Source organism: Anomalospiza imberbis, unplaced genomic scaffold (genome assembly GCF_031753505.1).
Source record: "Anomalospiza imberbis isolate Cuckoo-Finch-1a 21T00152 unplaced genomic scaffold, ASM3175350v1 scaffold_72, whole genome shotgun sequence".
NCBI classification, from domain to species: Eukaryota; Metazoa; Chordata; class Aves; order Passeriformes; family Viduidae; genus Anomalospiza; species Anomalospiza imberbis.
The window spans coordinates 110,260-181,686 of record NW_027100335.1 but is presented as its reverse complement, the minus strand read 5'-3'; the positions used below and the strand labels follow the sequence as shown (position 1 = coordinate 181,686).

The following is a 71,427-nucleotide window of genomic DNA, read 5'->3' as shown; positions in this document are numbered from 1 at the left end:
AAGATGTGGACATGTTTTTGGTACCTAGCTGTGTCTGTGCAGGGTTCTTGATGATATGGCAGCTCTAGTACCTAAATCATGCACGGTAATGCCAGTGCTACTGTTTGAAGAGAAATCTTAGGGAAGTCTAGCATGAGGACAAATTCCAGTACTGAGGCATTTGTAGGAAACTTGTTTTTCTGTCCTCAGCAGCATTTAGGCTCCCATTTTGATTCAAGCTATCCCATGTGTGAGGAGGGGACTCTGAATCATCAGGGAATACCTTGGACTTGACAGGCTTAAAATCAAGAGATGGCCAGTACAAGAGGGCAAGGAAAAAGGTTTGAAAGAATCTTGGAAAACACTGCATGAAAGGCATATTTTCTATACCTTAAAAGAATTCTCTTTACACAGGAGGGAGGACACAGCTCTGGTTTTCCCTAGCTCTTTTCCCAGCCAGAGCAGGAAATGATGCAGGGCCCAGCATCCTCTTATGCCCTACCTCCATGCCCACAGCATTTCTATCAGCAGGCTGGCACAGAGCCGTGTCTGGCAGTCCTGCTCTGAGCTGCTGATGTGCACGGGTGGGAGCAGCGTGTGCTTGGTAGGGAAGAGGCTGTGACCCAGGGTTTCCTCTGGAGAGCAGCAGGAATGAGACCTGCAGCCAGACTGGGGCTTCTCTCTGTTGTTATCATCTCTGCACTGGACACGCTGTGATCAGCACCGCACCGGCGGCTTCTTGGGGCTGCTTTAGGGAATCGTGTGGGTGTGCGACAGCAAGAGTTGAGTGTGTTCCTGGTGTGTCTAAGCAGAAATAGGGAGCAAGATAAAGCCAACCTGAGCTCCTCATATTTGGGAAGCCTTTGATAGAGGTGCTGAAAGGAATGTCTTTCTCCCAAAGCCATTTAGCTACAGAGTTGGAGGAGAACTTGCTGAATACTCAGGTGAGAAAGTAGGAATGAAATAGTGAACATATTTAGCTGCAGCACCTCCTTGTATGACAGGCCTTTTTAGGTAAGAAAGGTGTGTGTTCAACCATTGCCAGGTCAGAAATGCTGCTTTTTCAGAGCAAAACTAATTGGGATCATCTTTGCAGAAACAGCCTCTGGCTTCTGCCTTTATCAGTCCTGTGAGGACCAAGAAGCAGAGGATTGACCAAGAGCCCAGTGATATCCAGCCAGCAGCTGGTGGCCGCTCTCCTTCTTCCTTGGACCTGCCTTCCACATCCTGCTCACCTTTGAACATGTCTGCAAGTGTCAGCTCCATTTCCACCTCCACCCATGAGGTACCAGAGAAAGATAAATTTCGGACTCCGTCTGGAATCCCAGTGCCTGTCAGGGTGCAGGGGAAGACTCCCAACTGCAAAGGTGAGAAAACAGACTTAGACAGAGTGGAAAAACTCCATCCTTTGGAATTCGCTTGCCATGAGCAAAGCCAAAGAGATGAGCAGAGAGCGCAGGACCCAAGCAGAAGAGGAGTCACACGGTCCAAGTGCAAAGGGTATTGAAGTGATGGACCACTTTTAGATATGCTTCCATTTCATTTTTTACTGGATATCTGTATGGTTTTTTAGACATATCTAACCTCCCATCCACCGGCACCTCCAAGTCCTCCCCACCTTCATCCCCAAGCCTGTCTTGGTGCCAGGGAATGCCCCAACCCCAAAGATGCAGCACGTTGCACTTGGCCTTGTTGAATCTGATGAGGTTGCAAGGGCCCCACTTCCTGGTCCTTCCGGATGGCATCCCGTGCCTCTGGGTTTGGCAAACTTGCTGAGGGTGCACTTAATCCCACTGTCTGTGTCATTCTAGACGTAGCACAGTGCTTGGGCTTACAAACTGGGGAAATCATATAAAAGCATCATGCATAAAAATAATTTTTCATAAAACCTTCCCATCCAGCATCACTCCTTTACCAGCTTTTAATGACTGTTTCTTTTTAATGCTTTACTGTTTGGATTCTTGGAGATCTGTAAATGCCGAACAAATAGAGGCTCAAAAGTCTTGGTACATCCTTTTCAATCTACTCCCTTGCCTTCTCCAAACCTCCAATTTGAACTATTGGTTTCTGGTTTTCCCTCACTTTAGGAGGAAAAGCAGAGGTCAGAGGAGCCCAACAAAGCCATTCAGGTCCTGTGCCTGAGAAGAAGAGGATGATGTCTGTGAGACTTGCAGACATTGACTGGAGCGGTTGCGCTGCTGTTTACGGCCGACCCTACAGGGACAGGGTGATTCATTTACTTGCTCTGAGGGATTACAAGGAGCCAGAGTTACTCGCTCGGCTGCAGAGAGATGGAGTCAGGCAAAAGGACAAGGATTCCCTTGGCAAAATCCTTCAGGAGGTGAGATCGTGGAGCTTGTGCCAGCACCTCTTCCATCATGCTATTCTGCTGTTCATCATTTTACTGCTTCCTCACCTGTTTAAATTAGAGACTTTTCCAATACTCTTTTGAGTTAAGTTCCACTGGGATTTCCTTCTCATAGGCTTTCGTACAATGCACGCCCATTGAAAGATGCAGTCGATCCTTCCTTCCTTTCTAAATATTCCCCATCCACATAGGCTTTTGCTGAATAATGCAAGCATTAATATATCAAATAGGAATATTTCCTCTTTAGCTAGGGAAAAGCATTTTGGAACCTAGTCAAAGGACTCCAATTCCACATGGATACACTTTCAGTTGATCCTACAGTGGCTTTAAGGAACTGATTCCCTGACCCTGTGAAGTTTGTTGCTGTGTTTGCCCAGGGCAGTGGCAGGGATTTTTTCACCCTGAAGACATTCACAATATAATGAGAGCCATGTTTTGCCATCCCAACTGAAGTAGCCCATTTAGATTTCTGTAGTTTGCATAGAGGTGTCATGAACATTTGTTCTCCGAAATGTCTGCCTGTAGGTTGCCGACCTGAATGCAAAGGATAATTCCTTCAGTCTGAAGGAACATCTGTTTCAAGCCCTTCAGACTGATTGGCCTGGCTACAGTAAAACCGATCGAGCGAATTTGAAGTTAATACTTTCTAGGTAAGTTCAGTCTTTTGGGAAGGAAAAAAGCCTTTTCAGAAGAAAGCCCTGGGAAATGAAGCCTAGGTTCTTAGAATATGCTGAGATAGCAGGGACCTGCCAGGACCCTGGCCCTGCACAGGACACCACAAGAATCACACCAGGTGCCCAAGAGTGCTGTCCAAACACTTTCTGGAGCCTTGCTGCAGTGGCCACTGGCCTGGGGAGCCTGTTGCAATGCTCAAGCACCCCCTGGGGCACAAATGTTTTCCTGATATCCTGCCTAAAGCTCCCTCAACTCAGCCTCATGCTGCTTCCTTGAGTCCTGGCACTGAAGGTCTGCAAGGAAAGGACTATGGCAGTTGATATTTCAGCCTTGTAACTTGAAGTATTGGACCATCCTTACAGAAAAACAGCTCCATCTCAGAACCCCACCAGCAGCAGCCAAGCGACATCTCCAGGGCCTTCTGAGAGAGATGCCCCAGCAAGACCTGCTCAGGTATTTTGTGCATTTTTAACATGCTGTACTCTGTATGAAGTTTCAGCAGACTTGCTGGTGGTATAAAAGCTGTGATGTGAATGTGCAGGACCAGGCCTAAGCGTGTTTTGCCTCAGACTTTCTGAGTGCTGTGACAGGAAGGCTGTGATGAGAGGATCCTGCAGGGGTGGAGCAGCACTGTCCTGAGCCAAATTTCTGCTCTGCCTGAAGACTTGAGCTCAGTCCCCCCCCTCAACCCATTCCCTGGAGAAGGCCTCCAAGGGCTGGCTCTGCAGGAAAAATCTCCTGTCCATAAGAGGCTGCACCAGGGCGGGGCAGATGGGGCCCTCTCGCTCTCTTGTCCCTGTCTCTCTGTCACTCTCATTGCTGACTCCAGCTCTGCACTATCCACGTGGCTGCACCAACACAGGATCTGCAGAATGGTGATATTCCCTCAGTCCCTCCTCTGCCTCTCTTTCTCTCCTCCCTCACTCTGCCAGGGCACACACGGCTGTCCTGTTCTACTCCATCCTCAGTTGGGAAGTTTGCTGGGGGTGTGGGGAACTTGTGGCTATGTGTTGTGGCTTGTGAGTCAGCAGCTTTGAGAAGGTCCTTGGGAGGAGCTGAGAGATGATTGAAGGGCACTGAGCAACAGTGAGGGCTCCTTGGTGACCTCTTGTGAAACTCTCTTGTACAAATGTAAGGGCTTGTTAGCCAACAGCTTTTGAGTCTGCACAGCAGGTAGCCTGCTGCATTTAAGACAACTGCACCTAAAAGCACAAGAGTTTCTTGACATGTGGCTGCTGTCTTTGTTCATCCTGATGAGAATTCACAACCAACCATCACACCCTGTACTCTTGCTGGATTTAAGACAACTGCACCTAAAATCACAAGAGTTTCTTGACATGTGGCTGCTGTCTTTGTTCATCCTGATGAGAATTCACAACCAACCATCACACCCTGTACTCCTGGGTTCTAATAGTGAAGCACTAATCTCGTTTCTAACACATGAGACTCTAAAACAGCCAGGTGCCTCTTCAGTAAATCATGTGGGTGTTTGACAGCAAAAGCTGAGTCTTTTCCTGGTGTGTGCAAGCAGAAATTGGGACCTAGACAAAACTTACTGGACCTCCCCTTTGGGGGAGGCTTTGCTAGAGCTGCTGAAGGGAGTGTCTACCTCCCAAAGCCTTTTAGCAGTAGACTTGGAGAAGGACTTGCTATGTGCTAAGATGAGAAACTAGGAATGCAATAGAGCCGATATTTACCTGGAGGTCTTCCATGTTTGACAGCTATTTTTATTTAAAAAACATGTGTTTTCAACCTTTGCCAGTTCACAAATCCTGCTTCTTTAGAACGGGAGCAAAACCTGATCCGGGTCAGAGATTAATGAATTGTTTTGTTATTGTTGTAGAAACGGCCTTGGGCTTCTGGCTTGACCAGTCCTGCGATGAGCAAGAAGCAGAGGACTGAGCAGTAGCTCAGTTACCTCCAGCCAGCACCTGGTGGCCACTCTTCTTCCTGGGTGCTGGCTTTGACATCCCATTCTACTTCCTGCCCGTCTCCAAATGTCGGCTCCATTTCCCCTGCACCCTTTAGTTTCAAGAAATACACAAATTTCTGAGTTCTACAATGACAGCACTCGTGTGCTGAAGACTACCATGTCAAAAAAGATGTGAAGAGAATTCGGGAGGCTGAAGCACTTGTGTCCCTTGGATCTCAATGAAGGTATCAATGTGCAGCTTTTCCTAACTCCAGTGTGGATAATGATGGAGTAAAGATTTGATGATTAAGAGAAGCCTCTGCATGAATTCAGGTGCAAGAAAGACCATATGCCAGAGTCAATAGCACAGACATTATTTAATAGCAAATGTGAACTAGGGAGACAGAAAGCTAAAGGAGGAGATGGGCCAGGTGGGGAGAAGTGCTGAGATGAACACCGAGGTGGGTTGTGCCCGGACGGGCCCTCCCTTCCTGCAGTGCAGTTGCACAGGCTCAGCTGCAGCAGTGGTGCTGCATCCCCTCATCGTATTTGCAGGGCAGGAGGGGAGGGAGAATTGTGTGTGTGTGTATGTGTGTGTGTGTGGTATAAAACACTGGAAAGTGCTGCCAGCTTGTGTCAGAGCAGTGATGTTGGCAAGGGCAGTCAGGCCTCCTGCAGCTCTGGGGCTCTGGGGCAGCCGTGGCCTTTGGAGCAGGCGCGGCAGGGCCCTGGGTCACACTGGATACAGCCAGGGATGCTCCGTGGAAGGCTGAGGGCAAGCCTGGCCCTGCAGGGGAGCAGTGGAGTGAGGCCTGTGCTAGGGCTCTTGCTAGCAAATGTCACTGGGCAGGGGCCAGTAGTCCAAGCTCCCGCTTCTCGGGAACCTCTCAAAATGTTGAAAGGCATCTGTGGTTTTCTTTTCAAACTTATCCTGCACAGCAGTCAGGTGCATCTGGCCTGGGATGCATCCCTGGCATATGTTGTTTTCTGTCCTTGTACTGAATTTTAACTTGTTAAAGATTTATTGCATGTAAGAATTTATCTCAGGATGGTATGAAGTGTTTATTCCCACGTGGAATGAGTTTTTGTCATTCCAAAGAGAGCCAGATCTTCAGGCCCAGAGGAGTAGAAGCTTTGGTGTGACAGTGTTGGGATGTGGCATCTATTCTTCTCATTGCCACTTCATCTTGGATTTGTATCATGAGCTTGATAAACCTCACACCTGTTGATTGGAGGGAGAAGGGATTGAAGAAGGTTTCACTGCCTTCAGTGGCTTTAAGCATTAATGAGTTTTGCCCTCTTTAGGAGCTGCTGTGCTTGGGGTTGTTGTTGTTGTGGTTTCAGACTTGTCCAGAGTTTGTTTTTAGGTCTGTAATACAACAGCCTCAGTTTGCAAACTTCCCAGAAGGATGGTGGCTCACAGAGAAAAATGCCTCCAAAGTCAAACTGAGAGTATTTTTACTGGTTTACATGAATAAAACCAGACTGGCCTGGCTTGGTAACCTCTGAGTCTGCCTCAAGGCTAGTTTAAAGAAAAGGTCATGAAATTCTAAGCTCTGCAGAAATGTTGACATGCCCTAATTTTCTTTTGATTTCTCCTTCATAGGGTAGCCCCAGCTACTCTGAGATGAAGAGCAGGTGCCAGTACCTCCACAAAAAGCTGTCCCACATTCAGCAAGGAGTATCTGAATTTGGCAAGCAGCAAGTGCAGTCCTGGCACCAGTTGTCTGCTTCAGCAAGGAAACATCTATGAACTCGGGCTGTTGGATTTTAAAAGAAGATTAAGTTTTGAGGATTTTTCCAGTTAGGATTGAGTAGATTCTTATTTGTCCAAAAAGTAGGATTAGTTAGCCTAAGATTACAGCATTTAGTGTTGAACTTTAGCAATAAAGAAGTTGCATTATCTTTAACTCCCTCTCTTGTTGTCACTTCTCCCTAAAGAAGTATTTTTTCCCATTCCGGTTGGGGGATGGGCCAACTAAATCTGCTTTCTGAAAAAACCACTTCAAAAGTTCTCTCCCAAGTTTACCCTAAACCAACCATTTTTGGCACCCAATGTGAGGCCCAAGAAAGAAGAAAAACCTGTACTGATTGCATTTTGGTTGTGCTTACTGTGTAGTGGCACAAAGCAGTCAGTACCCATGTTACTTGAAGTGGTAATGACTCTCGGGGTGGGGGCCTTCATGTGTTTCTAGTCCCAAGGCTTGTTTGAAGTTTTAATACCTTTCTAGTCACTAGGATTATTTTCTTATCTAAAACTAGCTCCACTATTGTTCTAACACATAGCTTTTACAGTAGAGGGGCATGGGTTTGAATAGCTATTGTGCTAGGCTCAGTAATAATAATTTATAGGGAGTTTACAAAAGGACTGAGGGCTGTTCAAGATGTATTTGGTTTATAGTTTCTTCATCCTACCCTACATCCCAGTTCCAGTAACATGTTTTGGGGGTTTATTAGAAACTACACCCAGTTTCTTAGAGGAAAAACAAGGGATGAAGCTTTCCAGCCTTTCCTTTCCTTCTTCTCCTTTGAATCTGTTGCGTCCCTTTTTGAAAATGTTTGGCTTCCCCAAATGTTAAAGAGACCACTTTCCTCACATTTAATCTAGTAAGCTTCCTCTATACAGTCTACAGCTTCTCTAGACTGAGGGCTGAGTTGTCCAGAGGAGCTGATGAGACCCCTAACCCAGAAGTCGACCCAAGTGGGGAGAATTCTGAGTAGCATAGAAAATAAGAGAGAATGAGTCAAACTCTGAAAGAATTTTCTGATCCCCCAGCCTATGAAATTTCATGTGAACAAATTCAGAACCCAGATGAGGTGGGAAAGTATCTAGAAGAGAGCTACCGTGATGACTTTACGGAGAAAAAGATCCTTGCAAAAAGCCAGGCCCTAGCCTTTGCTTATCGCACACTGCTAAATACTGTAGAACAGCAGATAGAAGCAGGGGGCAGGGAGACAAATCAAAAGCTACCCCAGTAACTCAGGCTGCAGCCAACACCCCAGCTACTCAGGTTCTAGCTAAACCAAACAGTGAACCTAAGCCTGCAGCTAAACAGACAATAACCCTCAACCCAATCAAAACAAGACCAAATGTGAAAAACATACTCTACTCTGCAGCCGGGAGCCAAAATCTGTCCTAAAACCTTTAACAAAAACTGCCACTAATTAAATCTGCTTTCTAAAAAAAACCCTTCAAAAGTTCTCTTCCAAATTTACCCTAAACCAAGACAACTTGTCATCTCCTGTTTTCTGCCTTTTTTCCCCTTACATTTCTTCACCCACCGGTTCCTGTCAGTGGCTGTTTCTCTTCAGTAGTTGATGGGCTTCTCTTCTTTTTTTCCTGCAATCCCCTACTCAAAATTATGGCTGCCAAAGTAGTGGCCCAAGAAGCCCCTGCCTGTGCATCTGCTGAACAGAAAGTCTGTGCTCACCTTGAAGAATCTCACTAAAACCCCAACGGACTTCCTGCTGCAGTTTGGGTTGTTTTCCCCTTCCTAGGCAGTCTTCATAGTGCTCTAAATAAATAGGTACCCTGAGGGGTACACATTCCAGGCGAGCACCCACTGCACAGCTCCAAGTAGATCTCATAGATCTCATCTCCATCTTCATCACCTCACAGTGGCTATGACTCCTGCATGGAAGAGACAGGCTGCGATGCTGCTTTCTGCTTTTGGTCCTTTTTTTTGGCAAATAAAATATTTTATTTTAAAACATTCAAACCCTGGAGTTTCTTCCTACTTTCACCTACTTGAACTGCCTTGACATCAAAACACTGCCCCCGGACATTACAACCTGGCTGGTGTATGTTTGTGTGCACAGACCAAAGGTGCCACATTGTGTCCGTGCCCCGGCTCTCTGTTAATGTCCATTTCGACTGACGGCAGAAAGGGGGGACTCTGCCAGCTCTGTGCTGCTCGGGGGCCGGGGCTGGGCCACCAGGGCCGCAGAGCTCGCTCAGAGGCTGCCTCAGCCCCGGCCGCCATCCTGTGCGTGGCTGCCTCAGCCCCGGCCGCCATCCTGTGCGTGGTGGCAGCGCTGAGGGCTGTGGGAGGGACGCCCTTCCCCAGAACTGTTTCCCAACTTTTCCTTTCCCAGGAGGGCACTTGGAAATGTTTCTTCTGCCCTGACTTACCCTGCTTCGGCCTTGTCAATACACAACTTGCTGTCTTACTCACTTTACTCTTAGAAGGTTCTAAGAAGAAAATGAGAGACATACTGTGATTATGATGCCCCAAAAAGTAGGCCAGAAAACAGTACTCCATAGTGTAGGGCCTGTAGAGCAGATATTTGGTTTAGTTGACAGCAGAGTGAGGGCAATAGCTCCACCACAAACTCACTCTTCCATTCCTTGCACAGTACAAGCTTTTAAAATTTTAAACTTAATGTACACATGGTACTTTCCTAACCTTCATATTGCAACATATTTTCTAATGACATGATTATGTAAGCCCTTGTAGCACATGTGCAGTTTCTTCACAAGGTGGTCGTCTGTGGGTGACAGCCTGGTCAGAAAGAGAGAAACGACATTCGTTTCCCCCAGCAGCTTGTGAGACCTTTTAGGAAGTTGTACAAATGATGGTAACTTTGTTAGTATAAACAACTTGCAGGTGCAATTGTCTATTCTGTTTTTCTGTTCTTCTCAAGGACTGTTTGTGAGAAAGATGTTTTTGTTAATTAGCCAATCAAGTAGAATGTGTCGAACCTGTCTATAACAGAGAGAGCACTTGTATTCAACTTTCTTCTTCTGCAATTCAGTCTCTGGTGAGCTTGTGTCACTCAGGACTTAATGGTGACAGTTGTCAGCCTCTGGTGGTCGTTTTGGATGAAGGCTCACAAGGCTTCCTTGGGCTTCAACTTTTTTACCTCTGTTTCTGCACATGCTCTACAAGATTGTCTGCTCAAATAGCCAGTGGTTAATTAGCCTTTTGCAGTTAGCTTGTTCTGCTAAACAAACAAGCCTTGGGACTAGAAACACATGAAGGCCCCCACCCCGAGAGACATTACCACTTCAAGTAACATGGGTACTGACTGCTTTGTGCCACTACACAGTAAGCACAACCAAAATGCAATCAGTACAGGTTTTTCTTCTTTCTTGGGCCTCACATTGGGTGCCAAAAATGGTTGGTTTAGGGTAAACTTGGGAGAGAACTTTTGAAGGGGTTTTTTCAGAAAGCAGATTTAGTTGGCCCATCCCCCAACTGGTATGGGAAAAAAATACTTCTTTAGGGAGAAGTGACAACAAGAGAGGGAGTTAACGATAATGCAACTTCTTTATTGCTAAAGTTCAACACTAAATGCTGTAATCTTAGGCTAACTAATCCTACTTTTTGGACAAATAAGAATCTACTCAATCCTAACTGGAAAAATCCTCAAAACTTAATCTTCTTTTAAAATCCAACAGCCCGAGTTCATAGATGTTTCCTTGCTGAAGCAGACAACTGGTGCCAGGACTGCACTTGCTGCTTGCCAAATTCAGATACTCCTTGCTGAATGTGGGACAGCTTTTTGTGGAGGTACTGGCACCTGCTCTTCATCTCAGAGTAGCTGGGGCTACCCTATGAAGGAGAAATCAAAAGAAAATTAGGGCATGTCAACATTTCTGCAGAGCTTAGAATTTCATGACCCTTTCTTTAAACTAGCCTTGAGGCAGACTCAGAGGTTACCAAGCCAGGCCAGTCTGGTTTTATTCATGTAAACCAATAAAAATACTCTCAGTTTGACTTTGGAGGCATTTTTCTCTGTGAGCCACCATCCTTCTGGGAAGTTTGCAAACTGAGGCTGTTGTATTACAGACCTAAAAACAAACTCTGGACAAGTCTGAAACCACAACAACAACAACCCCAAGCACAGCAGCTCCTAAAGAGGGCAAAACTCATTAATGCTTAAAGCCACTGAAGGCAGTGAAACCTTCTTCAATCCCTTCTCCCTCCAATCAACAGGTGTGAGGTTTATCAAGCTCATGATACAAATCCAAGATGAAGTGGCAATGAGAAGAATAGACGCCACATCCCAACACTGTCACACCAAAGCTTCTACTCCTCTGGGCCTGAAGATCTGGTTCTCTTTGGAATGACAAAAACTCATTCCACATGGGAATAAACACTTCATACCATCCTGAGATAAATTCTTACATGCAATAAATCTTTAACAAGTTAAAATTCAGTACAAGGACAGAAAACAACATATGCCAGGGATGCATCCCAGGCCAGATGCACCTGACTGCTGTGCAGGATAAGTTTGAAAAGAAAACCACAGATGCCTTTCAACATTTTGAGAGGTTCCCGAGAAGCGGGAGCTTGGACTACTGGCCCCTGCCCAGTGACATTTGCTAGCAAGAGCCCTAGCACAGGCCTCACTCCTGCTCCCCTGCAGGGCCAGGCTTGCCCTCAGCCTTCCACGGAGCATCCCTGGCTGTATCCAGTGTGACCCAGGGCCCTGCCGCGCTGCTCCAAAGGCCACGGCTGCCCCAGAGCCCCAGAGCTGCAGGAGGCCTGACTGCCCTTGCCAACATCACTGCTCTGACACAAGCTGGCAGCACTTTCCAGTGTTTTATACCACACACACACACACACACACACACAATTCTCCCTCCCCTCCTGCCCTGCAAATACGATGAGGGGATGCAGCACCACTGCTGCAGCTGAGCCTGTGCAACTGCACTGCAGGAAGGGAGGGCCCGTCCGGGCACAACCCACCTCGGTGTTCATCTCAGCACTTCTCCCCACCTGGCCCATCTCCTCCTTTAGCTTTCTATCGCCCTAGTTCACATTTGCTATTAAATAATGTCTGTGCTATTGACTCTGGCATATGGTCTTTCTTGCACCTGAATTCATGCAGAGGCTTCTCTTAATCATCAAATCTTTACTCCATCATTATCCACACTGGAGTTAGGAAAAGCTGCACATTGATACCTTCATTGAGATCCAAGGGACACAAGTGCTTCAGCCTCCCAAATTCTCTTCACATCTTTTTTGACATGGCAGTCTTCAGCACACGAGTGCTGTCATTGTAGAACTCAGAAATTTGTGTCTTTCTTGAACCTAAAGGGTGCAGGGGAAATGGAGCCGACATTTGGAGACGGGCAGGAAGTAGAATGGGATGTCAAAGCCAGCACCCAGGAAGAAGAGTGGCCACCAGGTGCTGGCTGGAGGTAACTGAGCTACTGCTCAGTCCTCTGCTTCTTGCTCATCACAGGACTGGTCAAGCCAGAAGCCCAAGGCCGTTTCTACAACAATAACAAAACAATTCATTAATCTCTGACCCGGATCAGGTTTTGCTCCCGTTCTAAAGAAGCAGGATTTGTGAACTGGCAAAGGTTGAAAACACATGTTTTTTAAATAAAAATAGCTGTCAAACATGGAAGACCTCCAGGTAAATATCGGCTCTATTGCATTCCTAGTTTCTCATCTTAGCACATAGCAAGTCCTTCTCCAAGTCTACTGCTAAAAGGCTTTGGGAGGTAGACACTCCCTTCAGCAGCTCTAGCAAAGCCTCCCCCAAAGGGGAGGTCCAGTAAGTTTTGTCTAGGTCCCAATTTCTGCTTGCACACACCAGGAAAAGACTCAGCTTTTGCTGTCAACCACCCACATGATTTACTGAAGAGGCACCTGGCTGTTTTAGAGTCTCATGTGTTAGAAACGAGATTAGTGCTTCACTATTAGAACTCAGGAGTACAGGGTGTGATGGTTGGTTGTGAATTCTCATCAGGATGAACAAAGACAGCAGCCACATGTCAAGAAACTCTTGTGCTTTTAGGTGCAGTTGTCTTAAATGCAGCAGGCTACCTGCTGTGCAGACTCAAAAGCTGTTGGCTAACAAGCCCTTACATCTGTACAAGAGAGTTTCACAAGAGGTCACCAAGGAGCCCTCACTGTTGCTCAGTGCCCTTCAATCATCTCTCAGCTCCTCCCAAGGACCTTCTCAAAGCTGCTGACTCACAAGCCACAACACATAGCCACAAGTTCCCCACACCCCCAGCAAACTTCCCAGCTGAGGATGCAGTAGAACAGGACAGCCGTGTGTGCCCTGGCAGAGTGAGGGAGGAGAGAAAGAGAGGCAGAGGAGGGACTGAGGGAATATCACCATTCTGCAGATCCTGTGTTGGTGCAGCCACGTGGATAGTGCAGAGCTGGAGTCAGCAATGAGAGTGACAGAGAGACAGGGACAAGAGAGCGAGAGGGCCCCATCTGCCCCGCCCTGGTGCAGCCTCTTATGGACAGGAGATTTTTCCTGCAGAGCCAGCCCTTGGAGGCCTTCTCCAGGGAATGGGTTGAGGGGGGGGACTGAGCTCAAGTCTTCAGGCAGAGCAGAAATTTGGCTCAGGACAGTGCTGCTCCACCCCTGCAGGATCCTCTCATCACAGCCTTCCTGTCACAGCACTCAGAAAGTCTGAGGCAAAACACGCTTAGGCCTGGTCCTGCACATTCACATCACAGCTTTTATACCACCAGCAAGTCTGCTGAAACTTCATACAGAGTACAGCATGTTAAAAATGCACAAAATACCTGAGCAGGTCTTGCTGGGGCATCTCTCTCAGAAGGCCCTGGAGATGTCGCTTGGCTGCTGCTGGTGGGGTTCTGAGATGGAGCAGTTTTTCTGTAAGGATGGTCCAATACTTCAAGTTACAAGGCTGAAATATCAACTGCCATAGTCCTTTCCTTGCAGACCTTCAGTGCCAGGACTCAAGGAAGCAGCATGAGGCTGAGTTGAGGGAGCTTTAGGCAGGATATCAGGAAAACATTTGTGGCCCAGAGGGTGCTTGAGCACTGCAACAGGCTCCCCAGGCCAGTGGCCACTGCAGCAAGGCTTCAGGAAGTGTTTGGACAGCACTCTTGGGCACCTGGTGTGATTCTTGTGGTGTCCTGTGCAGGGCCAGGGTCCTGGCAGGTCCCTGCTATCTCAGCATATTCTAAGAACCTAGGCTTCATTTCCCAGGGCTTTCTTCTGAAAAGGCTCTTTTCCTTCCCAAAAGACTGAACTTACCTAGAAAGTATTAACTTCAAATTCGCTCGATCGGTTTTACTGTAGCCAGGCCAATCAGTCTGAAGGGCTTGAAACAGATGTTCCTTCAGACTGAAGGAATTATCCTTTGCATTCAGGTCGGCAACCTACAGGCAGACATTTCGGAAAACAAATATTCATTACGCCTCTATGCAAACTACAGAAATCTAAATGGGCTACTTCAGTTGGGATGGCAAAACATGGCTCTCATTATATTGTGAATGTCTTCAGGGTGAAAAAATCCCTGCCACTGCCCTGGGCAAACACAGCAACAAACTTCACAGGTTCAGGCAATCCGTTCCTTAAAGCCACTGTAGGATCAACTGAAAGTGTATCCATGTTGAATTGGAGTCCTTTGACTAGGTTCCAAAATGCTTTTCCCTAGCTAAAGAGGAAATATTCCTATTTGATATATTAATGCTTGCATTGTTCAGCAAAAGCCTATGTGGATGGGGAATATTTAGAAAGGAAGGAAGGATCGACTGCATCTTTCAATGGGCGTGCATTGTACGAAAGCCTATGAGAAGGAAATCCCAGTGGAACTTAACTCAAAAGAGTATTGGAAAAGTCTCTAATTTAAACAGGTGAGGAAGCAGTAAAATGATGAACAGCAGAATAGCATGATGGAAGAGGTGCTGGCACAAGCTCCACGATCTCACCTCCTGAAGGATTTTGCCAAGGGAATCCTTGTCCTTTTGCCTGACTCCATCTCTCTGCAGCCGAGCAAGTAACTCTGGCTCCTTGTAATCCCTCAGAGCAAGTAAATGAATCACCCTGTCCCTGTAGGGTCGGCCGTAAACAGCAGCGCAACCGCTCCAGTCAATGTCTGCAAGTCTCACAGACATCATCCTCTTCTTCTCAGGCACAGGACCTGAATTGCTTTGTTGGGCTCCTCTGACCTCTGCTTTTCCTCCTAAAGTGAGGGAAAACCAGAAACCAATAGTTCAAATTGGAGGTTTGGAGAAGGCAAGGGAGTAGATTCAAAAGGATGTACCAAGACTTTTGAGCCTCTATTTGTTCGGCATTTACAGATCTCCAAGAATCCAAACAGTAAAGCATTAAAAAGAAACAGTCATTAAAAGCTGGTAAAGGAGTGATGCTGGATGGGAAGGTTTTATGAAAAATTATTTTTATGCATGATGCTTTAATATGATTTCCCCAGTTTGTAAGCTCAAGCACTGAGCTATGTCTAGAATGACACAGACAGTGGGATTAAGTGCACCCTCAGCAAGCTTGCCTAATCCAGAGGCACGGGATGCCATCCGGAAGGACCAGGAAGTGGGGCCCTTGCAACCTCATCAGATTCAACAAGGCCAAGTGCAAAGTGCTGCATCTTTGGGGTTGGGGCATTCCCTGGCACCAAGACAGGCTTGGGGATGAAGGTGGGGAGGACTTGGAGGTGCCGGTGGATGGGAGGTTAGATATGTCTAAAAAACCTTACAGATATCCAGTAAAAAATGAAATGGAAGCATATCTAAAAGTGGTCCATCGCTTTAATACCCTTTGCACTTGGACCATGTGACTCCTCTTCTGCTTGAGTCCTGCACTCTCTGCTCATCTCTTTGACTTTGCTCATGGCAAGCGAATTCCAAAGGATGGAGTTTTTTCACTCTGTCTAACTCTGTTTTCTCACCTTTGGAGTTGGGAGTCTTCCCCTGCACCCTGACAGGCACTGGGATTCCAGACGGAGTCCGAATTTTATCTTTCTCTTGTAGCTCATGGGTGGAGGTGGAAATGGAGCTGACACTTGGAGACAGGTTCAAAGGTGAGCAGGATGTGAAAGGCAGGTCCAAGGAAGAAGGAGAGCGGCCACCAGCTGCTGGCTGGATATCACTGGGCTCTTGGTCAATCCTCTGCTTCTTGGTCCTCACAGGACTGATAAAGGCAGAAGCCAGAGGCTGTTTCTGCAAAGATGATCCCAATTAGTTTTGCTCTGAAAAAGCAGCATTTCTGACCTGGCAATGGTTGAACACACACCTTTCTTACCTAAAACGGCCTGTCATACAAGGAGGTGCTGCAGCTAAATATGTTCACTATTTCATTCCTACTTTCTCACCTGAGTATTCAGCAAGTCCTCCTCCAACTCTGTAGCTAAATGGCTTTGGGAGAAAGACATTCCCTTCAGCACCTCTATCAAAGGCTCCCCAAATATGAGGAGCTCAGGTTGGCTTTATCTTGCTCCCTATTTCTGCTTAGACACACCAGGAACACACTCAACTCTTGCTGTCGCACACCCACACGATTCACTAAAGCAGCCCCAAGAAGCCGCCGGTGCGGTGCTGATCACAGCGTGTCCAGTGCAGAGATGATAACAACAGAGAGAAGCCCCAGTCTGGCTGCAGGTCTCATTCCTGCTGCTCTCCAGAGGAAACCTTGGGTCACAGCCTCTTCCCTACCAAGCACACGCTGCTCCCACCCGTGCACATCAGCAGCTCAGAGCAGGACTGCCAGACACGGCTCTGTGCCAGCCCGCTGACAGAAATGCTGTGGGCATGGAGGTAGGGCATAAGAGGATGCTGGGCCCTGCAGCATTTCCTGCTCTGGCTGGGAAAAGAGCTAGGGAAAACCAGAGCTGTGTCCTCCCTCCTGTTTAAAGAGAATTCTTTTAAGGTATAGAAAATATAACTTTCATGCAGTGTTTTCCAAGATTCTTTCAAACCTTTTTCCTTGCCCTCTTGTACTGGCCATCTCTTGATTTTAAGCCTGACAAGTCCAAGGTATTCCCTGATGATTCAGAGTCCCCTCCTCACACATGGGATAGCTTGAATCAAAATGGGAGCCTAAATGCTGCTGAGGACAGAAAAACAAGTTTCCTACAAATGCCTCAGTACTGGAATTTGTCCTCATGCTAGACTTCCCTAAGATTTCTATTCAAACAGTAGCACTGGCATTACCGTGCATGATTTAGGTACTAGAGCTGCCATATCATCAAGAACCCTGCACAGACACAGCTAGGTGCCAAAAACATATCCACATCTTGTCCTTAGCAGAGTTTCCTATGCACCATAAGAAACAAGTCATGTCTGCCAGCTTGTTGCAGGCTTTGACATTGTAAGCATCTTGAAAAGTATTACAGGAATCCCATTAGAAGTACACACTTCAGGTTTATATGATATAAAGACAACACTACTGCTTCATATCACAGCTTGCACCCCAAGAGCAAGTGGGATAAAACATCATCTAGGGTAGAGAATGTTTAAAAATTCACAAAATACCTGAGCCGTTCTCGGTGGAGCATTTCTTTCAGAAGGTCCCAGAGACAGTGACTGGCTGGTGCTGGTGGCATTTGGAGATGGAGCTGTTTTTCTGTAAGGATGGTCCAACATTTCATGTTACAAGGCAAAAATATCAGCAGTCATCGCTCTTTCCTCACAGCGAGAACAGACCTTCATTTCCCAGAGGGTTTTTTTTAAATGGCTGTTGTCCTGACTGAACTTACTGAAAAAGGGTCACCTCCAATGTCTTTCTATCTCTTTCACTGTAGCCAGGCCAATCAACATGAATGTCTTTGAAGAAATGTTCCTTCAGGCTGAAAGAATTCTCATTTGCATCCAGGCTGGCTACCTAGGGGCAGACATTTAAAAGGTCAATATTCACTACACCTAAAGGCAGACTACAGATGTAAAACTGGTAGTGCAAAGCTAAAGCAAAGCTGAAAAGAAAATCATGCACCAGTTTTCCAGGACTTTTGTTTGATGTGAAGAACAATGCAGCTGTCATGTAAGACATGTAAACAAGATTAAACAGGTGTGGTCCATTTGGGCTGTAGAAATTTGGATGTAAGAAAATGCCAAAGTGCTGCAAGCATGGAGGAAATGGACGCTCTGAAAACCTCTGCCTGCACCAGGGATCCAGGTTTTTTGGTCTTTAACGCAGCTTTGAGAATCAAGGTACACTATGCCAGAACTCTCAGTCTTCACCATTTGAAATACATGAAGAGGCCAGGTTTTTCCTTTCTGTTTTCCTTTTCTTTTGAGTAGGACCTGGAGAACATCATCTCCATGAGCAAGTCCATATTTTTCCACCCTCAGGAGGACTCCTGCTGCCCTCTTGTTTCACCCAGCTACATTGCCATGGCAGAGCACAGCCTGGACCTCTAACGGGGCATGTTTTCATCATCCCATGAAGCACCACAGGATGCTGGCATTTGTCTCTGCAAACAGAACTGCTTTTCTTTCTCAAGTGTCTGCTCAGAGGAAACTACAGCTTCCTATGGAACTCTTACAGGAGAGAACCTACCTAGAGCTACACTTCAACAGCTTAAAAGTAACAAAGATACCCAGAATCAGGAATTCACTTCTTAAAAGCAGAACTAAGGCTGTGTTGGAAGAGAAGGAGGGCTGTGAGTGTAAGAGCTCAGCAAGTTCTCCCTACTGGTTTTTCATGTATAGGAAAAATAACACAACCTCCCTATGAAGTTAAGAAAAATGTGAATAACCGTTTTCAGGATGTAGTGCTGTTCACAAAGCCCTTTCAGAATGCAAACCAGTATCTTGAGGCAGCTCACAATGCAAACAAGAAACTACTCTTTCAAAATCTCCTTAAACATTAACAAGAAGAAAGAGAAAGGAGAATTTTCTTTCATCTCTTACCCTCTAAGGAGCTGAGCTTTGAAATCTTACCATCGCTTTTTTCCTAGCTAAAAAGGAAATATTGCTACTTGATACGTTAATGCTTGCATAATTCAGCAACAGCCTACACTGACGGGGACTATTGAACAAGGAAGGAAACAGCCACTGCATCCTTCAGTCAATGTGAATCGTATGAATGGCTGTAATAAAGAAATACCAGTGGCAATCAAAGGACAACTGGAAAATTATGAGAAATAATAGGTGCCAAGGAAGTTGAAGACTCAATCCACACAAGAGCAAAGAAACTCTGTGCTCAAAGTTGAGCCACCACCTTTCTCATGTAGGATTTGCCTGGAACACCCTTCCCTGGAAGGCAACCCCCACCGACCCCAGTAGAAGCAAATACCATTGAGAGGCCACCAAGTCCGTTCAAATGAAATACTGCCCTGTGCAGCTACCAAAATTCTCTCCTCTGAAACTTGTCCCAGGGTATTTTAAGGACCTCAGCTAAGTGTTTCACCCAGTTGAGAGTTTCACCCTGTGAAGTTACTTCATCAAGCAGTTCAACAGTGCAAGGAAAAGAGGGAGGGTTCAAATAAGACATGAGAAGCAACATTACAAAGAATTCATCACTGCCAGCTATTCTAGAAAAACAACAACAAGTTTTGAGGATTTCTTTCTTTTTGTCACATGGACTTGCAGTTGGGTGGAAACTGGGTAAAATTGATGGGAAAATGTAAACAAGGAGCATTTCCTAAGCCTCTCATTAGATTCTAATTGAAACCTGAAGTAAGGCTGCTAAGAGTTAGCATTGCAGGCAGCAGCTCCAGGATCTCACCTCCTGAAGGATCTTTCCAAGGGATTTCATGTCTTTTTCCACAACTCCCTCTCTCTCTAAGCAGGCGAGTAGCTCTGACTTCTTGTAATTCTTCAGAGCCAGTAAATGAATCACCCTGTCTCTGATGGGTCGTTGAGAAACAGTACTGAAAGGTCTCCGGAAGAATTTTGCAGGGTTCGTGGGCATCGTTCTCTTTCTCTCAGGCACAAAATCTGGAGAGCTGTGTGGGGCCCTCCTGAGCTCTGGTATTTTCACTTCAGTAAAGAAAAAACAGAAAACGAATTGTCAAATGGGGAGTGGGAGGAAGCAAGGTAGTTGACTCAAAAGGATGTACCAAGACTGTTGAAACTCTATTTGTTCAGAATTTATAGACCAGTACGAATCCAGACAGTAAAGCATTAGGAAGGAAGAGTCATTAAAAATACCATGTAAAGGAGTGATACTGGAGGGGAGGTATTTATGAAAAACTCTTTATATGCATGGTGGTTTTCATATGATTTCTCCTGTTTGGATGCTCAAGCACTGAGCTATGTCGAGAATGATATGGACAGTGGGATTAAATGCACCTTTAGCAAGTTTGACAACACCAGAGGCCTGGGAAGCCATCCAGAGGGACATGGAGAATCTTGGCAAGTAGGGCCCTGGGAACCTCATCAGATTCAACAAGGCCAAGTGCAAAGTGCTGCATCTTTGGGGTTGGGACATGGCCTGTCCCTGCTGGGCAGGGATGCTGCGATGGGATGGGGCGGCTGGGATGAAGGTGGGGAGGACTTGGGGGTGCTGGTGGATGAGAGGCTGGGCATGAGCTGGCAACGTGTGCTGGCAGCCCAGAAAGGCAACCGTGTCCTGGGCTGCATCAGGTGAAGCGTGGCCAGCAGGTCAAGGGAGGGGATATGACGCAGCAGGCGCTGTTTTGAAACCAGGAACTCCTGTTTAGTGGCTGATGGAGACTTCATGCATATTGGTGAGAAATCCGGGAGCTTTGTCCCTGCCATCACACACACGGAGACTGACCTTTCTTTACACGCTCCTTCAGTCTTTCAATGTAGGTCAAATTTTTAATGCCTTTCTCCACTTCCTGTTCCTTGGACCATGCCTCTCTGGTATTTGTCTGCAAACCTAATTGCACAAACATCACACACTTCAATTATTGAGAACACTGTAAACATGCCAGTTGTCAAGTGAAGACACTACTAATGTTTGAGAAGTTCAATCCAATGTGGATAGAGAAACTTCCCACAGCATTCAAACAAAACACCTCCTAAAACCATACCCCTGAATGACTTCTAAAGAAAATTACCTGAAACCATAACCAAGCATTCAGATGAAAATTAGGTAAGAGTTCTTCACCCAGAGGGTGATCAGGCATTGGGACAGGCTCCCCACAAGGCTGCTCATGGTACCAAGTCCACCAGAGCTCAGAAAACATTTGGACAAGTTCCACAGGCACCTGGTGGGGTTCTGGGGGACAGAGCTGCACTAGCATATCCTCGTGGATCCCTTCCAACTCTGATTCTGATTCTCTGATTCTGTGACAAAGCCCAGTCCCTAACTGGTACTGCATGGAGCATGTTGCAAAAGCACCCTGTACCCTACCAGCAACCAGACCAGTCTCACCTGAGTTTCTCTGTGCCAGCCTAAAGCCAAAGCGGCACCAAGTTCCACAATTGTCTCACTACTGCCAGTCCTCACACCCCAGTTACTGAATGTTAAATATTCCCTTAGGATCTGTGTAGACCACCACCAAGAATCACACAAATCATCATCCACATGTGAAACAGAACGTCCCCAGGGAGAAATCTGAAGTTTAGCTTTGTCTCTCCGGAAAGCCACCATGATGCTAGTTTAAAATGCTCTGCACTAGGCTAAGGCAGAGCAAGAGCTGCACTTGCAGTGGCAGGGAAGTCCCTGCAGGCAGGTGACTGCAGCCACAGCCAGGTGAGAGCCTGCTTTTCTCAGGGCAGCTGGCTGTACCTGGCTCAGCTCACTGCTGCAGGCAGCACCACTGAGTGCCTGTACGGGGAATGTGCACCTCGAGTCTGCCTGGAGCCAGGCTCCTTGGGGAAACAGCACTGAGAGCAGATCAATAACAAATGACATCACCCAAGCACGTTGTGCTTTGTGGGAAATGATGGAATCCGTGGGGAAGATGACATCAGTATCTTTCTTTCCATTTCCTTGAAAAGAACCCAGCACAGTGTTGTGGCAACACTTGCTTATCAACGACCAAGACAAAAAATTAAATCCAGCAAAGTTTCCCATGCTGACCTTGTGAAATTCTCTATGCAACTTCCTCAAGGTCATTTTCTTTCAATTTCCCAATTAAATTTAAAGGATAATGACAGTGCCTAGATACTCCAAAATCAAAAGCTTAGCTACCAAGGCAGTGAATTTAGGTGCATGGAGCGATCCAAACCTTGACCTCAATGCTCCAAATTGCATCCCATCAAGCAGTATGGGAACAAGGAAGGACTGGCAGGCTTTCTCAGGGGAAAACAAACCAGTGGCTACATGCAGTGACAAGAGACTGCAAGCTTGACCTGAGGGCATACCACCTCCAGTTGAGAGCTCTGAACACAAGAGATCCCCTGTCCCGAGAATATGCTGCAAAAATGAATTACCAAGTTGAAAGTCTTACAGATATTGAGCAAAATGTGAAAGGCAACCATACCTCCAAGTGGGTTATACAATTGGACATTCTGCGAACTTCCATTGTGCAATGCCTCACCGGCATTTGGCTAAAAGGAAAAAGATATTTTCTGTAAAAACTTCAGCCTACTCTCCATCACTGCTGATTAACTAGGCCCTTCACTTTAAACAAGAGCTGTATTTGCCAAGGCTTGCTGTCACATCACTAAAAAGGGCTGCTTTGACACAGTTCTCCCTCTGCAAGCAGCCGGCTACAAAACTGCCCTGAGAGAGCAGCCTCAGTGGCATCCCTGGGAACCCCTTCCATCAGAGAACTTCCCACTTCCACTGGCACCTCCTCCGTGTCATCCCTGTGAGTCGTTTCCACCGGGGCAGCTGCCTCAAAGGGGCCCTTGGAGCACCAGTGGGGCCCCAGCCCTGCCCGACAGGTCCCGCGGGCTCAGCAGCACCTGACACCAACACCACGGCCAAGCCCCCACCCGCTGGCAACCCGCAGAGCCCGACAGCTGCCCCTCACCTGTTGGTCCTGGGACCCCTGGGTCACCCTGACGGGCATCGCAGTGCTGTTGGGGGCCCTGCGGGACGCCGTGCGGGTTGGGGCCCTGCGGAACGCTCTGGATCGTGCCCAGGCCCACAGCTCCGCCATCCCGCTCTGCCTCGGGTGCTCTGGCTCCCACACAGCCACTGATCCTGCTGAAAAATCTGCAAAATGCAAAATATTTGTTAGGAAAATGTGTTCTTCGATGTTTCTCCTTTGTGGCTTTCAAGGCTCATCAACAAGGAGGGAGATTATTCCCATGAAACAAGAAGTAGCAAACAAGCTCTAAGTGATGGCCAGGCCTTTGAAAGGCAGGTTGCTTCTGGGCTGAATGGCCTTGTGGAGGTGCAGGGCTTGACAGGCTTCAGTTTCCTCAGACACAGGGGAGGTTAGCAAGGCTTGGGAAGAAGGATGTACCACTGATGGTGGACACAAAGAATGGAGAATTTATGGGCACAAGGACATTTGACAGAATCCCCAAGGAAAGGAACAAACTGATAAAGCCAATGCAGAAACTGTGCTGAATCACCTCCTGCGAGGTAAAAGGCCATTCCAGCAGGGGCAGACCACAGCTATCCACTCAAGAAGCCTCTCACTAAGAAGAAGGGAAAGTCTGAGCATGCAGACTATTGAGCATGAGAAGTGAGAGGATCATTACCCAACAGCAGACAGAATACTAATTATGAAGAGAACTAGGGAACTTGCAGTCAGTGAACACTAATTCCTTTCTTTGCCAAAATGTAGAAATACAAAGACACTCTGGTTCTTTGTGTGCCGGCTTTGTGAATTTGTCCCTGAGCCCCCCCCGTTTCTGCACAGAACTGTAAATAATTACCACCACTCAGTGTGTGGATCGGCCTCTTGAACAGCGTGTGCTAGAACCAACCAAGCTGGAACAACACTCGCTATCGCTCTGACACCTCCGCTCTCGACGCAGCCGCCGAAGGGTCTGACCGGTCCTGCTGTGTGCTGGTGACAATGGCCACGTGTCCTTGGAAACGGGGAGTTCCATGTTCCAGGCTGGGCGGGATGTCACTGAGGAGCGGGACGCGACACAGTCGGGGCACAGGGAATTCACAATGGGCACACGTGGGGAATGCCCTGCCTTGTCCCATGACTGACTCCGCTCATTTCCAAGTGCAGAAAGGGGTGCTCTGGCCACACCAGTTGCTGCAGTAGCTTTGCAGACCAGGGCTAATGAAGTGTTTCTGCACACAAGTGCTGCACTTGGCCCTCTCTGAGGCAAAGGAGCAGCTTAACGCCCCTAACCAGGGCAGCAAGGTGCAGCCCCCTCCTCCCCCAGCACTGGGTGATCCTGTCGTGGGCCAGTCAGTCTGTGAGGCTTCCAGCACATACACGGTCACTCGAATATTATCTCTTTGACAAAACCCCCCAGCCTTTCCTCATCCCAGTCTCCTAAAAGGAAACAAGCCAGCAGCAAGCCCAGGCCCCCATGTGCTGTGCAGGAGGAGCTGACGTGGAAAGGCCCACGCTGGCCCTGAGCACAATTACAGGCTGATAATTGTGCTGACTGCAGCTGGCTGTTGGAGTTACTGACACATGTGGATAAACATTTTATACTCAGTTTATGATGGTTTCATTGTCATTTCCCCCCTACCCAAGATTATTCCTGATTTAAGTCAGCTGGCACCAAAAATAAGTGTTGTCCAGTCATTACAGGGAGAGGGAATAAGAGCATGCAGTTGAGAATGTGTTGAATATTACCATCCAAAGCACATTTTCAATGACATCTTGTATTTGTTTTCAAGACCATGTCTATACCTACCCATGTCTGATTTCCTGGCTGTCCCACTCACAAGGACAGTGCAGTTTGGGGAGAGAAAGGGAGGAAGCAATTAGTCAAACACCAGAGCCCACAGCTGTGTCCCTTTTTGGGAATGACTGGATGGTGTTGATTATGGATCCCCAGTTAGGAACTATTGGAAAAGCATGTGTATGAATCATTAAAGGAATCCATGGAGGTGTTACACTGGACTCCAGAATGTCCAACAGCCTTTCTATATCTTTTAAAGGTTATTGGTGACAACCCCTGCTCTGCAGTTACCAGATTTGACTGACCCCTTTGCACTGCTCACACGTGAGTGCCTTTGCCTTGCACAGTAACTCCATATTTAGCTCCAAGCATGAAGGAATGAAGGAAGTAACCCTGTGGCATTTTGAGCCTATTTCTCAAAAAATATCTAAACAATGTACTAGAGGGATGGCCAATGCACCTCAGAGCAGGAGCCACCATGGTCCTGATTGAGAGAATGTACTTGAAAATAAATGGGGAAAAAAAGTGACAGTTTATGTGCCACACATGGTTTGTCTGGTGTAGAGCAAAAAGGAGGTCACTGGTTATCCCTGAGCAGAATCTGAAAGTAACAGGTGGTGCTCCTGGAACAAAAGACCTTGAGACCCAGGCCCCTCAAAAACTTTCTTTGTCCTTGCTGCCTAGAGTGTGCCTGGAGTGACATGTGGGTCACCTTCCTGCCAGTTCAGTATGTGCAGGGGCAGAGGGGGGAATGTCAATAAGTGATCGGTTGTCCTGAAGTCCCTTTTGCCGGGGCAGATGCCATGGGGGTCTCTCAGCCAGAGAAAGAGCCAGGACCCGCAGGGCAGATCCTGTGTCCTGGATCCGGCCAGGACAGGGGTAATTTTTGCAGCAGCCAGGAGGAGCACGGCCAGGACCTTGGGGTAACTGGCTATCACCTGCCACGTGGCAGGGGGAAATGGAAGGGGTTTGTTCTTTTCTTTCTTTCCTTTCTTTTCCTTTTCTTTTTTTAAACAAAGTCTTTTCCCATTCTTTCTATTAGAAACCATTAACATTTTGTAATAGCCTTTCCTTGCAACCATAACCATTCCAGTATTCTGCATTTCCTTGCTTTTTAAAAGTTACTTTCTCCAAGCAGAATCTTTGCAAGCTCACTTTGAACCCAAAACTGGTGGTACACCTCCTGCTCCAGCTCCTGTTCCTGCTCCTGAGGGTAAGTCTGCTTTTCAAGCAATTGCAGTCACTGGGATGTGGGTCCCCAGCCAGCGTCTCCCTTCATGCTGCACGGCTTCTGTAGGCAAACAATACTTAAATATAAACATCAGGCGTAGGAATGTGCCCCCGGTTGACGGAGTAAACAAGTTACCCTTTGTCTCCTTAAAAAGGAAAAAAGCCCAGAAGGTTCTCTCCTCAGTTTGGTTAAAAGACACCTCATAGGACCTTGGGGACTTCACCTCAAACTTAAGGATAGCTAATTGGACAGGAGCCAAAAAGTCCCACCTAAGCAATTCCCTAGAAAAAGAAGAGAACAAAAGAGGTCATCGCTTTTGTGAAGTGTTTTAGCAGGAGCAAGAACCTCTTGCCCTGGCTCGGGTTTTCTCGGTAAAGAGCTTTTTTATTTTGCCTTTTATTGAAACTTTTTGTTTCCAACACTGTCACAGGAGCCATCCTGCTTCTTTATGCCACCTGAGGTAGCTGAGCTACCAAGGGTATAATGCTTATCTCTGAGAGCTTAGGAGACCTGGCTTGAAGAGAAAAAGCATTAATAAGGGAACATTAAAAGTAGTGCTAAGAGAAATGTTTTCTGAGACTTTTTTCAGAAGAGAAAGGGGATGGTGAAAGCTAGCACAGGGCTTAAAATTACTACAGTAATGTTTGGTTTTTTTTTTTCTATTTGTACCTATTTCCTTGGATATATTTGGTTTTATTTTGGGTTTGGTACCTTGGTTGGTTGAATTCTTTTTGTTTTGGGGACTGATGGTGGTGGATGGGTGCATGTTTGGTTTATGGTTGTTTTTTGTTTTTTTTTTTTTTATTTTACTATTTCATATATCTTTCTTTGTTAGTTTTTTTTTTAACCAAAGATTTTTCCTTCCTTTATGTCATAAACCAATATTTGTAACAGCCTTTCCTTGCAACTACAACCATTTCAGTGTTGTGCAGTTCCTTGTTTCTTCAAATGAAAACATTTTTTAGATTGAAAATTACTTTCTCAGGATAGAATCATTTTGGGTCGAACTGGACACCAAGTAGCCAGAGCACCTCCTGCACATGCTCATGACAGTGATGGTAAGTCTCCTTTTCAAGCAATTGTGGTCCCTTGGATGTGGTTCCAAGACAGCATCTCCCTCCATGCTGCACGGCTTCTGTAGGCAAATACAGCAGTACTTACATGTCAACATAATGGAGCAATACAGAAGCAAACAGAAGCATTCTGAGCCATTTTTCAGAAGAGAAAGGGGATGGTGAAAGCTAACACAGGGATTTAAACACAGTGATTTCTATGCAACAGGGTTGATAAAGGACAGACCCAAATTTGTAGAGAGCGCGGGACTCCAGGATGGTTTGGATGGATGAGAGATCTCTGAAGTCAGGTCTTAGAAGATGTGGTTTATTAAAAGGGGGGAAAGGTCCTGCTTGGAGTTGCCAGGCGCAACTCGTGGCAGGCCCAGGGAGAGAGGGAGAGGGAGAGAGAGGGAGCGAGGGTTCCAGGTGAGGGTCCCAGGGGAAGGTCCAAGAGAGCGTCCGGTCCCTCGGGCACACCTTATCAGGGGGCTTCAAGGTGGGCTGGAACAGGACTTGGGCCAATGGGGTCCCAGATACCTGATACTTCAGGGGAGGGTCACAGGTGTGGGATGAACCAGACATTGTGGGTGAGACAGAGCATTCCATTTGACCTTTGGACCTATCTGCAGGTGAAGGGCATTGTTTAATCTGAAGGGGGGATTGCTTTCAACCTGGCTATACTATTGCTTTCTAGTTATTCAGTAGTCAAGGTTTGTTATTTCAAATCTAGTTCTCATCTCAATGGCTGTATTTTCCAAATCTTTTGCCAGGCAATCATATTTATAAGGTTTTCCTATTTCATCTTCCCCAGCACAAATTAACAAGAGGGATATTTGTTAGCGCTACCATTACTCATCACACACTTAGGGCAACCCGTACCATCAAGCCCAAAGGTAATATGGCTCCGTGTTAAATATTCCTGATGGGATTACACATCCTTGCGTGAAGATGGAATTAGGATTTAAAGCCAGTATTGATGCATATACAAGCATTGTGCAAGAACATTGCAGATTCCAAATGGAAACTAAATATCACCTATACAGCATAAACACTGCAATAACATGAGTACACTTCTCCCATCAGGTTCACAGGCAGCTTAACCAATTCTGTGCTTGCAAATAATCTCTTCTGGCATCTTTTGGGGCCCTGAACCAGCAAAGTCACACCTAAAGACTGTGGGACCATGAAAATTCCTCCAGATACAAACCAGTCTCCAGGTGACACAAGTGACTACGGCAGCCTCCAATAATGTAGCAGGACCCAGGTTTGCTGTGTTCTCTTTGTCATCGTGGGTTTGTAATTCAGACTCACAGAGGGGCTTGAGTTGGAAGGGACCTTGAAGACCCTCTAGATCCAGCCCCGTCTGCCACGGGCAGGGACGCCTTCCACTGGAGCAGGTGACTCAGAGCCCCTCCAAGCTGTGGCAAATACCCAAGGACCCCTTCTTCTCTGTTTTGCAAGGTCAGCTTTCCATGCTCACATTCACAGATGGCTCCAGTCTCACACAGAGCATTGCTGGCTGGTCACTCTTATCTCCACAGCCCAGTAGAGATCCTATTTTGGATGGCTCTCACTGCTCCCAAGGCCCCAGGGAGCAGCCACTGCCTCTCCTCTGTCACCAGAGGACACAAGGAAAAACGTTGCACTCAGCTTTGGTCACAATGAAGAGACTAATTTAGGAGGGAGCAGTTTGAAACACAACTCCTTCAGAGATTAAAGCTCCCTTTATCAAATGAACACACACCAACCTGTCCCAAAGGGAAAGCAGGCAGGAAAGAGAAGCTCCTCTCCCACAACAGCAAACTGTGCTTCCTTCTGTTCCAGTTGGAGGATGGAGGCCATGGGCTGTTCCTCAGTTTGGGAAGGAACCCTGGGAATTGGCCTGATCTGGGAGGGCAGCAAAGGGAAGTCCCCCAGAGAGAAGGCAAAGATTCTCTAGAATCAATAGATTATGGCAATATTTCTGCAGGAAAAAAAAATTGAAGCATTTGAAAAATTCCCAGATGGGAATTTGTGCCCCAATTTGACAGCCCCTAAGTCTCTGTGGTGTGTCAGGAAGCTCAGGAATGAACCTGCAAGGCTTGGATAAACATCGTTGGTGTCCATCCCCCAGAGCACAAGCAGCTCCCCAGCAAGACTTCAAGACTAAAGGACAAAGCTTCCCCCTCCAGCTCTCCACAGCAGCTCTAGGGAGTCTCTTTTCTTCTCCGTGAGAACAAATGCCCAAACCAGGACAGAGTAGTGAGACGCAAAGGACTAACACTGTAATAAACCTGCACACTGCAACCACAAAAGCTTTCAGAGGCTTTGAAGGACTCAGATTTTCCTGACTTGCAGCTGAGTAATTTCATAACTGAAAAAAAGTTTGGGGGAAGAAGACATTCAGGGTTCTGTTCTAGCCTCTGCTATGGTTCAATGACAAAAATGTGGTCATGTACATTAATGATTTGTGCTTTGCAAGAAAACATAATTCCAGGAATGAAGGAATAATATTTCTACATAACATGTAACAGCAGTCTTATATTTTTCCAGTAGGATGGCTCACAGGAGAGGTCTGCACACACAAGAGCAGGCTCTGATGTGATATTAACTCTCCTTTCTCTGTTCAGGGTCCATGGGGGGAACAGCCAGCATGCGGTGTGGAACACAGCCAACCTGGGCAACTGCCACCGAAAAAAATACATCTGCACCGATGAGGGGCAAAATGAGGTGACAATCCATCAGCACCAGGACCTCCCCCTGCCACAGGGGAAGAGAGAGACTCCACCATCCTTAACCACCAACGGGAAAGCAGAGTCCCTCAACACTGTGAGGACCTCAGTGCTGCAAGAGCTGACAGAGCTGGAGAAGCAGATGGAAATCATCAAGCAGGAGCTGCAACTCGCCATGGACAGGAAATCAGAGCTGGAAGAGTATGCACGGACAAACAGAACTGCAGAGCCCTAGGCCAGCATACCTGTGCCCTTCCCCTTTTCTCCCTTTCTCCCCTTCCTCTGTAAAATTTGCAACACGCTTTTGTAATGCCAGAAAGGGGTGCAAAAATAAACCAGGCAATAAGCTCTTCAGGAGAGCAGAATTGCAGCAGCCCACAGCCACTGCCACCCTCCTGAGCTCTCCTCCTTTCACAGCAAGTTTCTTATTCTCCTGGAAAACACCAGCCATTCCCAAGGGACTGGAGAGACAAGGAGCATCCCAATGAGAGTTCCTCGTTTCTTCACCTGACAGTACAGTGAGATTCTGCTTTTTTAGCCCTTTCTGTGCATTAATTTAAAAAAAAAGAAAAAAGATACCAAAAAAAGGTTTAAACCCTTGCCAATGCCAAGGGACATTGGCAGAATGTCCCTCTGTTGGTACATTTTTGTTGTGTTCTGTGTGGGTCTAGTCTCTGTTCATGGGAAGGCTCCTCACGGATGCCTCTTTACAGCAGGTGCTGTTCTGTGTTGGCAGTCCCTTCCCTCCTGGCACAGGCTCACCAGACAAATTCCTGGTGGCAAACCCAGCACACACCATTCCTCAGCTCTGTCAGCACAAATGGAGGAGTGGCTGCTCTGAGGCTGTGGTGAAGGAACTCACCCAGCTTAAAATAACTTAGCAAAAATCAAACTACCACTTCTGTCTGCCTGTAAGCCTAGGCTGGGCTTCCACTCCCTCCCAGAGAGAAGCCGTGCAAACACTGCACTGACAGGTGAAGGGATGGTTTCACAGTGGCATAGGACAGGGATGAGAAGGGAGAGGGGGCACTATTAGAAATCAGTGTTTACCTCAAAAAGTGAAATATTTGCCAGTGTGAAACTACTCCTTTAATATTCTCTGTCTTAAGATGACAATAAGGTCCTTTCTCACAGGTGAGGTGACTAAAGGGGCTCTGGACCATGATTTATTCAGATACCAAGGTCCCATCAAAACCAAAAGGAGTCACCAAAACCACCCCCTGGGTGAAGAATGAGAATTGTGATTTCAGCAGCAATGTACTGAATGGGTGAGGAGGGGAAGGAAGTGTAAGCTGTTCAGCATCTGAATAAACACTGCATCAACCCAACTGACTGTGTTTTTAAAATATGTTTTCTACCAATTTTTAAAAACCATTTCCCAACACATCCTGTATTACAGAGAAAAAGAAAGTTTGCAACGCTGTCTCTTAACCCTGATCTCCCAGATAAGTCACCAAAGTAATTTTTCCCCTCCCTGTATCTCCTGCCACCTGCAGAAATGTTGCCTGGGGTGTTCTTGTTAGGTGTAGTTCAAAGGCTGCAGGCGGATTGAGGAAGACTTTCTACCTACTTGCATCTCTAACCTTTGAAAAGCCCTTGTGTATGAAAAGCTCTGCATCAGCACTAAAAGCTGATCACAGTGAGACCCAGACGAATTAGCCTCAAGAGCTGCTGTGTGTTCCCTGCTCAGGGCTTGTTCTCTGATTTTGTGTGTCTGCTCCTTCCAGTGCAGGAACACGGGGAAGAGAAATTAGGATGTAAAACCAAGAAGTGGGATCCACGGGCCTGCACCTTGGTAGGTATAATAGATCTGGGATGTCCCCACATTCCTGACAAACTTGATGGGCAAGGCACTGAGGTTACTTTGGTTGCCTTTCCTTCCCCTGCCTCCCCCTTTCAGATAATCAGTTCTCTAGAAAGAGCTTTTTCTTTGTGTCGCATCTGGTACCTCACAACCTCCAACATGACTTGTTTAGAACACAGGAATATTGCTCTTTTCATCAAAACACTAGGAAAGAAGTATTTCAGGACAATTTTGTAAGTATTTTTGTCAAGGCCTTTATGTCCTTATCTCTACACAGGAGCCCAGAAACATATTATTAAAAAAATGTAAAATGTCAATCATATCTTAAACAAAAATGTTTTGCTTCAAGGCTCCAAACACCAAATCTTTCAACAAATCAGACTTCATCTAAAAGCAAAAATATAAATGGAAAACTGTCAACCACCTAATAACTACTATTAAGCAAGTATTATTTCTGGTGGCTGTCTGAGGAGCTTCTCCCATGTCAAATGCAAAATACGGATTGCTCTGAATTAGTGCATCACCAACTGTGCCTTTTCCCAAACGACTCAACTTACTGCTGCCCAACAAAGACATGCTATTTTCTCGTTCAGCCACTGCTCCAGCCTGATCCCCTGGGGACAAGAGATTGCTGTGGGTTTCTGTGGGAAGGGGAGTGGCACAGGCACATCAGTGCCTGCAGACTGTGGCAGAGGGGAGTATCTGCTGTGACAGCAGGTGCACAGGAGACTGGAGATGAGGTTTCTTCTTTCTTGTCTAAGACAGTGAATTTAGAGAATGTTTTCATAAAGAATACTGTCACCGCTTTACTCTTTTTACCCCAATACTTACTAGTCCTGATAAATGTTAATTATTTCCATACATTCTGTTTCTTGGTGGTTTAATTAAAAGCACAGAGACACTCAGTTCTTTCAGAAATGAGCTTGAAATAAGCTGTTACTTTAGAACAAACCCAAAATTTTCATTGTTTCTAAGTGTTAAAATTATGTCCACCGACAGAAACTCAGTCACTTCCAAAATGAGCTTGAAATAAGCTTTTGTTTTAAAACAAAACCAAGACTTTTTTCTTGCTAAGGGAGAACAGGAGTTTCCCAAACTCCTCCGTGGAACTAATACAAACTGTTTGAAGTATCCATTTCCTGCCAGGAGCAGAGGGATGCCAACCTGGGCAGAGTTCACACAAAGCTCATTTCAGTAGAAAGGTGATACAAGAGTGACTGGGGACAGACAGAGGGGCTTTGCAGCTCTGCTGGGGCTGCAAAGTTCAGGCTGCTGTTCACAGCTGTAAAAGGAACTCCTGCTGCTGTAGCCAAGGTGTTTGAAGATGCAGACAGTTTATTCATAAGCCAGGTCCTGGTGCGATGAAGAAGCATCTGTACCCCAAAATCTACCAGCAGCATTACCACATCATTCCTTAGCCAACTTGCTGCCAGAACCTGTAACCCTGGGAGCAATTTCCAGGGAAAGGGGAGCGGGTTCTACTCTCATTCCTTCTAACAGCTCTTACACCATGGCAGGAACTCTCAGCAGCCCAGGTTCCCCTTGGAAAGGAAGGATGCAGTGCTCCTTCTCACTTTTCAGGATCCCTCATCATTTACAAGGCTTTACTCATATATTCTGAATGTTTTCCCCAAGATAATGAATAGTGTAAGAGCCTGTGATGAACTCCTTTTACTTTGTATCTGGTATTCCCTGCAGGGAGGGGATGGAGGAAGGCAGGAGATTCCATGCTTCAGGGAAGGGACACCCATGAGACAAACCTCTGAGAGGTGCACCTTCCAGGCAAATTAAGTTTACTTAAACACTACATCCCAGGAAGAAATGTCACAAATCAACAAGTTCCTGTTTTGATTTTAGGAACAGGCTTCAAACGCTCCAAGCACAGGGAGCACCGAGACTCTAAGCCACACCACATCCCTGCCAAAATTCCCAGCAGCCATGACAAAATGGCTGCAGAAATAATCCAGCATCCTGGCCCTCCTGTTGTGTCAGGAATAAGCTACTGGGGATAGAGCCAAAGGGACAAAAGTTGTTCTAGCTGAGCATATCTTGAAAGGAGAGGAAGGAAGAGATCAAGTGTCTCTACTGTAGAAGTTTAAAGCTTGTGAGAAATGTTTCCAAGAACTGGACAAAGGATGGGAGAGCAGACAGAACCAGAGGCAGGAGAACCAGAAAAATAAACCAAAGAACAGCTTTAAGAAGAATTTGTACATAACAAGGTCAATCTTGGTGGTAAAGCTGCAGCAAAGGAACCACTACAAGCCCTTTTCTGAGAAGGACAATGGCAGCAATGCTTCAGCCTAGGGGAAGGTGAGCACATCAACCAGGGCTTGTCAGTGGAATGCTGTTTTCTAAGGGTCTCCAAGATCTCTCCTTTCTCCTCTGGTGCATATTCAGACGTGTTTGTTTGGGGTAGGGTTTCCTAGTGCACCAGCCCTCGAGGGTTCTTGCCCTGACTCAGGAAGGTGCACAGGTACCTAAGGAATTGCTCCACTGAGTGTACAGATCAATTTCCTTGGTCTCTGTTGGGCCTGTTACTTGGGAAACACTTCCCTCCCAGGAGCAGTGCCATTCCTTGATGGGACTTAATTAGCATCCAAAGCAGAGCCCTCAAATAAAGCTGTCACTAATCTCTGCTGCAGCTCAGCTTCCATCCCACCAAAGCAGCACTTCAGCTGCACGTTCCTGCCTTGGCAGTGTGAAAGCAAGGGATGGGAAACTTCCTCTCAGGCACAAAGAGCACACAAAAACTGAGGGCATGACCAAAGGGACAGGGCCAAGGAAGGAAGCAAGATCCAGAGTGTATTTCTTTGGAGACCCTGAAGGCTCCTCCCAGAAGACACTGCAGCTCAGGCAGCAGAAGCTGAGAGGGAGGGAAGGAGGCTGGCCCAGCACCAGCAGGGGCTCTGAGAGGGCCTCAGCCGATGTAGATCCTGTGGGAGTTGCGTTGCACTTGGGGCACTTGTGCTGCCGCGTGTCGTAGCGTGTCTTCACACACTCGAAGCAGAAGACGTGGAAGCACCTGGTGAGCACCGCGTCTTTCTTGCACATGTTGCAGCACGGGCACGTCAGGCAGGCCTGCAACACACACACAGACAGACACACAGACACACACAGACACACAGACACACACAGACACACAGACACACAGACAGACACAGAGGCACAGACACACCGACACACACACAGACACACACAGAGACACAGATACACAGACAGACACAGACACACACACACACACACACAGACACACACACAGACACACAGACATACACACACAGACACACAGACACACACACACACAGACACACACACACACACACACACACACAGACACACACACAGGCACACACAGACACACACAGACACACACACACACACACACAGACACACACATAGAGCTGTGAGCGGCCCTGCAGCCCAGCTGCTGTGCTCAGAGATGTCTCAACATGTCGGTACTTCCATTCCTCAGAAGGACAAGGTGGTTTCTCCAGTGCCAGAGTACAGATGAGAGATGTCAGACACTGAAAGTGTGCCTACTCACCTTCTGACTAAAGTAAAAAGGGAAGCTGACGGACACAGACACTCACCTTGTAATCCTTGATTTCCTCCATCAGGATCTCATCACAGCTGGGAACCATGTCAGCCTTCTTTGTGGTCTCCAGCTTCCTGCGCAACCTAGAAATATCTTCCTTCAGAAAAACAGGAGAGCAAGTGAAGGAGCAGTACATTCTCTGTCAGCTTCTTCAGGGACCAAAGAGAACGTGCACCTGCCTAAGTCATGCCAGCCATAGTTTCATCCCCTATAATCCAAGAGACAACATGATCATCTGATGCCACAAGTATTGCCAGTTATCAGGGGACAAAATCTGAAAGAGCCAAGACCCGATGAAGCCAAAGTCAAAGTGAAACTGGATACCAAGAGCAGTTCAGCTGAAACCCTCTGCAAGCTCAGTGTACAAGGAGATTGACACTAAAGCAGACAGATGTTGAAGGATTGTGCATAGGGTATATACCTCAGCCCTTTTGAGGTTGAACATCTCCTTCCCTCTAGTTGCTCTGTTTTCCACAATCTCCTCCTGAAAATCATGTAACTTCTTCTGAGCCAGCTCTAGCTGGGCCTTCAGATCATCTGCAAGCTGGGCTGCATCCATGGCCTGAGAAAGAAAACCAGTATATAAGGACAAAACGCAGAAGAACAGCTTTAGTGGTCTCTAGTCCCTTGTTCTTACCTTATTATCAACAAGTTCTAATCATTTAGCTTCAAGATTCCTTTGGGCAGAGCCAAACCCTGGCACACTGCAACGCACATCTCTTACAAAAACACCAATGATCTTCCAATTCTCTTCTTAACCTATTTTCAGCCTTCCAGCTTCCATGTCTTCTCTATTAAAGTGTTCAGAGGCAGTTCTATCGCTGTCCTAGACAGAACTGCACGATACCTATTTCTAACAAACTCTCTTCACCAGTTCTCTTCTGACTTTATAACCAAGTGCCCTTAATACCACAAATTGTCCTATTAAACACAGGTCACTGCTGAATTCTCCCCAGCTCCACTTCACAGGGATATTCCTGCTTTCCTTTCTGCCTGTTTTAATGTAATTTCTGCATTTCTACTAAAACTTAACAACAAAGGCAGCATCAGCTATAAACTTAGACTTATTTTACTGGTAACACACCTACTTTACTCGTCTTAGGCATTTGTTGAAAGTGTTCACATTCCCCAGCTGTATTTCCTTTTGCTTATCCCATCTTTGCTACAAAAGCTTTGACCCCAGTCCATCTGGCTGCTGTCTCTCTCTTCACCACAGGTTACACAGAAAAACATATGACCTGCTTCTCCTTATCAAAGGAAAACATCAGTCTCCAGTACTTTAATCATAATTCTCTCCAGGACTCCTCAGCCTTCTGATATACTCATCCAAAAGCAGGGAATACCAGGTTCTCTAATCCCAGTGAGAGCTCAGAGCCTTCCATGCCTCCCACAAGGCAGCAGCTCCACCTCACAACCCAAGAGGAAACGAAGGCATCACTTACCTTGCGTTTGCTCATCTCCAGGGCCTGTGTTCGCAGACCCAGCTCCTTCTCTCCCGTTCCAATGCTGCTCTGCAGTAAGTGTTCCTTCTCCTCCAGCTTACGTACAACCTGCAGCTGGGCATCCACCTTGGGAAGGGAGACAGAGGGAACAGAAGGAATTAATGTATGCTCTGTGGGTCTTCAGAGCTGTCATTCAAGCTGCAGGCTAAAACTACTCCTGCTTCCCCATCACCAGGGAGCACACATTCAGCTTGCCTTTTTCTCTCTGAACAGCTGTGCCTGTATCCAAAGAGCTGTACCCAGATCTCTATGGTCAACACTTTAAAGCTAAGCAGTCAAATATTTGCAACAAAGATTTCTTAATTTTTGGACAGAGGCTTAAAGACTTGCTGCAAGGCAGTGAACAGTTCCACAGTGGTTCCAAGGACGACAGGATACAGAGTCATAGAATGGCCTGGATTGGAAGGGACCTTAAAGATCATCTAGTCCCAGCCTCCCTGGGATAACTTCCTCTAGGGCACGTTTCTCAAAGCCCCATCCAAGCCTGGCCTTGAACATTCCAGGGATGGGGCATCCACAACTTCTTTGGGCAACTTCCAGCAGTGCCTCACCACCCTCTGAGTGAAGAATTTCTTCCCAACATCTAATATAAGCCTGCCCTCTTTCAGTTTAAAGCCATTGCCTCTTGTCCTGTCAATGTATGCTCATATAAAAAGTTCCTCTCCCTCATTATTCTAAGCCCCCTTCAGCTACTGGAGGGCTGCAATGAAGGGTCCCCTGAGTCTTCTCTTCTCCATGCTGAACAGGCACAGCTCTCTCAGCCTGTTCTTGTAGCAGAGGTGCTCATTTCTTCTCATCATCTTTATAGGCTCCTCTGGACTCCCTCCAACAGGTGCGTGTGTCTTTCTTGTGCTGAGGACCCCGCAGCTGGATGCAGCACTGCAGCTGGGGTCTCGCAAGCGCAGAGCAGAGGGGCAGAATCCCCTCTCTCAGCCTGCTGCCCACGCTGCTTTGGATGCAGCCCAGGATGCAGTTGGCTTTCTGGGCTCCCAGCGTGCACTGCCGGGTCAGGTCCAGCCTCTCATCCACCAGAATCCACAAGTCCTTCTCTGTTCCAGTGTTCTCAGTGATTTCCTCTCCCAGCCTGTGCCCTTGTAGGAGGTAGTTCCGACCGAACCATGGTTTCCAACTCCTCCTGCTTGTTACTAATACATATACCAATACATATACAGGTGGAATATACAGGCAGAAGTACCATTCCAACAGGAAAAGGATTTACCACTTTTCCTCACCCACAGGACATTTTAAGGCTCATAAAGCAGTCTCAGTTTTTTACAAAGACAGTCTCAGTTTTTTACAAAGACAGTTTCCTTTGAAGCCTGATGCATTCCTAGGCTGGTGAGAGGAACACTCCATCCTGGACTGATTCTGGTGAGGACAGGTAATTCTCTTCAGAGCAGCTCACATGTTGCTGTGTTTTGCATTTTGAAGCAAAAGCCTTGTCAGTAACACAGCACTGTTTTAGCTGCTGCTGAGCAGTACTTACACAGCACCAAGACCTTCTGTGACTCATGCTGCCCACCAGCAGGTAGGCAGAGGATGCCAGGAAGCTGGGATGCCACACAGCCAGGACAACTGATCCCGCTGGCCCAAGGGGTGTTACATACCCTACAGTGCTGTGCTCAGCAATAACAGCTGCTGGAAAGGAGGACTGGGAGGATGTTCAGAGCTGCAGCCTTTATTAAATAACAATAAGGCGTGATGAAGCCCTGCCTTCCTGGAGATGGCTCAACTCCTACCTGCCCCAGGAAGTAACCAATTAATTCATTTCTTGTTTGGCTTGCATGGACATCTTTGCTTTAGCTGTTAAACTCCCTTTATTTCATCTCATCTGTTTCTGCACTTTGTCCCTTCTGGTTCTTTCCCCTTTCCCTCAGTGGGGGAGCGAGCAAACAGTTCCGCTGTGTGCAGCTGCCTAAAACAGGTAACTCACACCTCCACCTCCCCACCAGCTCTCTTGTCCTCTTTCACTTTACCCTATTACCTGTGTTTTCAGTGTCAAAACTTGGTCTGCCAGCTGCTCCTTTCCCTCTTTCAGCAGCTTATACATCTGGTTGGACTTGATACGTTCTGACATCAGTTTGAAGCTGGCATCATCCTTCTCCCGCAGCTGCTGCATCAGGCGGATGTCCTGCTCTTGCATGTCTTCAGTGGCTTGGCCTGTGACATCCATTTCTGACAGCAGGGCCTCTTCCTCCTGCAAAAGACTCACAGGCTCTGGCCAAACTGTGCCCTGGACCCCTGTCGCGGTGTGACATGGAAGTGAATTTTTTTTCAGGAAGTTGGGTCAAACCAATCAGTGGTCAGGTTTAGATATTAGCACCTGGAGTGACCACTGAAAGGCACAGGCACGCCTCTGAGAACACAGAGGGTTAAAAGCAACAACTCCCAAGAGCTCACTCTCTTTGGTTCCAGTCAGAGTGCAGTGCAGACCTCCCCTGCCCAGCCATGCGCTGGGTGGGGGAAGGGAAGCCATGCGGCCTGGTCGAAGTAAACCAAAAGAGCTAAAGAACTGGAACCGAGCCAGCTCCTGTGGACAGGTCCAAAAATTCTACATGTGGACAGCTTCCAACTAACAGGCTGCCAAGCTCCTTAAACTCACTTTGACCACTTCAACATTGACAAGGTAGAGCAGTTCTGCTCTACAATAACAAGAATCTGAATTCCAAAAAAGTACATGTCAATTCATTGGCTTGCCTCTACCCTGCTGAGGTGGTCCTGCTCTCTCATTGGATTGAGCCTTTTTTAGCAGATGGTATGTACCACTTCCATGCAAACATATTCACTAGATGAACTGAGGAGGTAATAATTCTTAAAAAGAAATTGTAATCTCTTCCCCTAATGGCTGATAAAGGCAATTCTCCTCTGTGCACTTCACCGAGGCCACATGTTTAATTGTTTATTTGATGTGTAATTGTTATTTAAAATTTCCCACCATGGCCTGCCTGCGATATCCTGGAGCTGAGGGTGGAGGGGGTTATTTTTTTGGTGGTTCTTTTGCTTGCTCAGTTTTCTTCCCCTTTGGTAAACAAGCACTAAACTCCCATCTCTGGCCCATACAGATATAAATTCCTTCTCTCTTCCTGGACGTAACCTGAAGGCAGCTCATTCAGTTGCCCCAGCCAAAAGAGAACTCATCAGGAATTTCTCACCTGCTTAGCCATGGCAAGTTTCTTCTGTAAATATTCAATCTGTTCCTCCACTGCTCGGATCTTGCGGAGGGCATCCTCATCAGCCACCTTCTTACTCTCCTTTTTTTCCTTGTCTTCCAATTCTTTCACCCTCTGCCTCAGTTCTTCAAGCTACAAGAACCAACCAAAAATGACACTAAGCACAGGGATATGCCCTGAGCATTGTTAAGAGCCTGCTTTCTCCAAAATTCTCTGAAACGCTCAGGACTGCCTTCAAAGCATGGCAAAAAACCCCAGGCTGTTTTGACAAGAGTATTACAGGCAGATGTACCATTGAGGTGGGCTGTAAGCCCAAGATCTTGACTTCCACACCTTTGAAAATATCACATCATCTTTTATCAGAGTAGGAACATCAGTCTCCTGCAATTGTACATGTATGGGTATGTGCTCAGAGAGCATCTGCTCCTTTAAGGGCATCTGGTCAAAGACCTTCTTCCATACAAGAAGGAAATAATAGGAAAAGGAGGAGGTAAAATAAAACATACAGAGATACAAACTTGGCAGACAAATGGTAAGGGAGGCAGTGATAAGAACGAAACTTGGTCAGTCCCACTAACTGATGAGAGCACATGGGAGTGTGAAAATGTTTATTCCATCAAGGTTATCTGAGTGTGCGAGAAGGAGAAAACCCAAACCAAAATAGACAGAGACACAAACCTGACAAAACAAGCACCGAGACACAGAGAGGAAGCAAACCTCTCCAGTCACAACAGCTTCCAGGAAACTACAGGAACAACCTCCAGGAAGATCAGCTTAGACTTTGTAATTGATGACACTGTAAAGCAGGAATGGCTCCTGAAGTGGGACAGCTGTGGGAATCAAGAGCCGCTCAAATCCAGGAGCAATGTGCAGGGAAACGGAGACCAAGGATGAACAAATTGGGGTTAGACAGAGAAGGGCATAAAAGGAACCAGTCCTATGGAAAATATGGGCAGTCAGTACACATTTGTCTGGCTCGGCCTTGCCCGTGATCATCACAGCCTGTCCTGTCCTATTTTCTTGTATCTTTTCATTACACATTTTCTGAAGTATCACCGTGCAATCTAACTCTTTACCCCACGTATGTGTGCTGCACAGAGGAAGTGCTGCCTATAGGTGAGACCTGCTTGTGAAGAAGGTAAGAGGGGCTTGGAACCACAGGGGTCCCAAACAGACGGACATGCGGGAACTCCAGGGATCTGCAAATGGGTCTGTGCTTATGAACCTAGAGATTGTTGTGTGTGTGTGCCTGCACCAGCAACTAGTCCCCGTTTATCTGCAGACCATTCCAATCTCCAAGTGACAAAGCTGAGAAGACAAACAATCCTCAGTTCTGAGGAGAGAAACAATCCTCAGTTCTGAGGAGAGAAACAACACAGTTCTGCTGCAGAGTAGCTGAAAAGAAGTTTAAGTAACACATTAAAAAAGAAAAGAGGAAGAGAAATTAGGAATACCTCAGCTTTTGCTTTCTTCTCAGCTGCCATGAGCCAGGAGTCTTCCTTACTCTCTTCTCCCTTGTCTTCCCAGATCCATGCTTCCATGCCCCCTTTCCACGGAGCAACTACACAGCCACAAAGAAAAAGCATTCATTTAGTCAAAGGAAGCAGCAGAGTGCAGAGCTCCACAGAAAATTTCACTGCAACCTGCACAGTTGATCAGAAAGGTTGATACTCCTGGCAAGAGTGACAGCATTCCCCCCTCTCCTAAGCACTTTCCCCTCTTTGCTGGCATTTCCTGCTGTGTTCCCTTGCTCAGGTCAGACTGGGCCTCTCTCAGTTTGCGCTTGTATCTCAGCACCTCTCCCTTCAGCTGGTGGTTGTGATTCTGGAGGCTGCTGATGAGGTGACGCATCTCCCGATTAATGGGGCCTGCAAAAACAGAAACACCTCGGTAACAAACCACACTTCTGTCAACCTTCTTGCATGGAGATGGAGAACAAGCTAAGTGACAATGACAAATAAAACAAGATTATCACCATTCTGCTACGTAACAGAGCAACACAAAACACTTGCAGAAAAAAAGTCATACCAGTTTCATATATAACCACAAATCCTTGCAAATTCACAGTCCTAAGCTCCCACTTAGCATTCTTTTTATGCCCATGATCCTAAGGGAAACACGTCATGTTACAAAAGAAATCGGATTTAAACGCCACTTCAGAACTAATTTATTTCCTCTGATGAAATTTAAGAATTACTGCTTTGCTATCTAGATTGTCCTTACAGACTTGGAAATGAATCCTCCCACCCCAAGAAATTTTTAATAATTCAAAATATCCTACCATAAACCAAATTGTTAGCAAAATGGATCTATTATGCAGCATCTAGAAAGAAGTGGAGCTGGCCTCCCAATAAAACAGGTGAAAAGCTTTGTTTTGAGGTGAAGAGACCTGAACAAGTATTTAACAGCAACAAAGAATCAACCCAAGTGTTCTTGTGCACTGTAGCCCCTAATGAGCATTGGTGGATAGGTGGTTGTTTTCAGGCACAGCAGAACAACACCATACCTGCTTGCTCATTGGCAGCAAGTGTCTGTTTAAACTCTATCCTCAGCATCTCATATTCTTTGCGGACTTGTGCCAGGGTGTCCTCCAGCTGAATCAGCTCAGTGCGTAGCTTCTTGTGAAGGCTGACCTCATCCCTCTGAGGAACAAAAAGGAAACAGAACTCGGTGCTTTGAACCTGGAACATCTCTCACCTCATCAATATCAGGTACCACAAGAGCCTGGATTATTGCCAGAAACGTCAATTCCCTGAGCGTTTGCAGAGGCACGCAGACCCAGCAGTGATGGTGCTGGCATGACAGAGCTCCCAGGCTGAGGGAGCAGAGCTGTTACCTCCATCAGCTCCACCTGGCGCTGGTGCGTGCTGCGGGTGCCACGGAGCAGCGTGCGGGCCTGGTCAAGGTGTGCCTTCAGCTGGAGACTCTCGTTATACAAAACAGAAAACTGGGACTGCATGCAGCGATATTCCGGGGTCTCCTTTGCAGCCTCTTCCACTGCCCGTCGCAGCTCAACCTGGTTGGGACACAAGAAAATGCCACAAAAAGAGAAATTATCCCCTTGCCTTTGGTTTCTGTCTCTCAAGACAGGAGAACAGTGAATCAAGCTGCCACAAGCAAAGACAAAAGTAGAACTTGAATAGCATTGCTGTGAAGTAGGTCCAAGTGATAGGATTCAGTACCAATTTTAAAAAATCTCTGTGCTCTCTGCATGCATTAGGCTGCTTCTCTTGCACAACCACATGACAGAAGTTTTTGACTCTTGGGTCAAAAGAGACAAAGACAGAAGTTTTTGACTCCTGAAATAGTTTCTCTCAAAGATGTGACCATGGAAAACATAATAAAGCATAATCACTCAGATCAATAAAGATGGACACATAGAAAAGTATGAGAGAACAGATAAAAGGCACATGCAAGTAGGCATTATGTTAGCATTCTGCCAGTAAACCATAATGACTGACAGAGAGAGAAATTAATAAAAACCCAGAGAACTGAACTAGAAAAAAAAGTTAGCAAATGATTGTGACTAGCAGCAGTGAAACAGACACATATAGACATGCATTCAGCTTAAAACTAATTAGGGAGGGAAAAGGAAAGCTGTAAGCTAAAGACCACTTCTCTCAAAACAAACTCATGTGGATAAGCAGAATTCAGAGGTGCCTCAAGACAGTTCCCAGCATCAGATCTCTGGATTTAGGTTATCAAGACAGACATTTTGTATAACTGGCACTGACCACTAAGATGAAATTTGGGTTATTCTCTCCATGATATACTTATCTACCACAGAGCCACAGCTTCTTGTGTTACCACCTTTAAAACATCACAAACTCATAGGCTGTTTCCTATCTAGCCATCCCCACAGTGGGAAAGACAGAAATTCAATGACTCTTTCAAGAGCCTCTCTCCCCACACAAGTTCCCTGATTGTTTCTGTTCTCTGGTTCCACTTGCACAGGACGTGGGGAAGGTGGAGGAGGGATCACTACTTGTAAAGAGGTGAAAACAGTTTGAACCAGACATGGTTAAAATGGACTAAAAGAGCAGAACGGGAACGGGCAGGAAACCAGTACAGTTTCCCCACAGTGGCCACACGCTGTCACCAACGCGCTGAGCTGCAAGCGGAGCCACAGACTCGCTGAGTTGTACCTGGAGCAAAGTGTAACACTGCGAAAGAGCAGGCTCAGAACTGCTGATGAGGTTTTCTGCAGACACATCACTGCAAAGCTGAGGGCAGCCCATCCCACAGAACACCTTCACCCTCACACGGCTACAGATGTCTCACCTTGAGCTTTTCATTCTGTGTTGTTACTTCCTCAAGATCCTGACGTAGTTCCTCCAGCTTATTAAGGCGATTCCCAGCAAGCTCTTTATTCTCTTCCAGCTCTGCATTCATCTCCTCAAACTGTTGGGATAAACTGCTTGTAAATCCTACTGTTAATGTGTCTCCTGAGAATGCTACTGAACTATCTGTTCATGCAGTAACAGCAATTACAGACTGAGCAGTCAGGTCACTTGACCAAGCCAGTCTAATTCCACCAGGTGTTTTTTAAGTAGAAAACTCCTACACAGACAAAATGGCTTACCCAGAGTCACCCAGCTTTGTGGCACAGGATCTAAAAATGATCTAAAATAAGTATCTAAATTCTGTTCAAATTGTGGCCCTTGTTCTCCTTGACTGTATTCTTGTCCTTGCCCACAGCCAAGCTCCTGACCTCACCTTGCAGGCATTGATGGTGGTTTTTCCCCCACAGAGGCTGCTCCCAGCTCCATACACCTTGTAGCCTTTGGAATTTACCTGCAAAAAATGCAAGAGATTTCCTCAAGACCCAGTGAAATACCGACAAGAGTGATGGAGCAGATCCAAGACCAAAGAAGGTACACAGCAGGGTCTCAGCTCTCCCAGCAAAGTCCCAGAGAGGATGTCACATGCCCACCCAACACCACCCCCCTTCCCAGCTTTCCTGGCCAGCGCTTACTCGTTCCAGCACCTGGCCAGGTGGCGGTTGAGCCTCTGCTCCCTCTTGCGGATCCTGTCAATGTCCCACTGAAGGCCGTCAGTCATGGTCTCCAGGACAGACACTCGGGATTCTGCTGTCTCCACCCTCTCTTGCAGCTTGGAGAACTGCCATCAGAGGAGTGCTTCAGCCAGCACATTGCATAGTGCCAACTTGTCCTGGTGCTGCTCAGGAGTCATTTCTCTTATTCATCATGTGCTTTTCACCTGTTGCTGTGGTGACAGACTATTCCATGAACTGTCCTGAATTTTACACTGGCCAAATCCCAAGACACCAACAAAAATAAAACAAAACAGAAAATAGAGAAAGAGCAGGAAGCTGGTATTATCTGGCAGAATACAGAGGCAGCCACCTCAGCTACTTCAAAGGCTTTTTTGATTTTAATATTTTAATCCCTATGTCCATCTACTCTACCGAGCACCTAAGTGCTCAGAGGTCTAATGCTGGGCAAGACCAGCTTTAACACAATTTTTAAATGAACTGAAATCTCTCAAACAAATGCTGCTAATAATGTGAATCCTTTAACAACTGGGATCATCCTGTAACTGGTATCATTACACTGCTAAACACCACAGAGAAACCAAGTAACTGAGAATGACAGGGATGTCACCTCCACTGTTCCAGGTATCTACACAGCCACCTCAGCATCATCTGCCCCTAGTTCCTCTGCTCTCCCCTTTCCTTTAAAAGTTAAATCCATTCAGTTCACTGACTTGCTTCTATCCTTTCCTTTAGTGATGTAACAAGCAAATCAATCTGATTTATATAGAAAATCTATGTACAGCTCTCCACAACAACAACCTTTTTCATAACGTTCAAACCATGTTCCTCCTGTGCCTCTCCAAGGAAATGAGCTGCTTTCCAATCTATGGGAACCATAAATGATGCTAAGCAGGGCACCAAAGCAGATTTCTTTCTCTCTCCTCTTTATACCTCCTGAGACATGACTCTGTGCTTCCCCTGAAGAACATCAGCCAGTTCCTGCAGCAGTCCATTCTCGTGTGACAGGCAGGTATTCAGCTCCACTACTGCTTCTTCCATCAGTGAAATATCTGAAAGATGCACAAAGGAAAGGAAATCAATGAACACTGATTTTAATTCCTGAACAGCAAAGAGAGAAATAAGAAAACAGAGAAGGAGATTTCTGGGTCTAACTTCAGTTTACTTTACCTCTCCCACGCGTGCTTCCTGAGGGCCTGATCTCCCTCCACAGAGAGCTTTGACCTGCACTCCGTAAGCAAAAGGCTCTGCAGTTTAACAGTGCTGCCCGTTTCTGACCTGGGGGCCATGCCCTCTCACCAGAGATCACTTCAGCTGTGTCTGTGCCAGCAAGCCAGAGCATGCCCTTGGCACCCAGGGACGCCCCAGTGCTGCCCAAATTCATGCAGAAACCTGCTGCAACAGGTGGCCCAGGGTGACACACCAGGCCAGCACACCATGACACCATGTGACAACAACAGCACCAGGGTGACAGGTGAAACTAAAGCACCTGAGGACAGGCTCACATGGCACCAGTGTCAAAGGTACTACAGTTCATGACTGCCAGCCAAGGACAGCAACACTTCCCTACACCAATGCCAGACTTGGTCAGAGCACAGAGAAGGCACATCAAGCATGAGCTGATATTCCACACAAGGCTTCCTTCAAAAGATTCAAAACCTAACCTTAAGCTAATGATGTTTTTTCAGCAGTCATCTGAGTCTGAAGTGAATCTGCTACATTAATTTTTAGAAGCTGGTCATTTGGCTTTTTCTGCAGAACTCTGCTACATTCAAAACTGACAGCTACACTAAGCACACCACACCGTGAGATGGGTACAGTTTTGCTCAGGACTCAGTGGAAACTGAGCAGCTTGTTATTCCTACCCCTTCTACGAAACTGCAAAGAAGGAGTCCACCATCAGTTTGCAATGCTGATTTCACTTCTTTACTTGTAAGCATGAAGCATTTCATGTGGAGGCTGAGGACCGCTGGCTAGGAAGGTTCAACTGCTCTCTGACTTCTCAGGCATATGAACACAGTATTGGCAGAAACAAGCTGCCCAACACTCTGGGCGCAGCCCTCAGCATTCAAATACAGAGGTAGCTACAATGCACTTCTGGCACATGGTCCTTTAGAAGGGCTTTTGATAACAAGAGTTTGGAAAGTCAAACAAATTCATTTTGGAAGACACATGCATGTGAGAAGGACTAGACCCTAATGTCCACAATGCAGGATCAGGTCTAAGGTGGGGGCAGATAAGCATTCTTGAATACCTGCCACCTTGGTCATACCTCCACGATTCAGCTTGTGAGACAGCACATCCACCTTCTCCTGCAGCTTGTCATACATTGTCACCATCTGGGCAACAGCACGGCAGGAGGGCTCCACACGCTCCTGCAGCTGAGATTCCATCTCCTCACTGGTACTGCTGGCTTGAGTGGCCAGGAAGGAGAATGCCAGCTCCAGCCCTTGCCCTGGGAACATAAAGAGGTGAGAAGAAGTAAGTGTGTTCTAGAAGGTAGCATATCACTGCTCTTTACAATCACAAAAAAAAAAAGTCTCAGTCAGCCTTTAGAAATGGGTATCAGCATTGTCCATAGCTGAAATCCACCTTTCCCACTGTCCCCAGACAGGTGCCTCACCTTGTTCCCTCTCATCTTTGCGCTCCTGGTTACTGTCAGAGTCTGGTTCATGTTCTGGCACCACCAGTGCTTTTCTTTCAGACAAAAGGTCTCCAAGACCTCGGTCCAGGTCGAAGCGTTTCAGGATGATGCGGATATTTTCATCAAACTGAATGATGGGACAGGCAAGGCAAGACAAGGTGAAGAATGGATGTGAACAAAAGGACTGTAGTGGTACAGGGGAGACAAGAAAACTGTACATGAAGTAACAAAAGCTGTTACCAACCTGATTCCAGTAGCGGTTGATGATCAGCAGAGAGGCATCGTCGGTGGCCTGCCGACGCTCCAGCTTCTCAATGTGCTCCCGCAGCTCATCTTCGATGGCCTGGCGCTGGTCGAGCGTCTCCGCGAGCTTCCGGTTCTCAGTCTGCAGGGTCCGGATGTCCAGCTCCTCCTGGGCACAGGCACACGGCACACAGGCCAGGTCACAGAAGGACTCAACCTGACCCCAGAGACATTTCTGCCTCCAGATGAAAAAAACCAAAAGTTGGAGTGGGGGTATGCAAGGAAGACATACCGTTGAAGAAACACCACCAAGTTTAATGGTCTCCACAGTGGTGCCCGAATCTTCAACCCCTGCCTTCTTCTCTGGAGGTGCAGAAGGGCCAGGCTCTCCAGCCGTCCGTTTATTGCCAATTCCAGACATGGTGGCTGAAGTGTACAGATTCCCACCTTCTCCAAGCTCTCCCTGAACATTAAAGAACACTATTAAAAAAACACCAAATACACATCCATGCGGTCAATTTGATTTGCGGATTTTAACGTGCTGACCCATCACGGTAACAAAATGCCCAAAACAGAGAAGATCATGGAACCAGAAAGATTTTGAAAAATATTGTTGGGAGGAATGGATTAAAAGTGGAAGACTGGTAAGGAGGACTGTAAATCATTCACGTGACCTTGCAGCTGGGAATAACCCTTGACAAGCCAGTGATCCTCTGGCACAGGCCGAGTTTAAGGGTGCCCACATCTCTAATACTGCACCTCTGCCCAGGTGTTGCTTTGGGGATCCCACAAGTAGCAAGGTAATGGAATTAAATCTATTCCTTGTGTTCTAACTGGGAGTTTGTGCCAGCCTGTGCTGACTCACACGTTGTGGTCCAACACTAGCAGTAAAAGACACCAGCAGGACCTGCACTGCAAGCAGAAAGTTCATGGGGAAAATATCCACTGCTCCGTAATGTTAGAATGGAAGCACTGTACCTTATCACCCTCTTTGCAAAAAAATCTTCATCCAGGTTCACTCTCTGCTTTTCTGCATTAACAAAAATGAACCAGGTTAGACTTTGGAAAAAATTGAGACCGTGTGGATGCGGCACCAGTTCACTGCACAACAACCAAACTGTTCCTATTGAATCTACACAAAAAGCCAGTCAAAGCTGAGGGCAGCAACACCCTGGAAATAAAGGAGCTCTGTACTTAGAGAGCTCACAAAAGCTACAGAACTGAAAAGCAACTTGGAGCCAAGGCTTGCAAAGACCCATTCCAAGAGTTTTGCTGTGTACCGGGAGAGATGCAAACATTTTTCAAGAGAACCTATTCCTAACTCAATCCAGTCTGAAAAGCTCTGGACTACTAGAGAATCACAGAACAGCTGGAGCTGCAAGGGAGGACAGGAGGTCACCTGCCTTGTGCTCCTGCACGAAGCAGGCTCAGCCAAAGCAGGTCCAGTCCAGGGCCTGCCAAGGGCCCTGTCCAGGCAGCCTGAGCATCTCCAGGCACAGAAACTCAGCCATGGCTCTGGGCAGCCCCTCAAGTGCTTGATCATCAACATTAAAAAAGGCTTTTCTCATGTCTGAACAGTATTTCCTGTAGTTCCCTAAAATATTATTGAGCAAAATTACAAGTGTATCCTCAAAAGGATTCCAACGCAAATGGAGCGGCTGGAGATGAAACATGGAACCAATCAGATCTTCACTAGACGTGAGCTGCATTCTCCTCCCACAGCCACTGGTGCTGTGCCAGCCTCTAGACTGAATGAAACCAGAAGTGAATGAAGTGCAGACCCTCTCAGTAAAACCTGACTCATTCCATTTTAGCCTATAATGGCATTGACAGTCAAACTAGGGGTTATGAACTGAACCTTCCAGTTCCTACCTGCTTGAATGGAGCAGTTCTGCTGAAAGCAACAAGGCCATTGCCTTTTGTAGATGAAGCTGGTACACTGCTTTGCCAAATCTCAGCATTTCACAGGCATCTCAGCTTGGCAGTGCCCTTCATCCTATGCAAAACAGTATAAAGATTATTTCTAAGTGAGTTATTGAAACAGCACATACGGGGATCCTGTGAGGTATCTTTTAAGAGAAACATTAAATTACAGCTCAAATTTAAAAAGACAACTGTCATGGAACCATTTTCCTTCTCTTAGCAGCAGCACTGACTTTAGCTGGAATTCCAAACTCAAGTTAGCTTGGTGGTAGAATGTTTACAGATTCCAAGTATGCGCGTGGGTTTTACAGGCTTTTGGAAAGCTGGGAGGAAAGCTGAGAGGGAGTGAGGTTTAGGTTAACTTGCAGGAAAAATGTTCCCTCCTCAAAGCTCAATTACTCACTTGTTGGAGGTGGTGAATTTGCCTGAGGAGGTAGAAATAAGAGCAGTTAAGGGACATCAGGCAGGGTTTTCAAAAGAGACAACAGGTAATCAACTGCTCAATGGAGATGTTCAGAAGGCAGGCTTTCTGCCAGAGGTCTCTGGGATCCTCCCTTTGCTCCAGGTGACTCAGCTGTTGCCGGCGGGGAGGGGGGAGGTGGTGGCGCTGGTGCTGTCTTTTCCACCAGAGGAGTGGGAGATTATTAAAGGTAGTGAGGCACAAGAAAGAAGCAGAACTGATTAACAAAGGGCAGTAAACAGTGGATGCCAGGAGCTTTGACCCTGGCAAAGGGTGTTGGGACAGCTCCATGGGGTGAGTCATTGGGACTTTTGAGGATTGGCAGAGACATTCTTCAAGATGTACTGCCATGGGTCTTTTTGTTTTAGAAAAACGAGCTAATGAGGGGTGCCTGGCTAAAATTAATAGCCTGACTACAAATGAGATTGCAAAGCAGGGAAATTACCTTGGGCTCTCTGTCCTTGCCTGGGATGTTTGGTGTATTTTACTGAAATGCCCTGGGCAAGAGGGCTTAGATATCCTCTGGTAGAGGTACGCTGGCTGGCAGGGTGGCCAGAGGAGTTTCTAGCAGCCTCAGCAACTATTGGGTCAGTGTGAGAAACGAGGCTCACCCTTTAAAATTTTTTAAAGGTGTAACAAGGGATAAAGCAAAAGTAACAGCACTGGGTGCATAGCCACATGTGTCGCTGCTGAGGCAGGGATGGAAATGAAGAGACTCCATCTTCAGAAGGCAAAGAATAATCTTTATTAACAAGTAGCATTCCTCTTTGATAACCAGCATCGCTAAGGTGAAATATGATTGGTCTCAAAGTGAAAACCTTTCACACCATTGGTGCACTCTGACTAGCCCACTGTGGTAGAACATATCTATAAACAACATGAACAGAAAGAGAGGTAATAATTGTTTTCATTCCTTCTCCTAACTTTCCCAGGCTAGGCCTGGGAGAATTCTCTCTCTTTTCTCTCTGACTGAACTGAGAATATCCACACACATGCACACGGTTAACGATAACAACTCTTATATACTTTTTCATTGCATTAGTCAAATACATATTCATGAAAATTATGCATATTTAAACATTCCTTTGAGTATACATGTTCCAGGGAATTCTTTATCTTAGTTCAACCCCTGACCTCACCTTCTTATACTGCATGCCACAATGCAGATGTGATTTTGAGAGTCTTGTCTTTTATTTCCTCATGAGGCCCCCTGGTCTGTGGTTAGAATTATTGATAGACGAAGGGTCAGGGGTAGATTCATCCTTGCTCTTTTGATGTTACTTACTTGGTTCTTTTACAAATTATCTTATCATACAGATGTTCTAGCCATTTTTAGAAGTACTTCCAATCCACATTAGCTATTTCACTACTTGTCAGGTAGTTACAACAATAAAGGCCTTAGTTCTTATTTCACAGCTACAATTACTTCTGCAGAAGTTAATGTTATAATACACATTCTATAGCCTCTATTTTAATATTTTGTGAAAGCCTAAACTATAATATATATATATCACACTAAGATATACAGTCTACACAGGGATTAGGGAATTAACCATAAAAGGCTGACAAATTATACTGTATCAAAAGCAGTTAAAAAGAGATTACAAACTGTACTATATCAAAATAATTTACTAAAGCCAATAATAGTGAAAGCCAATAATTACATAAATAATTCATAACAATCAGTTACCAAATGGTTTCTGAATATGGGATTGTGAAGGCAGTGGACTTGGATGGGGGAACTTGTTTTACAGGGGGATCCTTCAAGGGATTATGGCTGCTTTGAGATTTCAGTGGGACCTCCATACCCCCTGGCACCCTGAGAATTCAGGTCAAGTAAAAAGGGTGAATGGAGGAATAAACACCCTTTGAAGCTGGTGACAGAAACTAAGATGCCATGGGTACAGCTTTTGCCATTAGCTTTGGCAAGAATGACAGCCAAAGCCATGGGAATATCCAGTTATTCCCCTTTGAATTGTTTGAGATTCTTACCTTGTTCATTTTCAAGGTGGCAGAGAGGAGAAGATCTATATTTAAACCAGTATGTGGCCAGTATGCCGTGTCTTGTGAAATCTCTTTGACAGGAAGCTCAGTTAGCACAGACGCTGCCTTTGGACTTTGCTGTTCATAACATCCAACCAGGATTTCAGAGAGAGCAGCCAGGAGACCTGGACACGGATGGACCCATCACACTCGAGTCAAGGTCTCGAAAGCCCCAAAGACTTGGACATCTCAGCTGGAACAAAAGCATGGGAGACCTTGGCTATCAGCAGCAATCAACAAGGACTTCCAGTGATTAATGGGTTAATATGAACTGTAATTATCTACTTTATTCTCTGTATCTACTTGCCATATCTGGTGCAGGGACCAGACATGGAAAAGTCGACAGGGGGTGTTTCAAATGGTCCATGTTGTGAAAAAGCGTTAATAATAGCTAGGGTTTGTGAAGACCAATTGAGAAGTAAGAAGAGGAGGGATTGAGAGGAAAGATGTGTGCTAACATCCTTACAAATAATTGAATGGTTGATATTGATTACAAATAATTGAATGGTAGAGACATTAATGGGCACTTCAACTTGTAAAAAGCTAATTATGTTGATAACTGTTAAACCCTTGTTGTACCCCCACTGTTAACTCCCTTACATACAGCCTGATTGCACCCCCCCTTACCTGTACCCTCATTGAGTCCTTTGGGTATCGCCTCTTCTGCTCCCCGAAATGGCCTCCGGAAACATTCCCGGGAATATGCAAATTAAGAAAAGCTCAAGAAAATCCAACAAAAGACCCTAGAAACGACGAGCCAACCCAAAATTTGAAGAACTAAGTGACTGGACCTACTGCTGGGAAGTCCCTCTACTCCACCAACAAGGTTTTAAAGGTCACCATCACCTAAGTAGGACTGGACTAGAATGAGGACCCTAGCCAATGAGCCAGAAAGCATTTTCCTAGGCACGCCCATGAGGACAGAAGCCCCAGCTCTGCTGTGAAACAAAACTGATCACCTCCTCCTCTGCGTCACCAAAGGGAGCAGCGGCGGTGTGCGCGACCCCTCAGGCCCCCACCCAGAGCTGATCATTGAATAAAGGCATTAAAAAGGAGCTGGTCTCCTGGCCCATTTATTACAGTCTCAACCCGACCGATTCTGTGATTCAGCTTCCCACACACACCGGCTGCTCCCACACCTCCTCCGCTCTCCCACATCCCACACGGGTCCTGCCCCTGTCCTCGGCATCTTCCCACAGCACCAGCTGGACACGCCGTGGGCCCGTCCCTCCCTCCCTCCGCAGGTGTGCGCTGCCTCCAGCCCCCAGCGACCCCTCCGTCCTCCACACGGCCACCTCCCGGCTCTCCCCGGCCCCAGGCTGCCCCACCACCCCAGCCCCAAGACCCACCACCACCCCGTCCGGCTGCCCTTCCACCCTCAGCCGTCAGCGGGGGCAAAGCCGGCACCGGCACTCCCACCAAAGATGGCAGCGCGGGCAGAGCTGCCCTCACCCACACGCGGCCCCAGCAGAGCAGCCGCCTCCCTGTCCGCCGCTGGAGCCGTGTCTTGGCCGGACGGGGCAGGAAGGGCGTCGGAGATGCTGAATGTGGGCAAAACATCCTGTGCCAGACAGGCTGTGGGAGCAGGGCCAGGGCAGTGATTGTCCCCCTGCATTCGGCACTGGAGAGACCACACCTTGAGCGCTGTGTTCAGTTCTGGGCCCCTCAATTCAGGAAGGACACTGAGGGGCTGGAGTGTGTCCAAAAGAAATGTCTTCAAGTCTCTTCATCATTTCCCCTTCTCCCATTTGACCTGTCTGCTTGGAAGTGAGGACCTCTGTTTGCAACCCCTAACAAAGAGGGAAGCTATTTAGACTAAGACCTTTTTCCTGAATTCAGCTGTGCAGAAATGAGAGTGATTTTGTTTTCACTGGACAAAGAGCAAGAGTTTCCGATGGGATTTCTCCGTTTGGACCCTTCTGAAAGCTCCTGCACTTGCCTTGGCGCCTTGGGGCCGTACTGCAAAGCAAAGGCAGAAGGATGACTGCAGCCAGGGAAAAAGAGGGTTTGCACCTGGCCCCGCCGTGCCGAGCCCCACCAGCCCCGGGAGCCGCCCCGCCCGCGCTGTGCCCGCAGCCCCGGCTCTGCCGCGCTCGTCCCCGCCAAGTCCGGCCCGCGCCGGGGCCGCGCGGGGCGCGCGCGGGCCCGAGCGCAGCGCCCCCCTCAGGCCGCGCGCCGCCGGCGCAGCCGCGGCCGTTGCGCCGGGGCCGTTGTGGCGACAGCCGGCGAGCGGCGCCATGGCGGAGCTGCCGCTGCCCGCCGGGCTCAGAGCCAGCGCCTTCCCCGCCAAGCTGTGGCGCCTGGCGAACAGCCCCCGCGTCCGCTCCGTGCGCTGGGACAGCCGGGCCCGGGGGCTGCTCATCCACCGCTCCCTCTTCGAGCGGGAGCTGCTCAGCCCGGGCGCCGCCCACGGGGCGGGCAGTGAGGGGGCGGGGCCGGCCCCGGACTCCTTCCAAGCCACGCAGTTCCGCAGCTTCGTGCGGCAGCTCAACCTCTACGGCTTCCACAAGGTGCCGGGCGGGGTTGGCTCAGCTGAGCCGGGCGATGCCGGCAGCTGGCTCCACTTCAGGCACCCCAACTTTCGCTGCGACCGCCCCGACCTCCTGCTCCGCATCAAGCGCCGGAGCGCGGCCAACAGGCAGCGGCCGGCGGCGGGGCTGGAGGTGCGCAGCCACCAGCCCAGCCGCTTCCAGCAGCTGCGCACGGAGCGGGAGGTGCCCTCCTTCCCCGCCGGGCAGCCGCCCAGAGCCGGTGAGAGCCCGGGTGGGAGCTCCGGGGGCGGAGGGGGGTGGTGTGGGCTGTGGCCGTGGGCACTGCCCGGCGGGGCAGCAGCGGGCCCTGCCCGTGCTGGGGCTGCTCAGCGCAGCTGCCCCGGCCGGCACAGGGGCTGTCCTTGGGCAAGGCAGCTGTGCCGGCAGGGCCCGGGAGCTGTGCCGGCTGTGCCGGGCTGCCGGGGCTGCGGGACAGTCCCGCCGCGGCTGCGCTCACCACAGCCTGGCCCGCTCGGCTGCAGCTGGCCGTGCCATGCGCCCTGGCTGCCGCTGCTCCTTGCGCGGCCCCGGGGTGCTTGGGGAGCTCTCCGTGAGTGCGTGTGAGCCGAGGGCTCGGTCCTGCTCCGGCCCAGCTGGAGGGAGTCTCCTGTCCCTCCGGGGCAGTGGGGAAGAGAGCTGGCAGTTGGCTTTCTGGCAGTTGCCTCCTACCAGGGAAGGGCAATGCGGGAGAGTTTTCCCAGACAGTTGAGCGAATAGGGGAGAGCTCAGTAGACCAGCAGCTGCTAGCTGAATAGCCCTTGAACGTGTTGGTTGTTTCTTTTTTCTTTTTTCTCACCCTGCTTGGGAGGATGGGGGCTTTTGTTTTCCCTGACAGATGTACAGTTGCTGCCAAGGGAAACACGCCCAAAGACCAGCTTTCCCTTTGCTTCCTTTCTTCTTCCCACTCCTACACAGGGCTCTCCTACCAGGACCTCGATGCTCCTCACCTCAGGGTTTAGAGCTGCCTCCAGGCGCTTCCAGGCAAAGTGCAGGTGCTCAGGAATCTGAGGTTTTCCTAGCATCTCCCCAAGAAAATCTTTGTCTCATCTGGACTTCTTGGGGTTTCATCAGAGCAACCAGGCACGGGCAGATTTAATCTCAGCTGTGAGCGTATCATTCGGCTGGTTCCCCTAGAGCTTAAATGCCTCCCTGAGCTCATCCTTCCGCTGGTTCCTGTAGACCATCACAGCCCTTCCATGGCCTCTCCACAGAGAAGCTGCCGCACATCTTCAGAGCAGCACTTGCCAGCCTGCAGCCCCTCAGATAGGGAAAGAGTTTCTAGCCTTCCTCTTCAAACAGGTCCTGGTTAATGACCCTTTGAAGTGTTTTCCCGCTGTGCTCTGTCATGGGTAGATCTCAAGTGAGAATCAGGTAGAAAGTGTCAAGTCACCTAGGAAGAAGGACCTTGAAAACAGAGACTCTGCCTGCTTTTCCTGTCCTTGCTGCAGACTGGGAGGGTGTTGGGGGCATTTTCCAGACAGCCTCTCTGTAGGGGTACAAGCACAAAGCAAAACATACTGCCTGACAAGTGGTCAGTGTTAGGTGCACTCCCCTCTTCCTTTGAATGAAGCCAAACTAGGACAGTGATAGGATATTGCAGATGTTTGAGACTGTCTGCCCTGCAAATCAAGCCGTGCCATTGAAATGAGCTCTGAGTGCTCCAGAACAGCTGCACCAGCAGAATGCGGCCTTGCCCACAAGGCTGTTTTCAGAATAAACTCACTGTATAATTTCAGTGAGTGTGTCTGAGGATCTGGGCTCTTCCTGGGTGAATCTACATTCTATGGTCTTTTGTGATGAGAAACTCAAGCAGCCAAATCCCAAAGCTGCTGGGAAGATGCAAAAGGCTGTGATCATAAAGTGTGTGTGTGTGTGTCAGTGTCTGTCTCTATCAGTTTTACAATCCATGCTTTCATCTATATACATGTCCACTAGGATAAGTATTTTGTGAGAGGAAGAACTCGCTCTTCCACTCCCCTGGGAAGTCTGAATACATTTCTGGAACTGAGGTTGCTGTGTGCTTCCTGTGATATTTGGTCCAAGGCAGCACTAGAGCTCTGTGTCCCAAAGCCCCATTGTGGAGCCTGACCAATGTGTTTGGATTCTTGCAGCCACCCCAGACACTTCAGCTCCCAGTGGTCCAGCTGGCAGTGCTGGTTATGCAGCATGGACAGCCCCCGGCTGGCTGTGGAATACTCCTGGGGAAGAGGAATTGCCACCAGTGGATCTGGACATGGTGCTTGAGACACTGGAGGAGATGATTTCTCCCTCTGCTCAGGTAACTGCATTGGACAGGGATGAAAGGGGCTGGACTGACAGCTTTTGAATGCTGTTGCAGGGCTGAGAAGCAAAGGCTTCTTGAGTTCAGCTGTGAACAGACAGGGAAGGATTTTCTTGGTAAAGCAAGATTTCCTAAAGAAGAGGGAATGAAAAAGTCTCCCCCCTGAGTAAGGATGAGAAGGTGTGAGCCTGTGTTGGCCAAGTTTGGGTGCTCATTTTCCTGGGAAGAATTCCTCGTGCAGGGGCATTTGTGGTGCGGAAGTGGAAGCTTTGTAGGTTCTGAGAGGCTTTGTTAGATGGGAAAGAAGAGAAGAGTGTTTGGAGAATTGCCACTGAAGGCAGAGTGTCCCGTGCAGGGAGGGGTGTGCGAGAGGTGCCTCTGTTCCAGCAGCAGATGTGGGCTGTGCCTCTTTTGGGTGGCAAGGCCAAGGCAAAGCAGGGCTGGGCTGCAGCTGCAGCTGCTGCTGTGAGAGCCCTGCCATGCGTGTAGGCGCTCCCAGAGCCGTGAGTGGGGCCGGGCTGCAGCTGCAGCTTTCTTGTCCTCTCAGTAACCTGGGGCCTGCAGTCCAGTTTCCATCTGGGAAATCCTCAGCTGGGCAAACTGGCCACTCTTGCTGTCCACGTTGCATAGCTCAGTCACCTTGCTCTCGGGCGTCTCTGCGGGGAGGGATGTGTGTTCCCACGCAGTCCCTGCCAAGCTGCAGCCTGGATGAGAGTGCTGTGCTCAGGGCTGTGCAGGGAGGAGCACATCCCTGTGCCAGGAGCTGGCAGGACTCCTTCCTTAGCAGCCATTCCATGTGTTCAGTGTCACCCCCACGTTCAACACTGTCACCTTTGACAGCCTTTGGATGGTGTTTGAGAAGTCAAATCTTTTTGACTTTTGAAGGGCTTTGGGGCCCAGACTTCTTGTTAGGAGCAAGGGATTAAGAGTGTGAGCCACAGAGTTGTTGGACCAGATGTTTTGTGTAACTGGTGAGAAGGGTTTCTTTCTTTCTGTTTCTCTTTCAAGGGCAATATTAATGTTGTGCCTGAGTCTTCAGGAGGGGAGCCTGTGGACAGAGCTGCAGCAGAGGGAGCTTTGCCTGGCACCAAGAGCTGTGGGAACAATTCCCAGGAGCCCGAGGAGCTTGGTAAGGACAGAGCCCCATTGGTTTAGAGAGGTGTGAGACGGCTGCTCTGAGCCTGCCTCTGGCAGGAAGGGAGACGAGAAGAGTTGAGTTCCTGTCTGCAGGGTTGGTGCTTCCTGGTGCCTTTAGTTCAAAGGCACATGCACAACCTGCCCGAGCTCTGCCCTCCACGCTTCTCCAGAGGTTCTGACACCGAGTCCTCTGCTGTGGCAAGAGAGCAGGGAATAAACCTGACCTTGTGGGAGTTGTGTCACCAGCTACAGGGTCCCAGGTTTGTGCTGATGTCCATGGATAAGTTTGCTGCTGGGTGTCAGTGCTCTGGAGGCAACACTGAGTGACTCTTGAAGCAAGAGAAGAAAACCCCAGCAAAAAGTCAGTGTAGAAGTCTGAGCTTTTTGTCTCCAAGCATTAAATCAATGTAGTACCAGTCTGCTGGTAGCTGTTGTGAGATACATTAAAAATGCAAGCAGCAGAAGCTCTGAGACTAAACAAATCATTAGTCATAAATCCAGTAGCTCAAGGAAAAACTGAAATTACCCCAAATTAGGCAGAACTAAAGGACAGAGAGAGCCCTTTGGATCGGCATTCTTGTGCAAAGCTGGTGCAGCCTGCAGGCCTGGTAGGGAGCTCTTTCCCTCCCAGCTGTTCATCCCAGAGCTGGTGGTTGTTTTGGAGGAGCTGTTGCTCACTGCAGAGGGCAGTTTGTAGGTGGCAGGAACGGTGCCAGTTCATAACTCAGCCCCCAGCACCCCTCAGCTTCAGCCATTTCAATGAGGACTGAGGTCTGTCTGTCCTCAGAGAAAGAACAATCCTGGGCTTCTCTGTGGCAGCTGGGACTGTGTTTCAAGCTCTCGTGGGTGCTATTTGCACTGTGAGTGCTGTGAGTTTATTGGGATACTTAAAATTTTTGGGATACTTCATAAGTTTTGAAAACTTGGAAGAATGCCTGTTCTTTAAAGACCAGGCTTCAAATTGCCAAGTGAGAGTCTGCCTTTCAGGCCATGTCTGACAGTCCCTGGTGGAAGGACAGTTACTTCCAAAGGGAAAGATGCACAGAGGGCAATACTGACCCAGCATTCCCTTTGTTTCCCAGATATCCACCTGATCTACCTCGCCAGGAGGGCTGCCCTGCGTAAGAAGGAGGATCAGAGGGAGAGCCTATGACAATCAGGCAGGTGGAATCCCTCTGTTTATACATAGATTTATAGATTTCTGCAGTTCCATTTATATATCTATATAGATACATTTATAGATTTATAGAGGTGTGTTTATATAGTTAAAACTATATATATCATTATAGATGTGATAGATTTATATTTTTATATATGTAGTTATGTTTACGCATTTTGAGATTTACATTTATATATTTATAGAGTAACATTTATATATATGTGTAAATATGTTTTGCTATTTAGTTACAGTTACATGGAGGTTTAGATGCATAGATGGAGCTGTGTAGGTCATTTTTACCTCTTCCCCTGCTCTGCTTCCTCCCTCACCTCTTGCTTTTCCCCCGTGCCCCCTGTGTCCCCTCTCCCTGTGCTGGGTCCGAGCTGGCGGCCGGGCCGGGCGGAGCAGCAGTTCCAGCCCCGGGTGTCCCTGGAGCGGTGGGAGCTGCCAGTGGCCCCAGGCAGTGTCCCCTGAGGAGCTGCTGAAGGACGGTGAGACTGAGGGGGCTGAGGGGGCGGTGACGCTGAAGGGATGGTGACCCTGAGGTGCTGCTGGGGCTGAGGGCTGTGGGGCAGCCGAGGGCGATGGTGGCACTGAGGTGACAGGGAAGTGGCACAGGCCGAGGGGTGGCGGGTCTAGAGGGGATGGGATGGGTCAGAAGGGACTGAGGGGCTGAGAGGACTGTGAGGGGCTGAAGAAACTGAAGGGGGCTGGGGGTTTGCCGAGAGCGTGGTGGGGCTGAGGGGATGGAGGGGGCCGGCAGGGAGCACAGAGGGCTCCGGGACTGCAGCTCTGCCAGGCCTTGGAACCAGTTGCAGAGCCTCCGCTTTTGCCACAGCTGCAGTGGAGACCTTGAGGACAGCCGGAGACTGACGGGAGCCAGCAGGGAGAAGCTGAAGGCCAGCAGCAAGAGCAGGGAACGGGGACCTGCTGCTGCCCCGCTGGAGAGAGCCCGGCTGAGGCCACAGGGCCGGGGAGGCAGGGTGGGGCTGAGGGTGGCGTGGGCTGTGGCCGTGGGCACTGCCCGGCGGGGCAGCAGCGGGCCCTGCCCGTGCTGGGGCTGCTCAGCGCAGCTGCCCCGGCCGGCACAGGGGCTGTCCTTGGGCAAGGCAGCTGTGCCGGCCGGGCCCGGGAGCTGTGCCGGCTGTGCCGGGCTGCCGGGGCTGCGGGACAGTCCCGCCGCGGCTGCGCTCACCACAGCCTGGCCCGCTCGGCTGCTTTTTCTTTCTAACCCTCCTGGGGAGGCTCTGAGATCTTCCCTTCCCTGATGGAAGTGCAGCTGCTGCCAAGGAAAACGTCCCCATACTGACTCAGTGCTCCCTTTGCTTCCCAGCTGTGCCATCTGCCGTCCCTGTGCAGGAGAGCTGCTCTGCACGGGAGGAAGAGCCCGAGGGAGAGGCTTTGAAGATGGGGCAGCTGGGATCCCTCTGCTTGCTGTTCTGTTTAAAGTTATGTTGCAGTGATGTTTGTATTGATGCAGTACGATGGGTATTTACCTTAGCACAGTGATATTTGTATATTTATAGACAGGTTTGGTTTATATATCTAATCTATTGATATGTATATGTATGTATGTATGTCTGTTGTATGTAGTATGTGATGTTTAATCTTTATTTACATCTGTAGACTGTTATACTTGTATGTGCATTTATATATATATGTGCATATACATATGTATTTAATTTTATTTAAAGATATTTAGAGAGGGTATGTATATTTCTGTATTTCTATATGGGCTCTACACTTGTAGAAATATGTAATAAATTGTTAAACATGTAATTGATCTTTGTGTATAGTGAGTTGTTGTGCAGGTTGGCAATAAATTAAGTTTTATTAACTGAAGTTGGTATTTGTATATTTTTACCTAGACTTGTTTTAATAATCTAATAAATTCCTGGTTTTAACCTAAATTGAGATTTGTAGAGTCCTGTATTGTCAGTGTGAGTGTAGCAATTTGTGATAAATGACATTTTCCAATGGATGGAATGGATTCTCGTGTGTTTGTCGATCAGCAGTGCGGCTGTAGCAATCTGCAGGAAATGCCATTTGTCAACTGCAGTGGGTGTTTTGTGATTTGTGCCACCCAAAGCCAGGAGCAGATGTAAATGCAGGAGGATTTTGGCCATGAAAATCTCCAGCCATGCCCAGCACATGCCCCACTTGCACTCAGGCTGGGCAAGGGAAGGGCAGATTTGGGATGGCAGCAGAGCCACACGTTGGCTCAGAACTCGCTGCAAAGGCCTGCTGAGGAGACTCCGGGACTCCACTGGGAGTAGAACTCCGAGCAGGAGCCACCCTGGCAGCAGAAATCATTCACCATGAAAAAAAGAGAGCAAATGTGGCAAAGCAGATGTGGGGATGCTCTGTGAGTCTGATAAAATGCTCTCAATCACCGCTGCCTAGGCACATCTCCTGCAAAAATATTCTGTTAAAAACTGAACACCTCCCATGAAAGATAGATTGCGCTTTCCCCTTCACTTACCTTGCTGTGTGAGTGGAGACACTCTGTCCTTCTCACGGAGAATTTGTGCCTCTCAGCACCTGACATTAACTCCAAGATTATGTACTACCACTTGGCACCATAAAGGAAAAGAGCCCTGCCCTCGTGACAGTGTTTGCAAAGTCTTCCCTCCTCCTGTCCCCACATGTCCCAAACGGAACCATGCCCTTGCTGTCCAAGCTGTGCCTGGGGTGACTGAGGGCTCCAGGAGCTCTGGAGGGTGCAAGAGCACTGCAGGTGGAAGCTTTTGCAAAGCTTCCTGAGCATCAGTAAACTCTGGCTTTGCCAGGCTTCCCCTGGAATGTTGTCCTACTCAAGAATGATCTTGGAGGACACTGTGCCTCCAGCTCACTCAGGTAAAAGTTTGTTTTCTTCAAGGCTTGAATAGAGGAAAATGAAAATTGTGATTGCTCGAGTGAAATTTGGGGTTTGGTGCAGCTGAGTTTGCTCCATTCTTTATTGTGGAAAGTAGGGTAAAAGCCTTAAATTCCCAGCAGAAGCTGACTACCAGCCCACACAGACCTGAATGAGGCCCAGGTGTGCTTGCTGCATGCTGGTCCAAGGGAAAAGCTGGAACCAAGTCCCCTTTTATTGCAGATGGAGCCTGTCTGTACTGTTGTCTCCAGGGCTGTCAGTGGTAAGACACGGCAATCCAGCCGGGAGCTGTGGCTATGAGAGTTCCAACAGCAACCTGCTTCTCCAGAGTGAGGGACGAGGCCAGCCCAAAAGCCTGAAAGGTGTTCTGGGTACTGGAGGAGGCCAGGCTGTCCTTGTGCAGGGATGGCCTTCAAGGGGGACCTCTCACCTTGTGCTGCTGACAGAGGGCAGCTGGTGGCCTTCCACAAAATGTTTCTTTTGTCCAGCTCTTTGAAATGTTCCAGTCAGCAACAATTCCTGCTGCTCTCACCAGCCCCTTTCCACACCAGGAGGAATTTTTTTGTGTAAGCAGCCTGACAGCTCAGTGGCAGGAGAATAAAATACTCAGCTGAGTGTTATCAACTCTCTGCCAGAAGCTGCATCCTCAGCCCCTTATCTCTTCAGTTGTCTCAGACATGGAGGAAGCGGCGGGAAATCACTGATCCTGGAAGGGAAAGCAGAAGGAGGAGTGTTGCCTTGATTTCTCAGGATTTTCTAAAGCCTTCTGAGTTTACATTCTTGTAGAGAATTTTCTCACGCAACTTGCTGTAAACAACCTCGTGTTTTGCATTCCTTCATAGAGGCAGAGAAATTTGATAGACTGGTAGTTTGTCCAGTGTAGCTGGAGAGGTGGCACGCTCACCCTCCAATCCACTGGCACCTTTTGAAAACTAGAAATGATTGGAGTCAGAAGAAATAAATTAGTCTCTTCATTGTGACCAAAGCTGAGTGCAACGTTTTTCCTTGTGTTCTCTGGTGACAGAGGAGAGGCAGTGGCTGCTCCCTGGGGCCTTGGGAGCAGTGAGAGCCACCCAAAATAGGATCTCTACTGGGCTGTGGAGATAAGAGTGACCAGCCAGCAATGCTCTGTGTGAGACTGGAGCCATCTGTGAATGTGAGCATGGAAAGCTGACTTTGCAAAACAGAGAAGAGGTCCTTGGGTATTTGCCACAGCTTGGAGGGGCTCTGAGTCACCTGCTCCAGTGGAAGGCGTCCCTGCCCGTGGCAGACGGGGTTGGATCTAGAGGGTCTTTAAGGTCCCTTCTGACTCAAGCCCCTCTGTGAGTCTGAATTACAAACCCACGATGACAAAGAGAACACAGCAAACCTGGGTCCCGCTACATTATTGGAGGCTGCCGTAGTCACTTGTGTCACCTGGAGACTGGTTTGTATCTGGAGGAATTTTCATGGTCCCACAGTCTTTAGGTGTGACATTCCTGGTTCAGGGCCCCAAAAGATGCCAGAAGAGATTATTTGCAAGCAGAGAATTGGTTGAGCTGCCTGTGAACCTGATGGGAGAAGTGTACTCATGTTATTGCAGTGTTTATGCTGTACAGGTGATATTTAGTTTCCATTTGGAATCTGCAATGTTCTTGCACAATGCTTGTATATGCATCAATACTGGCTTTAAATCCTAATTCCATCTTCACGCAAGGATGTGTAATCCCATCAGGAATATTTAACATGGAGCCATATTACCTTTGGGCTTGATGGTACAGGTTGCTTAAAGTGTGTGATGAGTAATGGTAGCGCTAACAAATATCCCTCTTGTTAATTTGTGCTGGGGAAGATGAAATAGGAAAACCTTATAAATATGATTGCCTGGCAAAAGATTTGGAAAATACAGCCATTGAGATGAGAACTAGATTTGAAATAACAAACCTTGACTACTGAATAACTAGAAAGCAATAGTATAGCCAGGTTGAAAGCAATCCCCCCTTCTGATTAAACAATGCCCTTTACCTGCAGATAGGTCCAAAGGTCAAATGGAATGCTCTGTCTCACCCCCAATGTCTGGTTCATCCCACACCTGTGACCCTCCCCTGAAGTATCAGGTATCTGGGACCCCATTGGCCCAAGTCCTGTTCCAGCCCACCTTGAAGCCCCCTGATAAGGTGTGCCCGAGGGACCGGACGCTCTCTTGGACCTTCCCCTGGGACCCTCACCTGGAACCCTCGCTCCCTCTCTCTCCCTCTCCCTCTCTCCCTGGGCCTGCCACGAGTTGCGCCTGGCAACTCCAAGCAGGGCCTTTCCCCCCTTTTAATAAACCACATCTTCTAAGACCTGACTTCAGAGATCTCTCATCCATCCAAACCGTCCTGGAGTCCCGCGCTCTCTACAAATTTGGGTCTGTCCTTTATCAACCCTGTTGCATAGAAATCACTGTGTTTAAATCCCTGTGTTAGCTTTCACCATCCCCTTTCTCTTCTGAAAAATGGCTCAGAATGCTTCTGTTTGCTTCTGTATTGCTCCATTATGTTGACATGTAAGTACTGCTGTATTTGCCTACAGAAGCCGTGCAGCATGGAGGGAGATGCTGTCTTGCAACCACATCCAAGGGACCACAATTGCTTGAAAAGGAGACTTACCATCACTGTCATGAGCATGTGCAGGAGGTGCTCTGGCTACTTGGTGTCCAATTCAACCCCAAAAAGATTCTTTTCCAAGAAAGTAATTTTCAATCTAAAAAATGTTTTCATTTGAAGAAACAAGGAACTGCACAACACTGAAATGGTTGTAGTTGCAAGGAAAGGCTGTTACAAATATTGGTTTATAACATAAAGGAAGGAAAAATCTTTGGTTAAAAAAAAAACTAACAAAGAAAGATATATGAAATAGTAGCATAAAAAAACCCCAAAAAACAACCATAAACCAAACATGCACCCATCCACCACCATCACTCCCCAAAACAAAAAGAATTCAACCAACCAAGGTACCAAACCCAAACTAAAACCAAATATATCCAAGGAAATAGGTACTAATAGAAAAAAAAAAAAAAAAAAAAAAAAAAAAAAAAAAAAAAAAAGCCAAAACATTACTGTAGTAATTTTAAGCCCTGTGCTAGCTTTCACCATCCCCCTTCTCTGCTGAAAAAAGCCTCAGAAAACGTTTCTCTTAGCACTAGTTTTAATGTTCCCTTATTAATGCTTTTCTCTTCAAGCCAGGTCTCCTAAGCTCTCAGAGATAAGCATTATACCCTTGGTAGCTCAGCTACCTCAGGTGGCATAAAGAAGCAGGATGGCTCCTGTGACAGTGTTGGAAACAAAAAGTTTTAATAACGGGCAAAATAAAAAAGCTCTTTACAGAGAAAACCCGAGCCAGGGCAAGAGGTTCTTGCTCCTGCTAAATCACTTCACAAAAGCGATGACCTCTTTTGTTCTCTTCTTCTTCTAGGGAATTGCTTAGGTGGGACGTTTTGGCTCCTGTCCAATTAGCTATCCTTAAGTTTGAGGTGAAGTCCCCAAGGTCCTATGAGGTGTCTTTTAACCAAACTGAGGAGAGAACCTTCTGGGCTTTTTTCCTTTTTAAGGAGACAAAGGGTAACTTGTTTACTCTGTCAACAGGGGCCACATTCCTACGCCTGATGTTTATATTTAAGTATTGTTTGCCTACAGAAGCCGTGCAGCATGAAGGGAGACGCTGGCTGGGGACCCACATCCCAGTGACTGCAATTGCTTGAAAAGCAGACTTACCCTCAGCAGCAGGAACAGGAGCTGGAGCAGGAGGTGTACCACCAGTTTTGGGTTCAAAGTGAGCTTGCAAAGATTCTGTTTGGTGAAAGTAACTTTAAAAATAAGGAAATGCAGAATACTGGAATGGTTATGGTTGCAAGGAAAGGCTATTACAAAATGTTAATGGTTTCTAATAGAAAGAATGGGAAAAGACTTTGTTTAAAAAAAGAAAAGGAAAAGAAAGGAAAGAAAGAAAAGAACAAACCCCTTCCATTTCCCCCTGCCACGTGGCAGGTGATAGCCAGTTACCCCAAGGTCCTGGCCGTGCTCCTCCTGGCTGCTGCAAAAATTACCCCTGTCCTGGCCGGATCCAGGACACAGGATCTGCCCTGCGGGTCCTGGCTCTTTCTCTGGCTGAGAGACCCCCATGGCATCTGCCCCAGCAAAAGGGACTTCAGGACAACCGATCACTTATTGACATTCCCCCCTCTGCCCCTGCACATACTGAACTGGCAGGAAGGTGACCCACATGTCACTCCAGGCACACTCTAGGCAGCAAGGACAAAGAAAGTTTTTGAGGGGCCTGGGTCTCAAGGTCTTTTGTTCCAGGAGCACCACCTGTTACTTTCAGATTCTGCTCAGGGATAACCAGTGACCTCCTTTTTGCTCTACACCAGACAAACCATGTGTGGCACATAAACTGTCACTTTTTTTCCCCATTTATTTTCAAGTACATTCTCTCAATCAGGACCATGGTGGCTCCTGCTCTGAGGTGCATTGGCCATCCCTCTAGTACATTGTTTAGATATTTTTTGAGAAATAGGCTCAAAATGCCATAGGGTTACTTCCTTCATTCTTGGAGCTAAATATGGAGTTACTGTGCAATGCAAAGGCACTCACGTGTGAGCAGTGCAAAGGGGTCACTCAAATCTGGTAACTGCAGAGCAGGGGTTGTCACCAATAACCTTTAAAAGATATAGAAAGGCTGTTGGACACTCTGGAGTCCAGTGTAACACCTCCATGGATTCCTCTAATGATTCCTACACAGGCTTTTCCAATAGTGCCTAACTGGGGATCCATAATCAACACCATCCAGTCATTCCCAAAAAGGGACACAGCTGTGGGCTCTGGTGTTTGACAAATTGCTTCCTCCCTTTCTTTCCCCAAACTGCACTGTCCTTGTGAGTGGGACAGCCAGGAAATCAGACATGGGTAGGTATAGAGATGGTCTTGAAAACAAATACAAGATGTCATTGAAAATGCGCTTTGGATGGTAATATTCAACACATTCTCAACTGCATGCTCTTATTCCCTCTCCCTGTAATGACTGGACAGCACTTATTTTTGCTGCCAACTGACTTAAATCAGGAATAATCTTGGGAAGGGGGAAAATGACAATGAAACCATCATAAACTGAGTATAAAATGTTTATCTGCATGTGTCAGTAACTCCAACGGCCAGCTCCAGTCCGCACAATTATCAGCCTGTAATTGTGCTCAGGGCCAGCGTGGGCCTTTCCACGTCAGCTCTTCCTGCACAGAACATGGGAGCCTGGGCTTGCTGCTGGCTTGTTTCCTTTTAGGAGACTTGGATGAGGAAAGGCTGGGGGGTTTTGTCAAAGAGATAATATTCGAGTGACCGTGTATGTGCTGGAAGCCTCACAGACTGACTGGCCCACGACAGGATCACCCAGTGCTGGGGGAGGAGGGGGCTGCACCTTGCTGCCCTGGTTAGGGGTGTTAAGCTGCTCCTTTGCCTCAGAGATGGCCAAGTGCAGCACTTGTGTGCAGAAACACTTCATTAGCCCTGGTCTGCAAAGCTACTGCAGCAACTGGTGTGGCCAGAGCACCCCTTACTGCGCTTGGAAATGAGCGGAGTCAGTCATGGGACAAGGCAGGGCATTCCCCACGTGTGCCCATTGTGAATTCCCTGTGCCCCGACTGTGTCGCGTCCCACTCCTCAGTGACATCCCGCCCAGCCTGGAACATGGAACTCCCCGTTTCCAAGGACACGTGGCCATTGTCACCAGCACACAGCAGGACCGGTCAGACCCTTCGGCTGCTGCGTCGAGAGCGGAGGTGTCGGAGCGATAGCGAGTGTTGTTCCAGCTTGGTTGGTTCTAGCACACGCTGTTCAAGAGGCCGATCCACACACTGAGTGGAGGTAATTATTTACAGTTCTGTGCAGAAAAGGGGGGGGGGTTCAGGGACAAATTCACAAAGCCAGCACCACAAGAACCAGAGTGTCTTTGTATTTCTACATTTTGGCAAAGAAAGGAATTAGTGTTCACTGACTGCAAGTTCCCTAGTTCTCTTCATAATTAGTATTCTGTCTGCTGTTGGGTAATGATCCTCTCACTTCTCATGCTCAATAGTCTGCATGCTCAGACTCTCCCTTCTCCTTAGTGAGAGGCTTCTTGAGTGGATAGCCGTGGTCTGCCCCTGCTGGAATGGCCTTTTACCTTGCAGGAGGTGATTCAGCACTGTTTCTGTATTGGCTTTATCAGTTTGTTCCTTTCCCTGGGGATTCTGCCAAATGCCCATAAATTCTCCATTCTTTGTGTCCACCATCAGTGGTACATCCTTCTTCCCAAGCCTTGCTAACCTCCCCTGTGCCTGAGGAAACTGAAGCCTGTCAAGCCCTGCACCTCCACAAGGCCATTCAGCCCAGAAGCAACCTGCCTTTCAAAGGCCTGGCCATCACTTAGAGCTTGTTGGCTACTTCTTGTTTCTTGGGAATAATTTCCCTCCTTGTTGATGAGCCTTGAAAGCCACAAAGGAGAAACATCAAAGAACACATTTTCCTAACAAATATTTTGCATTTTGCAGATTTTTCAGCAGGATCAGTGGCTGTGTGGGAGCCAGAGCACCCGAGGCAGAGCAGGATGGCGGAGCTGTGGGCCTGGGCACGATCCAGAGCGTTCCGCAGGGCCCCAACCCGCACGGCGTCCCGCAGGGCCCCCAACAGCACTGCGATGCCCGTCAGGGTGACCCAGGGGTCCCAGGACCAACAGGTGAGGGGCAGCTGTCGGGCTCTGCGGGTTGCCAGCGGGTGGGGGCTTGGCCGTGGTGTTGGTGTCAGGTGCTGCTGAGCCCGCGGGACCTGTTGGGCAGGGCTGGGGCCCCACTGGTGCTCCAAGGGCCCCTTTGAGGCAGCTGCCCCGGTGGAAACGACTCACAGGGATGACACGGAGGAGGTGCCAGTGGAAGTGGGAAGTTCTCTGATGGAAAGGGTTCCCAGGGATGTCATTGAGGAGGTGCCAATGGTGAAAGTCAGATGTTCTCCATGCTGGGACACTCAGGAAATTCATGCTCTGGGCATGGCTCTTGGTCAAAATGCATAGATTTCTCATTGGTCTGTCTTTGCCCTGCACTCACTGAACATGTCAGGAGAAAGGAAATGCTCTAACAGTATTTTTTACTATTAGGAGTAGCCATTTCTTTATTCTCAGCTGTGATGCATAGTGGAGAGCTCCAGCTACATGCACACCATTTTCAAAGCTTTTCCAAACAAAGAAATTTTAGCATTTTTAGCAGCCAAAGACATGAATCTTCATTGCTTCTAAATTACATCATTTCTTCAATTAAGTAATATTCTATCTTCGGTATTGATGTCTCCCTTCACATGGTAATTAGTGCACATCTTTCAGTCAATTTATCATAGCTTTTCAGATTTTTTCTCAGGCAATTTTGCCTACGGAATGAAGCAGTTGGATGGCAGTAGTTGTTTTCATTAAAAAATGTACTTAGGCTGATGAACATTTTAACCTCCAGCGGAATGCAATGCACTCTGTACTAAATGATGAAATCAGCCAAGCAACCCAAATTTTGTAATATCTGATTAACCTAGGATAAACTGCTTCCATTTCACACCTGCAAAGAATTGCATCTAGAGCTGAGGATAAGAGAAAGGATTCTCATGCCTGTTGAGAGTCAAAATTCACCTTATGCAGGTGAAATTCTTCTTGGAGCTGATTGCAGGATGTGCTTCCTTAGTACCAAATAAATCCCAGCATCAGGTCGTGTACAAAATTCTTGTATTTTTGTCAACCACTCTCACCTGGATTGTTAGCTGAACACTGGCCAGTTCAGTTGTACTCAGGCACTTGATTCCAAGGGAAGCCTGTGCCTATAAATTCCAGCAATTGGGAAAGGATCACTTGCTACTTGAACGCTTGGCTGCATTAGAGGCTAAGGGAGGGTTGCTCTCTCAGGGCAGTTTTGTAGCCGGCTGCTTGCAGAGGGAGAACTGTGTCAAAGCAGCCCTTTTTAGTGATGTGACAGCAAGCCTTCACAAATACAGCTCTTGTTTAAAGTGAAGGGCCTAGTTAATCAGCAGTGATGGAGAGTAGGCTGAAGTTTTTACAGAAAATATCTTTTTCCTTTTAGCCAAATGCCAGCGAGGCATTGCACAACGGAAGTGCGCAGAATGTCCAATTGTATAACCCACTTGGAGGTATGGTTGCCTTTCACATTTTGCTCAATATCTGTAAGACTTTCAACTTGGTAATTCATTTTTGCAGCATATTCTCGGGACAGGGGATCTCTTGTGTTCAGAGATCTCAACTGGAGGTGGTATGCCCTCAGGTCAAGCTTGCAGTCTCTTGTCACTGCATGTAGCCACTGGTTTGTTTTCCTCTGAGAAAGCCTGCCAGTCCTTCCTTGTTCCCATACTGCTTGATGGGATGCAATTTGGAGCATTGAGGTCAAGGTTTGGATCGCTCCATGCACCTAAATTCACTGCCTTGGTAGCTAAGCTTTTGATTTTGGAGTATCTAGGCACTGTCATTATCCTTTAAATTTAATTGGGAAATTGAAAGAAAATGACCTTGAGGAAGTTGCGTAGAGAATTTCACAAGGTCAGCATGGGAAACTTTGCTTGATTTAATTTTTTGTCTTGGTCGTTGATAAGCGAGTGTTGCCACAACACTGTGCTGGGTTCTTTTCAAGGAAATGGAAAGGAAGATACTGATGTCATCTTCCCCACGGATTCCATCATTTCCCACAAAGCACAACGTGCTTGGGTGATGTCATTTGTTATTAATCTGCTCTCAGTGCTGTTTCCCCAAGGAGCCTGGCTCCAGGCAGACTCGAGGTGCACATTCCCCGTACAGGCACTCAGTGGTGCTGCCTGCAGCAGTGAGCTGAGCCAGGTACAGCCAGCTGCCCTGAGAAAAGCAGGCTCTCACCTGGCTGTGGCTGCAGTCACCTGCCTGCAGGGACTTCCCTGCCACTGCAAGTGCAGCTCTTGCTCTGCCTTAGCCTAGCGCAGAGCATTTTAAACTAGCATCATGGTGGCTTTCCGGAGAGACAAAGCTAAACTTCAGATTTCTCCCTGGGGACGTTCTGTTTCACATGTGGATGATGATTTGTGTGATTCTTGGTGGTGGTCTACACAGATCCTAAGGGAATACTTAACATTCAGTAACTGGGGTGTGAGGACTGGCAGTAGTGAGACAATTGTGGAACTTGGTGCCGCTTTGGCTTTAGGCTGGCACAGAGAAACTCAGGTGAGAAAGGTCTGGTTGCTGGTAGGGTACAGGGTGCCTTTGCAACATGCTCCATGCAGTACCAGTTAGGGACTGGGCTTTGTCACAGAATCAGAGAATCAGAATCAGAGTTGGAAGGGATCCACAAGGACATGCAAGTGCAGCTCTGTCCCCAAGAATCCCACCAGGTGCCTGTGGAACTTGTCCAAATGTTTTCTGAGCTCTGGTGGACTTGGTACCATGAGCAGCCTTGTGGGGAGCCTGTCCCAATGCCTGATCACCCTCTGGGTGAAGAGCTCTTACCTAATTTTCATCTGAATGCTTGGTTACGGTTTCAGGTAATTTTCTTTAGAAGTCATTCAGGGGTATGGTTTTAGGAGGTGTTTTGTTTGAATGCTGTGGGAAGTTTCTCCATCCACATTGGATTGAGCTTCTCAAACATTAGTAGTGTCTTCACTCGACAACTGGCATGTTTACAGTGTTCTCAATAATTGAAGTGTGTGATGTTTGTGCAATTAGGTTTGCAGACAAATACCAGAGAGGC

General features: G+C 47.7%; 1 protein-coding gene across 1 annotated transcript; it reads right to left on the bottom strand.

The window, feature by feature from the left end:
• Positions 1 to 33,360: 33,360 nt before the first annotated feature.
• Positions 33,361 to 48,342, bottom strand: LOC137467649 (E3 ubiquitin-protein ligase BRE1A-like). The gene is given in 21 exon segments (XM_068179105.1): positions 33,361 to 33,405; positions 34,001 to 34,183; positions 34,696 to 34,797; positions 35,122 to 35,262; positions 36,143 to 36,268; positions 38,187 to 38,399; positions 39,355 to 39,504; positions 40,827 to 40,933; positions 41,124 to 41,240; positions 41,879 to 42,014; positions 42,209 to 42,388; positions 43,654 to 43,773; positions 44,089 to 44,166; positions 44,348 to 44,361; positions 44,364 to 44,493; positions 45,320 to 45,438; positions 46,659 to 46,841; positions 47,010 to 47,157; positions 47,275 to 47,442; positions 47,566 to 47,736; positions 48,252 to 48,342. Coding segments are annotated over 20 exon segments (2,589 nt in total). The 5' UTR covers positions 47,695 to 47,736; positions 48,252 to 48,342.
• Between the last annotated feature and the right edge of the window lie 23,085 nt (positions 48,343 to 71,427).